Genomic DNA, 72,089 nt, shown 5'->3' on the forward strand with positions numbered 1-72,089 from the left:
TCGCTGACTGCTTCAACACCATTCTGTATTAGGACCGGGGTCCCGTGACAGCGCTCAACTCCATGCATCCGCTTAATCATCCCCCAAACATCCTGAGACGCGTTTCTCTCCCAAATTTGGAACAATACTGCCTCCAACAGGCACTCTTGGCCGTTCTTACAGTTTTCCGCACAACAGCGCGGGCCCTCTTGTAGTCAATGAGGGCACCCTCAGTGTGGGTAACCCTTAGCCAGCGAAAAGCCGCATTTCTTGCCCTAATAGCATTACCACATGCTTCATTCCACCACGGCACCCGCTTCCTATGTCCACCACCACCACTCTTAGGAATCGTGCCTACCGCTGACTGCGTGATGAGCGAGACAATTGCACTATTGAGATCATCCACCTGAGTCAATCCTCAGTTCCTGCAGAACCCTTGAACCATCATCAGCTTTCCTTAGGAAAGCCCCCCAGTTCGCCCTTGCCAACTGCCACCTCTGGATCTTCGTCCCCCTGACCACACAGCTCCCAAAGCCAATCTCGGTGCGGACTAGATAGTGATCGCTACCAAAATAAAGATTACCAAGAACCTCCCAACAACAAACACCAGCCAACTCCTTGGACACAAGCGTAAGATCTATTGCACTTTCCGTACCGGTCCCCATATCATAGCGGGTCCCACTCCCATCATTCAGACAAACCAACTCCCTTTGATTGACAAAACCCTCTGCTACCTGCCCATTCCTATCGGTACCACTACCGCCCCATAAAGTACTATGCGCATTCAAATCTCCACACCACATGGCCTTTCCCCGAACATCCTTACCGATACTATGTAAAGACTCTAACGTTAACTCACCACACGGATTATAAAGGTTAACCACAGTAACAGCTTCACCACCCAGCCAGACCCTCACCGCCAGAGCCTCCGGCGCTTTACTCACACTGACAACAACGTAATTTAGGTCATCTCGGACAAACACAGCCACACCTCCACCTCTACCCTGCTCCCTATCATTCCTAACACACACATACCCTTGTATCCCAAAAACCCACCTAGGTTGTAACCAAGTCTCCTGCACGCACATAACGTGAGGCTTGTTCAACAAGGTAGAGACAAAATGCTTAAATTCCTGGCCATTAGCACGAAGACTACGCGCATTCCATTGTAAGACAACCACCGCCATTATGAGACCCTGGAACCTGACGGCGTATCGGGAGCCCCCCCACTCCGACTGCCAGAATGGGGTAGGGTGCCTTCCTGCAGCGCATCCTCTATCTCTGCCCACTCGGGACCCCCAGCTCCAAAATACTTCACTGCAACCTTAGCGATGATCCTAGTCTTTTCGGATTTCCTCTCGGTTTGACCAGTACAGTTAATCACTTCCAACATAAAGAGGAAGAAATCTTTCCTCTTCACAACCAGTACATCCTCCGCACCCACAGGGCCTCTACCCGTGGAAGCCACACTCACAGGGATCCCAGTGGGGACCTCCTCCTGGCCGCGGGCAACGCTGCCCCCTCCCCTGTCGCCTAGGTCACCAGCAGCACTGGCAGCCCGCACCGCATCCACCTTCACCTGACTGCCAGACACCTTCTTGACCGCATCCGTGTAGGATATGCCTTGAGAGGCTCTAACTTTTTGCACCTCAGCAGCCCTCTTGCTGAACACACATCCCCCGTAGGCAGAGCTATGCTCTCCCCCACAGTTACAGCACTTGAGTTTTGCTCCTTCGTCACACTTCCCATACTCGTGGTCTCCTGCACATTTACCACACCTCTGCTTCCCTCTACAGACCGCTGCAATATGCCCAAAGCGCTGGCGCTTGAAGCAACGCAGGGGCGGCGGAACATATGGGCGTACGCCATAGCGCATGTACCCACCGCACACCACAATAGGCAGGATATATATATATTTTGTTTACTTACTTACTAGTAGTATTATTTAGTCTTATGCTAGCTATTTTTACTTTATTTATATATATATATATATATATATATATATATATGCCTCTGAGGGCGACAGTGAGAAATGAATCAACAATGTCTGTGGTGGCGAGGGACGATGTCCCAGAGTCCTCTGTCCTTAGACCCTCCTTCTCAGCCAGGAAAAACACTCTTATTTACATCAATTGTATGCACATGAATATGGCCTTAATTGCTTGTGAGTATGACAGTAATTGCACATGAATATGATGGTATTGCACATGGTTAAGTCAGTATTGCACGTGTTCAGGACTAACAGTGTTTGTTATAAAGTCTGACAGCAACAGGAAGGAAAGACCTTCGAAAACTTTCCTTCACACAGCGAGGGTGGATCAGTCACTGAAGCTGCTCTCCAGAGTGGACAGTGTCCTGCAGGGGACAGAGTGTCCTGCAGGGGACAGAGTGTCCTGCAGGGGACAACACTCATGGTCCAGCATAGACGTGAATCTAGCCAGGACCCTTCTGTCCCCCACCTCCTGCACCGAGTCCAGAGCACAGCCCAGGACGGAGCTTTGTCCAGCTTCCTCATCTCCCTCTCTGTGATGCTGCTGCTCCAGCAGACCACACCTACAGGAGCTGATGCCACCACAGAGTCATAGAAGGTCTTCAGGAGTGGCCCTGTCAGAAGTGGCCCTGTCAGGAGTGGCCCTGTCACTCCAAAAGACCTGAGTCTCCTCGGGAGGTAGAGCCCACTCTGGCTCTTCCTGTTCAGTCTGTGTTATGAGTCCAGTTTGTGGTTCAGATGAACACCAGGTCCTTGTATGAGTCACTCTCTCAATGTCCCTTCCCTGGATGTTCACTGGTGAGGGGGGCGTGGCCTCTGTGGAAGTCCACCACCATCTCCTTGGTCTTGATGAGGAGGTGGTTCCACAAAGTCCTGCTCCAGTCCTTTGTCCTCCACATCATCGTCGTCTGTGATGAGGTCGATCATGGCAGAGTCATCAGAGAACTTCTGCAGGACACAGCTGCCCGTGTCGTGTCTGAGGTCTGCAGTGTAGAGGGTGAAGAGAAAGGGTGCGAGGACAGTGCCCTGGGGCGCCCCCACACTGCAGGTCCGAGTGTCAGACACACAGTCCCGGGCTCTCACAAACTGGGGTCGGTCTGTGGTGGTCCAGGATCCACTCTGCAGGTCGTACTCCACACCAGCCGTCTCCAGCTTTTCCCTCAGGAGCTGATGGTGTTGAAGGCGCTGGAGAGATGAAAGAACAGGATCCTCACAGAGCTGCCAGGCTTCTCCAGGTGAGAGAGAGAGTGGTGCAGCAGGAGATGACGGCGTCCTCCACTCCGATGCCAGGCCGATATGCAAACTGCAGCGGGTCCATGGCTGAGCTCACGGTGGAGCAGAGGTGGTCCAGGACCAGCTCCAGTGTCTTCATCAGGTGGGACGTGAGAGCCACCGGCCTGAAGCTGTTGAGGTCTTTGGCGCGCGGTGTCTTGGGCACAGGTAACAGACAGGAGGTCTTCAGACCTGTGGTACCACCCTCAGCTTCAGGCTCATTTTGAAGACATGCTCCATAACTCCACACAGTTCATCTGCAGGACTTAAGGAGCCTGGGGCTGATGCCGTCAGGTCCTGCTGCCTTCCTCACTTTAATCCTCTTCCGCTCACTCCTCACCTGTGCTGCTGTGACAGTCAGTGGTTGGCAGGGGGACTGTGCTGGGGGGATGGGTGAGTCCAGGCGAAGTGGGGAGCTGATGGTCCGGGGCAGAGAAGTGAAGAGGAACGGGTGTGGGCCATTGTCCAGCTGTGGAAGAGGGAGCATGCAGCTGTGCAGGGGGAGGGGTCTGTGCAGGGGGACAACCAATAGTGTTATCTGAAGCACACAGGGGGAGGGGCTCCTTCATAACTTCAACTGGCACATTCTGCAAAGAAAAGAAAATCACACATTTGAAAAAAACAATCGTATTTTCGCTTTATCTCTGTTTGGTCAGGGCCGACTTGTGGCGGTTTTTCCCGTGGTCAATCACAAATGTGGGTTATGAAGATTTAATGACCAAATAATTAAAAAGATAAACATGAAGCAGTAATATGCAAATGAGTTGGTTTACAGATGGAAAACACTAGACATGATGGTTCTAGATCTATCTAGTTGTGTGTTAGAGTTAAGTCTAAGATGATATTATCAGCCTGTGAAGTGCATTATACGAACGGAACCAGAAGCTGTGATCCTGAGGAGATGGGCCTGCGCAGAGTCCAAGAGTCTGCGTGTCGTCCGTGTCGCCTCCAGGCTTCACTCAGGGGTCACTCAGGGGTCACTCAGGAGGTCACGCTGCAGCTCAGTCCACACACCGGCCAGAGCAGAGCTGCTGGTTCCAAGTGTGGAGGTTCCAAGTGTTGAGGTTCCAAGTGTGGAGGTTCCAAGTGTGGAGGTTCCAAATGTGGAGGTTCCAAGTGTGGAGGTTCCAAGTGTGGAGGTTCCAAGTGTGGAGGTTCCAAGTGTGGAGGTTCCAAATGTGGAGGTTCCAAATGTGGAGGTTCCAAGTGTGGAGGTTTCAAGTGTGGAGGTTCCAAGTGTGGAGGTTCCAAGTGTGGAGGTTCCAAGTGTAGAGGTTCCAAAAGTGGAAGTTCCAAGTGTGGAGGTTCTAAGTGTGGAAGTTCCGAGTGTGGAGGTTCCAAATGTGGAGGTTCCGAGTGTGGAGGTTCCGAATGTGGAGGTTCCAAGTGTGGAGGTTCCAAGTGTGGAGGTTCCAAGTGTGGAGGTTCTAAGTGTGGAGGTTCTAAGTGTAGAGGTTCCAAGTGTAGAGGTTCCAAGTGTGGAGGTTCCAAGTGTGGAGGTTCCAAGTGTGGAGGTTCCAAGTGTGGAGGTTCCAAGTGTGGAGGTTCCAAGTGTAGAGGTTCCAAGTGTGAAGGTTCCAAGTGTGGAGGTCGGACTCTGAAGGATCCAACATTTTAGCATTGTGTTACAACAGAAAAGTCAAGAATCCAGCCGCCATGTGCAATTGGGTGCCACCGGAGGAGTGGTTCGAAGAAGGGCTCCTGGACAGAGGAAGAAGCGTGGTGTCCGCCATGAAACGTCAGAGAGGAGGAAGAAGCGTGCCCGCCATGAAACGTCAGAGAGGAGGAAGAAGCGTGTCCGCCATGAAACGTCAGAGAGGAGGAAGAAGCGTGGTGTCCGCCATGAAACGTCAGAGAGGAGGAAGAAGCGTGGTGTCCGCCATGAAACGTCAGAGAGGAGGAAGAAGCGTGCCCGGACACCTGCGAGAAGGCTTCGGCTGCGTCGTGTCCAACCGGTTCGACCCGCTATTGGACGATGAGACCGACCCATATGAGGCGCTGGAGGCGTCGGAAAACAAGGAGGCGGCCGCTGCTGGTCCGGCCGACACCGTTGATGAAGCCGCTGAGCAGCCGGAGAAGGAGTCTCAAAAACGGAAACGTAACATGTCCTCTAGCTTGTCCGAAGGGTCTAGAAGTGAGCAGCAGGATGAAGCTGTCGATGTCGGGGATGAGAGCAGAGCGTGTAAGGGGATCATAAAGCTTGCACAGGATAATGCGTCCTTTAAGGAGTGGAACCCAGTGGCATTGACAAGGAGCCTGCATGTAGCTGTGGGAGTGTCCTTAGGGACGGCTCGCTGCTGGTCGTGTGCAAGGACGCGGCTCAGCAAAGGAAGGCGATTGGAACTAAACGTCTGGGTGGAAAGGACATTCTTGTGTCTGATGCTGGAAGAAACACGGTCAGAGGAGTTATCGTAGGTGTCCCTACGGCGACGTCTGTGGATGAAGTAAAGGAGAATTTGACTGGAGCTATGGTGGTGGACGCTAGGCGGTTGAAGGTGACCCGGTTTGGGGTAAGATGTGACAGTCTGTCGGTAACTTGAAGGGAAATGCCTGCCTAGTGAGGTGTTCATTTGGTTCATGTGCTATGGCGTAAGGCCATATTTTCCACCGCCCCTGCGTTGCTTCAAGTGCCAGCGCTTTGGGCATAATGCAGCGGTCTGCAGAGGGAAGCAAAATGTGGTAAATGTGCAGGAGACCACGAGTATGGGAAGTGTGACGAAGGAGCAAAACTGAAGTGCTGTAACTGTGGGGAAGAACGTAGCTCTGCCTACGGGGGATGTAGGTTTAGCAAAAGAGCTGCTGAGGTGCAGAAAATTAAGGTCTCCATGCAGATGTAGTCAAGAAAGTTTCAAGTAACGAGGTTGAAGTGATTACAAAGAGAGGAGCCAGCGCTGCTCCCAGCCAGAGCAGAGTGAGGGAAGCCAGCGTGGCTCCCAAGAAGTGTGAAGGTTCCAAGTGTGGAGGTCCCAAGTGTGCGGGTTCCAGAATTAAAGAGAATACCCTGGTTGTGGATAGAGGATTTTGTACTCTTTATGGTGGATGTTATAAACTGTGCTGCTCAGACTCAAAGCAGAACTGAAAGGATCAGGATCATTGCTTAAGCTGCAGGAAGATTCCTTAGGACAAAAGAGCATGAATGGGCAGATATAGAAAACAGGCTAAAGGCGCTGAATGGGAGTCGGAGTGATGGAGGTTCTACTTTTGGGGATTCAGAGTGATCAGAGTGAAGAAATGGAGATGGGGGTGGTCTCCTGTCCTCGCCCAGTTGTTGTTGTTGTTGTTGTTGTTTTATGGCGGTGGGCATCCAATTGTTGCATTACCGCCAGACTTTATTCCTCAGACTTTTCGTAGTCCTCAGACTGTCGTAGTCCGTAAAAGTACTCCTTCCATTGCTTTGGTGTTACAAAGCCCATGAGGTCATGCTTTGTGACTAGAATAGTTGTTGTTGTTGTTGTTGTTGTTGTTTTATGGCGGTTGGCATCCAATTGTTGCATTACCGCCAGACTTTATTCCTCAGACTTTTCGGAGACCGACCGGCTTTATGCCAGGGAGACTCTTCTTCATCTTCCTCTCCTTCTTTGACGTTCGGTGCTTCCACCGTACAGCTTGGCAGGAATTTTGGAGCCACTGTGTTACTGGACGGCATCTCTATCACATACAGGGTAGTGTGGGTCCTTGCGGGTCTATGGGCAGGAACGCGTGGGAGGAAAGGGCCTTCGCCCGCATGAGGATTGGCCATACTGGACTCAATTGGTCACTGAGTAGGATAGGCAAACATCCGACCGGTCTGTGTGGTCACTGTCGGGTGCCAGAGACTGTCGAGCATGTGCTGATTTGCTGTGAGGCTTATGATAGGGAAAGGGCCGGGTTGGCCTTGTGGTTTCGGAATAATGGGCGGGAGTTCAATCTGCGGAACGTTCTGGCGATCCAGTCACAGGGTTTGTGTCAGGCTGTGGTTGCTTACTTATGTAGCACAGGGCTGGGTAAACGTTTATAGAGGTGGGGGGTGTTGGAGACTGAGCCGAGGATGAGGAGCAAGAGGATGTTCTAACGCGCTTGGACTTCATGGGCCTAGAAACGCCAAAGTGATGGAAGAAGGACTTCTAAAGGATAAAACGACAAAGACGTCCCATGACCTCATGGGCTTTGTAAAACAACAAAGACGTCCCATGATCTCATGGGCTTTGTACTTCCAAAGCACCGAACGTCAAAGAGGGCGAGGAAGGTGAAGAAGAGTCTCCCTGGAATAAAGCCGGTTGGTCTCTGACACAACAACTATTCTAGTCACAAAAACACATCATGACCTCATGGGCTTTGTAACGCCAAAGCGATGGGAGGAGTACTTTTACGGACTACGACAGAGTCTGAGGACTACGAAACGTCTGAGGAATAAAGTCTGGCGGTAATGCAACACTCGGATGCCAACCGCCATAAAACAACAACAACAACAACAACAACCGTACAGCTTTATTCTTTAGGCTTCATTCTATAGGCTTTAATATTTCCGCTGATGTCGCTGCTTGGTAGCCGTGCGTCTACGAGACTGAGCGAGGACAGGAGACCACCCCCACCCCCATCTCGTCACTCTGATCACTCTGACTCCCCAAAAGCAGACCCCCATCACTCCGACTCCCATTTAGCGCCTTTAGCCTGTTTTCTATATCTGCCCAATCAAGCTCCTTTGTTCCAAGGAATCTCCCTGCAGCTTTTGCAATGACCCTGATCCTTTCAGTTCTGCTTTGAGTCTGAGCAGCACAGTTTACAACATCCACCATAAAGAGTACAAAATCCTCTCTATCCACAACCAGGGTATTCTCATTAATTCCGGAACCTGCACACTTGGGACCTCCACTCTTGAAACCTTCACACTTCTTGGGAGCCACGCTGGCCTTTCTCATTTCGCCCTGGCCGGGAGCAGCGCTGGCTCCTCTCTCTGTATTTACTCTAAACTCGTTACTTGAAACTTTCTTGACTGCATCTGCATAGGATATACCTTGAGAGACCTTTATTTTATGCACCTCAGCAGCTCTTTTGCTAAACCTGCATCCCCCGTAGGCAGAGCTATGTTCTTCCCCACAGTTACAGCACTTCAGTTCTGCTCCTTCGTCACACTTCCCATACTCGTGATCTCCTGCACATTTACCACATCTTTGCTTCCCTCTGCAGACCGCTGCAATATGCCCAAAGCGCTGGCACTTAAAGCAACGCAGGGGCGGCGGAACATATGGCCTAACGTCATGGCACATGTACCCAATGAACACCTTACTAGGCAGGCACCTCCCTTCAAGTGTTACCATTACCGACAAGCTGTCACATCTTACCCCAGACCGGGTCACCTTCAACCGCCTAGCGTCCACCACCGTAGCTCCAGTCAAATTCTCCTTAACTTCATCCACAGACGTCGCCGTAGGGACACCTACGATAACTCCTCTGACCGTGTTTCTTTCAGCATCAGACACAAGAATGTCCTTTCCACCCAGACGTTTAGTTCCAATCGCCTTCCTTTGCTGAGCCGCGTCCTTGCACACGACCAGCAGCGAGCCATCTCTAAGGACACTCGCACTCTTGATCACTCCCACAGCTACAGTTAGGCTCTTTGACAATGCCACTGAATTCCACTCCTTAAAGGATGCACTATCCTGTGCAAGCTTTATGATCACCTTACAGTCTCTGCTCTCACCCCGGACATCAATAGCTTCAGCCTCATCCTGCTGCTCATTCCCAGAACCCTCGGACGAGCTAAGGGACTTTTTACGTTTCCGGGCACGTGCAGCCAGAAAAGGCTGCTCCTCCACGCCGTCCAGAACGTCTTCGACCACCGATCCACTCTCCTCCGCCATCCAGTCTAGTAGATGCACGGCTGCCAAGCAACGACATAAGTGGAAATATCAAAGCCTAAAGAATGAAGCCTAAAGAGTAAAGCTGTACGGCGGAAGCACCGAACATCAAAGAAGGAGAGGAAGATGGAGAGTCAGCCCTGGAATTAAGCCGGTCGGACTCTGAACCTAAAGGAAACAACAACAAAGACATCTCATGACCTCATGGGCTTTGTAACACCAAAGCAATGGAAGAAGAACTTTTAAGGACTACGACAATGAAAACAGGCTAGGGGCGCTAAATGGGAGTCGGAGTGATGGGGGTCTGCTTTTGGGGAGTCAGAGTGATCAGAGTGGCGGGATGGGGGTGGGGGTGGTCTCCTGTCCTCGTCCAGTCTCGTAGACGCACGGCTACCAAGCAGCGACATCAGTGGAAATATTAAAGCCTATAGAATGAAGCCTAAAGAATAAAGCTGTACGGTGGAAGCACCGAACGTCAAAGAAGGAGAGGAAGATGAAGAAGAGTCTCCCTGGAATAAAGCCGGTCGGTCTCTGAAACAACAACAACTATTCTAGTCACAAAGACATATCATGACCTCATGGGCTTTGTAACACCAAAGCAATGGAAGGAGTTCTTTTACGGACTACGAAAAGTCTGAGGAATAAAGTCTGGCGGTAATGCAACAATTGGATGCCAACCGCCATAAAACAACAACAACAACAACAACAACTGTGAGAGTCTGAGGACTACGAAAAGTCTGAGGAATAAAGTCTGGCGGTAATGCAACAATTGGATGCCAACCGCCATAAAACAACAACAACAACAACAACAACAATAAAGTCTGGCGGTAATGCAACTCTCGGTTCCAAGTGTGGAGGTTCCAGAATTAGTGAGAATACCCTAGTTGTGGAGAGAGAGGATGTTCTAAACTGAAAGGATCAGGATTGTTGCTAAAGCTGAAGATTCCTTGGAACAAAAGAGCTCGAGGCAGAAATAGAAAACAGGAGAAAGGCGCTAAACGGGAGTCTGAGTGACGGAGGTTCTACTTTTGGGGAACCAGAGTGATCAGAGTGAAGAACTGGAGGTGGGGGCTCCTGTCCCCGCCCAGTCTAATAGATAATAATAATAATAATAATAATAATAATACATTTTATTTATAATGCACTTTCCATTCCAATGGAACCTCAAAGTGCTAACAGAGGCTAAAAACAACAAGCAAGTTACAGTTAAAACAAGGTAAAACAATAAAGCATACACACACATAAAACATGAGAATGAAGGTGGAGCGGAGGGTTCTTGGGGCGGTGTGTGGCGTAAGGAGCTCACTGAGGGGCAGGGGCAGTTCCATGTGTGCACTGGTGGCTGAGGTGACAGAGTTTGTATTGAATTGAATTCTTTGTTGAATGGGCCAATGAAGGGATCTGAGGACTGGAGTGATGTGGTCATATTTGCACCTCCTCGTCAGGACCCGGGCAGCACTCGTCAGGACCCGGGCAGCACTCGTCAGGACCCGGGCAGCACTCGTCAGGACCCAGGGATCCCGACGAGGAGGGCATTGCAAGAGTCATGCTGTCAAGAAATCACACATAAACCAATGCTATTCCTTAACACACAGAGAACACAATTCAACTTAGAATATAGAACGACACAGAAACCGTGAGACATTTGTGCGGCTGGAAGGGAGAAACTGCTGGATCGCCAGGCTGTTGTAAGCAACCTGGCGACCCTCGAAGTCTCACGTCGTTTTTCTCTCGTGCAGGTCCTTTTATTTCACATTATGGATTTTAGGCATAATAGGCAGGTATTTTCCTTAGAGATAAGAGCGTGGGGAATCCCTCCCTGGCGACAATGGGGGTAACCATTCCTCACAGCTGCTTTTACAACACTTTCACACATGCCATTAAAAATACAGGCCGATTCTCCTCTTAGACCAGGGCCGGCCTTTTTTGCCCTCAGGCATCTGTCTGCACGTGTATCCTTAATACCTATGACGAGAAATAAATTAAATAGATTCAATAGCCTATATTTGACAGAAAAGTGATATTTTATTTGTTTAATTTTTGGGATTTTTTTTTTCCACACCAATGATGGCGGGCCGGCCTCCGCTACAGGCCTGGATTCAAATATGGCCCTCGGAGGAAAATAATTGCCCCTGTCTTAGACTAATGATGCAGATAATATGTATCACAAGTTTTTCAAACTTCCTATAAGTTATTTGTTCTTTTCTTCTGTATCTATCTCTGTATCTACCTGCGTTGCATCAATGGAATTTCCCCATGTGGGACAATAAAGGATTATCTTATCTTATCTTATCTTATATAATCATATATTTACATTTTGTTGTTGTTGTTGTTGTTGTTTTATGGCGGTTGGCATCCGAGTGTTGCATTACCGCCAGACTTTATTCCTCAGACTTTGTCGTAGTCCTCAGACTCTGTCGTAGTCCGTAAAAGTACTCCTTCCATTGCTTTGGTGTTACAAAGCCCATGAGGTCATGATATGTCTTTGTGACTAGAATAGTTGTTGTTGTTTCAGAGACCAACCGGCTTTATTCCAGGGAGACTCTTCTTCATCTTCCTCTCCCTCTTTGACGTTCGGTGCTTTGGAAGTACAAAGCCCATGAGGTCATGGGACGTCTTTGTTGTTTTACAAAGCCCATGAGGTCATGGGACGTCTTTGTCGTTTTATCCTTTAGAAGTCCTTCTTCCATCACTTTGGCGTTTCTAGGCCCATGAAGTCAAAGCGCGTTAGAACATCCTCTTGCTCCTCATCCTCGGCTCAGTCTCCACCTCATGGGCTTTGTAACACCAAAGCAATGGAAGGTGTACTTTTACGGACTACGACAGTCTGAGGACTACGAAAAGTCTGAGGAATAAAGTCTGGCGGTAATGCAACAATTGGATGCCAACCGCCATAAAACAACAACAACAACAACAACAACAACTACGAAACGTCTGAGGAATGAAGTCTGGCGGTAATGCAACACTCGGATGCCAACCGCCATAAAACAACAACAACAACAACAACAGCCACATAAGCAAGCAACCACAGCCCGACACAAACACTGTGACTGGATCGCTAGAACGCTCCGCAGACTGAACTCCCACCCATCACTCCGAAACCACAAGGCCAACCCGGCCCCCTCTCCACCACAAGCCCCACAGCAAATCAGCACATGCTCGACAGTCTCTGGCACCCGACAGCGACCACACAGACCGGCCGGATGTCTGCCCACCCTACCCAGCGACCAACCGAGTCCAGCATGGCCAATCCCCATGCGGGCGAAGGCCCCCTCCTCCCACGCGCCCCTGCCCACAGACCCGCAAGGACCCACACCACCCAGCATGTGATAGAGATGCCGTCCAGCAACAGTGTCTCCAAAACTCCCGCCAAAGGCCAACCACATGACCCCCGACAACAGGCTTGACCTCAGATCTGCCCAACTCAACCGCCACATCAATTGACGGCCGCCCAAGGGAACGCCCAGCCAGTGCATCAGCCATTTCGTTACCATCCACCCCCACATGCGCAGGGACCCAAATGAAGGAAACCCTCACATCCTTCCTGGACAGGGAGAGTATCAGACAGAAGATGCCATTCAACACATCCTGTCTGCAATCCGATTTCCCAGATTTAATGCTTTGCAATGCAGAAAGGCTGTCAGAGGCCACCACAATGCCGCAACACTGCAAAGCAGATTCCGCCCATTCCAATGCCAACCGTATCGCTATGAGTTCCGACGTGAAAACAGAAAGGCGATCTGTCAACCTCTTCTTGACCGCCAGCCCCAGGTCAGGCACAAAATAAGCGGCGCCAGTACGCCCACTCTCAGGATCCCTAGACCCGTCGGTATAAATAAACACATCACCTGAGTGCTTATCGATGAGCGCTTGAACGGCAAACTGCGGTGCCCTCTCAGCGACTCCTCTAAGCTTGCCATGCAAGCTAACATCAACAGGAGCCGGGACAAAACTTCCACGGAGCTATAGCAGACAAAGCCACCGACGGGCTCACACGCAGATCACCAACCCCCGCAAGCCGCGCCTTCGCATTTCCTACCTGGCTAAAAACCATACCGCCAGCCTCATTCTGCCCCCCATCAACCCTGAGAAAGTCCCTCACCGGGTGAGAGCTCGTATGACCTTGCACATTCACCCAGTAAGCCAACAGAAGTTCTAGCCTCCGGAGCCGTAACGGCAATTCCCCCAACTCAACCTGCAGCGCCGAGACAGGGGAGGTCCTAAAAGCCCTACAGCAGATGCGCAAGGCCTGGGCTTGCTCCACATCAAGCTTCTTTAAGTTAGTCTCAGCCGCAGACATGTAGGCTATACAGCCATAATCAATAGCCGCCCTCATGACGGCCCGATAAATACCCAGGAGCGACCTTCTGCTGGCCCCCCAGTCCTGGCCGGATAGACAACGAAGCAAGTTATTCACCCTTTTGCATTTACCACTGACCTCATCAATGTGCTGACGCCAACTAAGCCTCTCGTCAAAGGTGACCCCCAAGAACCTCACCTCCCTGACCTGTTCGAGCACCTGCCCATGCAGTCAAAGGGAGACGTCCCTATGCCCATTGAAGAAACAGATCACTTGAGGTTGTTGTTGTTGTTGTTTTATGGCGGTTGGCATCCAATTGTTGCATTACCGCCAGACTTTATTCCTCAGACTTTTTGCAGTCCTCGGACCGTCGCAGTCTGCAAAAGAACTCCTTCCATTGCCCCGGCGCCACAAAGCCCATGAGGTCATGACACGTCCCTGCGACCAGAACAGCTGCTGCTGTTTCAGAGACCGAACGGCTTTATTCCAGGGAGACTCTTCTTCATCTTCCTCTCCTTCTTTGACGTTCGGTGCCTCCACCGTACAGCTCCACCCTTTAGGCTTCATTCTATAGGCCCCAATATTTCCACTGATGTCGCTGCCTGGCAGCCGTGCGTCCACGAGACCGGACGAGGACAGGAGACCACCCCCATCTCGCCACTCCGATCACTCCGACTCCCCAAAAGCAGACCCCCATCAATCCGACTCCCATTTAGCGCCCCCAGCCCGCCCTCTATACCTGCCCAATCAAGCTCCCTTGCTCCAAGGAATCTCCCTGCAGCTTCAGCAATGATCCTGATCCTTTCAGTTCTGCCCTGAGTCCGAGCAGCACAGTTTACAACATCCACCACAAAGAGCACAAAATCCTCTCCATCCACAACCAGGGCATTCTCACCAATTCTGGAACCTGCACACTTGGGACCTCCACTCCCGAAACCTTCACACTTCTTGGGAGCCACGCTAAGGCAGTCTCCGGTCTGGAGAGACGGGAGATGGCGGAGGAGAGTGGATCGGTGGTCGAAGACGTTCTGGACGGTGTGGAGGAGCAGCCTTTTCTGGCTGCACGTGCCCGGAAACGTAAAAAGTCCCTTAGCTCGTCCGAGGGTTCTGGGAATGAGCAGCAGGATGAGGCTGAAGCTATTGATATCCGGAGTGAGAGCAGAGACTGTAAGGTGATCATAAAGCTTGCACAGGATAGTGCATCCTTTAAGGAGTGGAATTCAGTGGCATTGTCAAAGAGCCTAACTGTAGCTGTGGGAGTGATCAAGAGTGCGAGTGTCCTTAGAGATGGCTCGCTGCTGGTCGTGTGCAAGGACGCGGCTCAGCAACGGAAGGCGATTGGAACTAAACGTCTGGGTGGAAAGGACATTCTTGTGTCTGATGCTGAAAGAAATACGGTCAGAGGAGTTATCGTAGGTGTCCCTACGGCGACGTCTGTGGATGAAGTTAAGGAGAATTTGACTGGAGCTAAGGTGGTGGACGCTAGGCGGTTGAAGGTGACCCGGTCTGGGGTAAGATGTGACAGCTTGTCGGTAATGGTAACACTTGAAGGGAGGTGCCTGCCTAGTAAGGTGTTCATTGGGTTCATGTGCCATGACGTTAGGCCATATGTTCCACCGCCCCTGCGTTGCTTTAAGTGCCAGCGCTTTGGGCATATTGCAGCGGTCTGTAGAGGGAGGCAAAGATGTGGTAAATGTGCAGGAGATCACGAGTATGGGAAGTGTGACGTGGGAGCAAAACTGAAGTGCTGTAACTGTGGGGAAGAACATAGCTCTGCCTACGGGGGATGCAGGTTTAGCAAAAGAGCTGCTGAGGTGCAGAAAATAAAGGTCTCTCAAGGTGTATCCTATGCAGATGCAGTCAAGAAAGTTTCAAGTAACGAGTTTAGAGTAAATACAGAGAGAGGAGCCAGCACTGCTCCCAGCCAGGGCGAAATGAGAAAGGCCAACGTGGCTCCCAAGAAGTGTGAAGGTTTCAAGAGTGGAGGTCCCAAGTGTGCAGGTTCCAGAATTAATGAGAATACCCTGGTTGTGGATAGAGAGGATTTTGTACTCTTTATGGTGGATGTTGTAAACTGTGCTGCTCAGGCTCAAAGCAGAACTGAAAGGATCAGGATCATTGCTAAAGCTGCAGGGAGATTCCTTGGAACAAAGGAGCTTGATTGGGCAGATATAGAAAACAGGCTAAAGGCGCTAAATGGGAGTCGGAGTGATGGGGGTCTGCTTTTGGGGAGTCAGAGTGATCAGAGTGACGAGATGGGGGTGGGGGTGGTCTCCTGTCCTCGCCCAGTCTCGTAGACGCACGGCTACCACGCAGCGACATCAGTGGAAATATTAAAGCCTATAGAATGAAGCCTAAAGAATAAAGCTGTACGGTGGAGGCACCGAGCATCAAAGAGGGAGAGGAAGATGAAGAAGAGTCTCCCTGGCATAAAGCCGGTTGGTCTCTGAAACAAGTCTGGCGGAAAAGTCTGGCGGTAATGCAACGAAAAGCTGGTGTCAGATGCAACACTTGGATGCCAACCGCCATTATAGTACAAAACTGTGAGGAGACCTTGCTCAACACCCGGTCTGGAGAGACGGGAGATGGCGGAGGAGAGTGGATCGGGGATGGAAGACGTTCTGGACGGCGTGGAGGAGCAGCCTTTTCTGGCTGCACGTGCCCGGAAACGTAAAAAGTCCCTTAGCTCGTCCGAGGGTTCTGGGAATGAGCAGCAGGATGAGGCTGAAGCTATTGATATCCGGGGTGAGAGCAGAGACTGTAAGGTGATCATAAAGCTTGCACAGGATAGTGCATCCTTTAAGGAGTGGAATTCAGTGGCATTGTCAAAGAGCCTAACTGTAGCTGTGGGAGTGATCAAGAGTGCGAGTGTCCTTAGAGATGGCTCGCTGCTGGTCGTGTGCAAGGACGCGGCTCAGCAACGGAAGGCGATTGGAACTAAACGTCTGGGTGGAAAGGACATTCTTGTGTCTAATGCTGAAAGAAACACGGTCAGAGGAGTTATCGTAGGTGTCCCTACGGCGACGTCTGTGGATGAAGTTAAGGAGAATTTGACGGGAGTTACGGTGGTGGACGCTAGGCGTTTGAAGGTGACCCGGTTTGGGGTAAGATGTGACAGCTTGTCGGTAATGGTAACACTTGAAGGGAGGTGCCTGCCTAGTAAGGTGTTCATTGGGTACATGTGCTATAGCGTCAGGCCATATGTTCCGCCGCCCCTGCGTTGCTTTAAGTGCCAGCGCTTTGGGCATATTGCAGCGGTCTGTAGAGGGAGGCAAAGATGTGGTAAATGTGCAGGAGATCACGAGTATGGGAAGTGTGACGTGGGAGCAAAACTGAAGTGCTGTAACTGTGGGGAAGAACATAGCTCTGCCTACGGGGGATGCAGGTTTAGCAAAAGAGCTGCTGAGGTGCAGAAAATAAAGGTCTCTCAAGGTATATCCTATGCAGATGCAGTCAAGAAAGTTTCAAGTAACGAGTTTAGAGTAAATACAGAGAGAGGAGCCAGCGCTGCTCCCAGCCAGGGCGAAATGAGAAAGGCCAGCGTGACTCCCAAGAAGTGTGAAGGTTTCAAGAGTGGAGGTCTCAAGTGTGCAGGTTCCAGAATTAATGAGAATACCCTGGTTGTGGATAGAGAGGATTTTGTACTCTTTATGGTGGATGTTGTAAACTGTGCTGCTCAGACTCAAAGCAGAACTGAAAGGATCAGGATCATTGCTAAAGCTGCAGGGAGATTCCTTGGAACAAAGGAGCTTGATTGGGCAGATATAGAAAACAGGCTAAAGGCGCTAAATGGGAGTCGGAGTGATGGGGGTCTGCTTGTGGGGAGTCAGAGTGATCAGAGTGACGAGATGGGGGTGGGGGTGGTCTCCTGTCCTCGCCCAGTCTTGTAGACGCACGGCTACCAAGCGGCGACATCAGTGGACATATTAAAGCCTATAGAATGAAGCCTGAAGAATAAAGCTGTACGGTGGAAGCACCGAACGTCAAAGAAGGAGAGGAAGATGAAGAAGAGTCTCCCTGGAATAAAGCCGGTTGGTCTCTGAAACAACAACAACTATTCTAGTCACAAAGACATATCATGACCTCATGGGCTTTGTAACGCCAAAGCAATGGAAGGAGTTCTTTTACGGACTACGACAGAGTCTGAGGACTGATGGGGGGCAGAGTGAGGCTGGCGGTATGATTTTCAGCCAGGTAGGAAATGCGAAGGCGCGGCTTGCGGGGGTTGGTGATCTGCGTGTGAGCCCGTCGGTGGCTTTGTCTGCTATAGCTCCGTGGAAGTTTGTCCCGGCTCCTGTTGATGTTAGCTTGCATGGCAAGCTTAGAGGAGTCGCTGGGAGGGCACCGCAGTTTGCCGTTCAAGCGCTCATCGATAAGCACTCAGGTGATGTGTTTATTTATACCGACGGGTCTAGGGATCCTGAGAGTGGGCGTACTGGCGCCGCTTATTTTGTGCCTGACCTGGGGCTAGCGGTCAAGAAGAGGTTGACAGATCGCCTTTCTGTTTTCACGTCGGAACTTATAGCGATACGGTTGGCGTTGGAATGGGCGGAATCTGCTTTGCAGTGTTGCGGCATTGTGGTGGCCTCTGACAGCCTTTCTGCATTGCAAAGCATTAAATCTGGGAAATCGGATTGCAGACAGGATGTGTTGAATGGCATCTTCTGTCTGATGCTCTCCCTGTCCAGGAAGGATGTGAGGGTTTCCTTCATTTGGGTCCCTGCGCATGTGGGGGTGGATGGTAACGAAATGGCTGATGCACTGGCTAAACGTTCCCTTCGGCGGCCATCAATTGATGTGGCGGTTGAGTTAAGCAAATCTGAAATCAAGCCTGTTATCAAGAGTCATGTGGTCGGCCTTTGGCAGGAATTTTGGAGCCACTGTGTTACTGGACGGCATCTCTATCACATACAGGGTAGTGTGGGTCCTTGCGGGTCTATGGGCAGGAACGCGTGGGAGGAAAGGGCCTTCGCCCGCATGAGGATTGGCCATACTGGACTCAATTGGTCACTAAGTAGGATAGGCAAACATCCGACCGGTCTGTGTGGTCACTGTCGGGTGCCAGAGACTGTCGAGCATGTGCTGATTTGCTGTGAGGCTTATGATAGGGAAAGGGCCGGGTTGGCCTTGTGGTTTCGGAATAATGGGCGGGAGTTCAATCTGCGGAACGTTCTGGCGATCCAGTCACAGGGTTTGTGTCAGGCTGTGGTTGCTTACTTATGTAGCACAGGGCTGGGTAAACGTTTATAGAGGTGGGGGGTGTTGGAGACTGAGCCGAGGATGAGGAGCAAGAGGATGTTCTAACGCGCTTGGACTTCATGGGCCTAGAAACGCCAAAGTGATGGAAGAAGGACTTCTAAAGGATAAAACGACAAAGACGTCCCATGACCTCATGGGCTTTGTAAAACAACAAAGACGTCCCATGATCTCATGGGCTTTGTACTTCCAAAGCACCGAACGTCAAAGAGGGCGAGGAAGGTGAAGAAGAGTCTCCCTGGAATAAAGCCGGTTGGTCTCTGACACAACAACTATTCTAGTCACAAAAACACATCATGACCTCATGGGCTTTGTAACGCCAAAGCGATGGGAGGAGTACTTTTACGGACTACGACAGAGTCTGAGGACTACGAAACGTCTGAGGAATAAAGTCTGGCGGTAATGCAACACTCGGATGCCAACCGCCATAAAACAACAACAACAACAACAACAACTACGAAAAGTCTGAGGAATAAAGTCTGGCGGTAATGCAACAATTGGATGCCAACCGCCATAAAACAACAACAACAACAACAACAACACTTGGATACAACCGCCATAAAACTTGAGCACGTCGCTTCCTCTAAAAGAGTGTGATTACGACAGGGGCAAATGGCCTGTGGTCCTGCCAGAAGAATGACAGGACCTGGACAGACCCTGTATTTTCAACTGAACTCACAAACAGTAGCAAGTAAGTGATGCTTCTACTTTTCACTTTGGTCCATTTTATTCTGCAGTATGTGAGTCTGTGCTATTTCTATGACATTTGACCACGTGACTGAATTTGTATGAAACATGTACAATACTCGACATCTTTGATACATAATACCTAATCTAATGAAAGAAAAGAGTCATTCGTAAAGAGTTGTGTTTGTGAGCTCTAACCTCTTCTGTTCAGCATTACTCTCCCTGATGCTCATGATGGTTTTTGATTCGACCATAACGGTGGCAGCGAGCAGGACTCAGCCGTGTGGGAACTCGCTCCAGCAGGCGCTGAAACTTGCAAGATTGGTTCAAAAGGAATCTGTGGACATAATCGAAACATATGTGAGTGATTCTGCTGTGATTGTGCAGTGACTTTACATCACCATGTGTAGAAGTAGAGGACCCAGTCTAGCACTGGTGCTGTAGGTTGAATCTGAAACTGTCTAGAAATATTGTATGTGTTATAAGCTATGCCACTGAAATGTATTTAGTTATTATAATTGCATAAAATAGACTAGCCTAGGATTTGTTTCCTTGTGTGAGTGGTTTCTCACCAAACTGTTGCTTGTTGTGTTGTAGAAAGCCGCTCAGGGTGACCTGTCGGACCTGTCAGAGCTCATATGTAAAGTGACTCTTAACGGGCTTCCAGATCCAAACATCTCTGGTTTAGAGCCTTCTAAGCAGATCAGCAGCATCCACACTGGCTTTCAGGCGTTCAGTCCACATTTCAGAAGAGTTCATGAGCAGCAGACAGAGCTCGCAGACAGCCTGCTGCTGCTGCAGCTACACGCCATCAGGGGGCGCAGCCAATACCTGGAGGTTCAAATGAACAATGTGTATCAGGACCTGTTTCCAAACTCACCTCCTCTGGAGCCAGACTCCAGCGGTGGAGCTACGTCACTGCCTCCACCTCAGAATGTCTTCCAGCAGAAGGTGTACGGCTGTGTGCTGCTCCAGACATACAGAGAGTTCCTGTCAAATGTCTGCAAATATTTAAGGAGCCTGAAAAATCAAATGTGTGGAATTAATATACAACACGGCGACAAAAGTGGAGTTGGAGATGTTAATGGGTTCAGGAGCTGGACCACACCTCAACCTCTACTCCACCAGTAAACACGCCCCACTCTCTAACCACACCTCTAATTACCCAGAAGCCTATTCACAGCATCTCTTGTCATCTCTGCTCTCTCGACCCCGCCCTCCCACCTCATGTCTCTATCATCTTCACCTTAACACATGACACTGATTACCCAAGACAGAGTCTCTACCAGCCAACTCTCATTGCGCGATCGTCCCTACATCGCCGCTACATCGCCGCTACATCGTCGCTACATCGTCGCTACATCGTCCCTACATCGCCGCTACATCGTCGCTACATCGTCCCTACATCGCCGCTACATCGTCGCTACATCGTCCCTACATCGCCGCTACATCGTCGCTACATCGTCGCTACATCGTCGCTACATCGTCGCTACATCGTCGCTACATCGTCGCTACATCGTCGCTACATCGTCGCTACATCGTCGCTACATCGTCGATACATCGCCCCTACATCGCCGCTACATCGCCGCTACATCGCCGCTACATCGCCGCTACATCGCCGCTACATCGTCGCTACATCGTCGCTACATCGCCCCTACATCGCCGCTACATCGTCGCTACATCGCCGCTACATCGTCGCTACATCGTCGATACATCGTCGCTACATCGTCGCTACATCGCCCCTACATCGCCGCTACATCGTCGCTACATCGCCGCTACATCGTCGCTACATCGTCGATACATCGTCGCTACATCGTCGATACATCGTCCCTACATCGTCCCTACATCGTCCCTACACGACGACGATGTGGAGGACAGAGGACTGGAGCAGGACTTTGTGGAACCACCTCCTCATCAACGCGGGGAAGACCAAGGAGATGGTGGTGGACTTCCACAGAGGCCACGCCCCCCTCACCAGTGAACATCCAGGGACGGGACATTGAGAGAGTGACTCATACAAGGACCTGGTGTTTCATCTGAACCACAAACTGGACTCATAACACAGACTGTACAGGAAGAGCCAGAGTCGGCTCCACCTCCTGAGGAGACTCAGGTCTTGAAGGAGACAGGAAGTGACAGGGCCACTCCTGACAGGGCCACTCCTGACAGGGCGGCCCCTGACAGGGCGGCCCCTGACAGGGCGGCTTCTGACAGGGCGGCTCCTGACAGGGCCACTCCTGACAGGGCCCCTCCTGACAGGGCCGCTCCTGACAGGGCCACTCCTGACAGGGCGGCTCCTGACAGGGCGGCTCCTGACAGGGCCACTCCTGACAGGGCCACTCCTGACAGGGCCACTCCTGATAGGGCGGCTCCTGACAGGGCGGCTCCTGACAGGGCCACTCTTGACAGGGCCACTCCTGACAGGGCCAGTCCTGACGACCTTCTCTGACTCTGTGGTGGCATCAGCTCCTGTAGGTGTGGCCTGCTGGAGCAGCAGCATCACAGAGAGGGAGAGGAAGAGGCTGGACAAAGTCATCAAGAAGTCCAGCTCCGTCCTGGGCTGTGCTCTGGACTCGGTGCAGGAGGTGGGGGACAGGAGGGTCCTGGCTAAATTCACATCTATGCTGGACCATGAGTGTCGCCCCCTGCAGGACGCTCTGTCCCCTGCAGGACACTCTGTCCCCTGCAGGACACTCTGTCCGCTCTGGAGAGCAGCTTCAGTGAGAGACTGATCCACCCTCGCTGTGTGAAGGAAAGGTTTCACAGGTCTTTCCTTCTGCTGCTGTCAGACTTTATAACAAACACTGTTAGTCCTGAACACTCGCAATACTGACCTAACCATGTTCAATTACTGTGAAATTCATGTGCAATCCATGTGCTGTCGTGACACATGTTCATGTGCAATTACTGTCGTGATCACATGCAATGGTATTTATGTATTTATTTATTCATTTTTATCTTTATTATTTTTCCCCTCCATCCCTTGTTGTGAAATGGGAGTTTTTGTTTATAGGAGATCTTCTACTGAAAGTGTTTTTCAAACTTCCTATAAGTGATCTGTTCTTTTCTTCTGTATCTAAGATAAGATAAGATAAGATAAGATAAGATATTCCTTTATTGTCCCACATGGGGAAATTTCATTGGTGCAACGCAGGCAGATACAGAGGTAAATACAGAAGAACAGATCACTTATAGGAAGTCTGAAAAACACTTTCTCTGGATCTACCTGCGTTGCAACAACTAAATTTCCCCATGTGGGACAATAAAAGAATATCTTATCTTATCTTACATCGTCCCTACATTGCCGCTACATCGTCGTTATTATCAATAAACATTCTTTCATACTCCATTGTTGGGGCGTGGTCCTGCGAGTGAATCTTGCCTTGGAATTTAATATTTTGTGAGAAGAAAAAAATCACTTTATTTTTACCATTTTTGAGAAATGTCAACAATACAAAAATGTACTATATATTTAAATATGTTTGAATTTGTTCTTGTTATTTGTTATTGCTGTGTGAAAAGTGTCATTATTTGAGTAAATCCTTTTACATTTATTTGAGTGAAAGTTGTTTAAGATTTTGATTCATCTTAGATCTCACATAAGTGTCTGAGGTTATTCCATGATATGTTCTGTGACATGTGATATGAGCCTGTGACACGTGTCCGTCAGAGAGGAAACATTACATGAAACTGGCGGGACGGGCAGACACAGGGCGCGGCTCACGGTACTGTATATAGTATGTATATATTCTGTTGATTATTTAAATAATTTAAATCATGTAAAAATCACTAAAAAGAAACATAAACCTAAACATCATTTGTTTCATTGTTGCGGGGAAAAGAACTTGTTTTGCCCATAAATAGAAAACTCAATATTGCAATCTATACGTAGAAGTATGTTATGACAACAGATAGATTGATATGTAAGTACTTTTAGATCAAATATACGCTAAAGTATATTTTACCTCTATTCTTGATTATAGTTATTTATAGTCTATAAGAGCATGATGGTGGTGGATTTCCGCAGACGCCACCCCACTGCCCCCTCACCAGTGAACATCCAGGGACGGGACATTGAGAGAGTGACTCATACAAGTACCTGGTGTTCATCTGAACCACAAACTGGACTCATAACACAGACTGAACAGGAAGAGCCAGAGTCGGCTCCACCTCCTGAGGAGACTCAGGTCTTTTGGAGTGACAGGGCCACTCCTGAAGACCTTCTACGACTCTGTGGTGCATCAGCTCCTATAGGTGTGGCCTGCTGGAGCAGCAGCATCACAGAGAGGGAGATGAGGAAGCTGGACAGAGTCATCAAGAAGTCCAGCTCCGTCCTGGGCTGTGCTCTGGACTCGGTGCAGGAGGTGGGGGACAGGAGGGTCCTGGCTAGATTCACATCTATGCTGGACCATGAGTCTCACCCCCTGCAGGACACGCTGTCCCCTGCAGGACACTCTGTCCTCTCTGGAGAGCAGCTTCAGTGACTGATCCACCCTCGATGTGTGAAGGAAAGGTTCCGTAGGTCTTTCCTTCCTGCTGGTGTCAGACTTTATAACAAAAACTGTTAGTCCTGAACACTCGCAATACTGACCTAACCTAATACTGATGTGCAATTCTGTCATATGTGCAATTACTGTGAAATTCATGTGCAATCTATGTGCTGTCGTGACACATATTCATGTGCAATTACTGTCGTGATCACATGCAATGGTATTTATGTATTTATTTATTCATTTGTCTATGGGAGTTTTTATTTATTTATAGGAGATCTTCTACTGAAAGTGTTTTTCAGACTTCCTATAAGTGATCTGTTCTTCTGTATCTACCTCTGTATCTACCTGCGTTGCACCAATGAAATTTCCCCATGTGGGACAATAAAGGAAAATCTTATCTTATCTTATGATTATTATTTAAGGCAGTTCTAAATAATGCATACATATTCTATAGCTGTAGGCCCCTGTCAGCTGTAGGCCCCTGTCAGCTGTAGGCCCCTGTCAGCTGTAGGCCCCTGTCAGCTGTAGGCCCCTGTCAGCTGTAGGCCCCTGTCAGCTGTAGAAAGAAAGCTTTCTGGGCTGCATGATGTCTTTGGCTGCAGTACCAATAGAGTGGCCACAGGGGGCGTTTGTGCCAGACCCAATCCACATAATAGATCCATGGCCAGAGGGGGCAGTATTGTGCTATATTCGCGAACAGTCTGCCGGAATATACTCGAAGAAGAAGAAGGCGCAGCGCTCAGTGACAGAAGATGGCGGCCTCACTGCTGCGGTGTGTACGAGGAGGAGTGGGCCGCACGTTAAACGGTGAGTGCGGGGGACTGGATGTGTTCAACAGTGTCTGCTCACGGGGCCCCGGTCTGTGCGGCGGGACAAGAGGGGGACACGTGACAGGAGAGAGCGGAGCTGATGAGATGACCTTCGGCTAATGCTAATGTGATGCTAGCTCCCTGCTGTGGCCTGGGCCCGGGTCACCTGCACACATAAGAGAAGCCTTCATTAGTCCACACAGTGGGAAATTACAGTGTTACAACGCACAAGTAGGTATAGAAGTGAGAGAGCAGATAACTTATAGCAGTATTTAAAAAAAACACTCTTAATAGTGGAGCTCTTACAAAAGGGAAAAGATAACTATATATTTATATATATATATTTCTTAATAAAACAGTAAAAAGTAAATAAGAAAATAGTGAGTAACACTCTTATTTACTGCAGTTGTATGGACAGGGAACATTGCACCAATATGATTGACATTATGTCAGTATTGCACATGTGTATGACAGTGTTTGTTATAAAGTGTGACAGCAGCAGAAGGACAGACTGAAACGTCTCCTTCATGGTCCAGCATAGATGAGAGTTTAGCCAGGACCCTTCTGTCCCCCACCTCCTGCACCGAGTCCAGAGCACAGCCCAGGACGGAGCTTTGTCCAGCTTCCTCATCTCCCTCTCTGTGATGCTGCTGCTCCAGCAGGCCACACCTACAGGAGCTGATGCCACCACAGAGTCAGAGAAGGTCTTCAGGAGTGGCCCTGTCAGGAGCGGCCCTGTCACTCCTAAAGACCTGAGTCTCCTCAGGAGGTGGAGCCGACTCTGGCTCTTCCTGTTCAGTCTGTGTTATGAGTCCAGTTTGTGGTTCAGATGAAACACCAGGTCCTTGTATGAGTCACTCTCTCAATGTCCCTGGATGTTCACTGGTGAGGGGGGCGTGGCCTGTCCCGTCCCTGGATGTTCACTGGTGAGGGGGGCGTGGCCTCTGTGGAAGTCCACCACCATCTCCTTGGTCTTCTCCGCGTTGATGAGGAGGTGGTTCCACAAAGTCCTGCTCCAGTCCTCTGTCCTCCACATTGTCGTCTGTGATGAGTCCCATGATGGCAGAGTGGTCAGAGAACTTCTGCAGGACACAACTGTCCATGTCTGAGGTCTGCAGTGTAGAGGGTGAAGAGAGAGGGCGCGAGGACAGTGCCCTGGGGCGCCCCCACACTGCAGGTCCCCCACACTGCAGGTCCCCCACACTGCAGGTCCCCCACACTGCAGGTCCCTCACACTGCAGGGCCCCCACACTGCAGGTCCCCCACACTGCAGGTCCCTCACACTGCAGGTCCCTCACACTGCAGGGCCCCCACACTTCAGGTCCCTCACACTGCAGGTCCCTCACACTGCAGGGCCCCCACACTGCAGGTCCCCCACACTTCAGGTCCCCCACACTGCAGGTCCCCCACACTGCAGGTCCCCCACACTGCAGGTCCCCCACACTGCAGGTCCCCTGACGCGCTCCTCCCCCTGACGCGCTCCTCCCCCTGACGCGCTCCTCCCCCTGACGCTCCTCCCCCTGAAGCTCCTCCCCCTGACGCTCCTCCCCCTGACGCTCCTCTGATGTGTTGCAGGTATCAGACGGGCCCCGTGTCTCGTCCAAGCTCAGACCCGGAACCAGAGCTCTGAAAACAGACGTAGGTTTCTGCTTGTCGCTGTCAGCGTTTGTCATGTTCATGTTGTAGCTCACCATCGTTAATGTGAGGAAAGCTGTAAAATTCAGGCAGGGGTGGAACATAAGCCCCAAAAAGTCCATTTTGATCACCAAAATTGCAGATCAAAGTGTTGTCATATTGTTCAGGCTGTGTAATATACCCTAAAAAAAAAAAAAAACTTGTTTTAATCCATCGTCATTTTGTTCGTCGCCATTTAATCCCAACATAAAAGCTTTTATCTGGAAACCGCAACTTTGTCCAATCTACGCCTGATACTGTAATGTCCAGACTATAAATCACACCGGAGCATAAGCCAAAAAATGCATATTATAAAAGAAAAAAACGCATAAGTTGCACCGGAGTGTAAGTTGTATAAGTCACATTTTTTAGGGGACCAAACATTTCATCTTGAAATGCAGTTTAAAATAATAACAGAGGAGAGAACATGGTGAATAGGTGTATGTATGCTAACGCTAACACCTTCAGCTACATGACGTATGCTAACGCTAACACCTTCAGCTACATGAGGCACAGACAGAACTGTGGTAAGTGTCTGGTATGTTAATGTAACATATGAACAGTTATTCAGATAACTATAGCATAAAGAACATGCTAACAAGTTTACCAAAGCATCAGTTTTACCCCAAATCACTAAATCCATTGAATTCTTCTTCCTCTGAGTCAAGCGTTCGTTTTATCTTCGGGGAAAAAATTCTGTCAAAAAACTTCAATTCAGTCAAAAAAATTCAGTCAAAAAACTTGTGCTCTGGTGTTTTTTTAAAAATGATTTACACCCAGTGCCCAAAGCAGTAGTACAGTATTTACAGTATTTACAGTGACCTAACGATGACAAAGTATGTACAGGATCCAAAAACCACATGCTCTCTGTAGCTCTGTAGATTTGTTGGAACTTCATATTATCAGAAGCATTATTCCATTAAATTGAATATAAAATATATGTTATGGGGGGGAAATGACACAAAGCCAATGGTCAGTATGGGTGGTCAGTATGGGTGGTCAGTATGGGTGGTCAGTATGGGTCAACTGCCATTTGTGCTCAATAAAAATGATCAGAACCCTTTACATCACCACAAAAAGCACACAAGTTTAAACCGCTTTTTGTCTTTTTATTTCAATGGTTTCTGTTCTTCATGCAGTGGTTCTGTTGGAGTTGATGGTGTGTGCAGTGGTTCAGTTGGAGTTGATGGTGTGTGCAGTGGTTCTGTTGGAGTTGATGGTGTGTGCAGTGGTTCTGTTGGAGTTGATGGTGTGTGCAGTGGTTCTGTTGGAGTTGATGGTGTGTGCAGTGGTTCTGTTGGAGTTGATGGTGTGTGTGCAGTGGTTCTGTTGGAGTTGATGGTGTGTGCAGTGGTTCAGTTGGAGTTGATGGTGTGTGCAGTGGTTCTGTTGGAGTTGATGGTGTGTGCAGTGGTTCTGTTGGAGTTGATGGTGTGTGCAGTGGTTCTGTTGGAGTTGATGGTGTGTGTGCAGTGGTTCTGTTGGAGTTGATGGTGTGTGTGCAGTGGTTCTGTTGGAGTTGATGGTGTGTGTGCAGTGGTTCAGTTGGAGTTGATGGTGTGTGCAGTGGTTCTGTTGGAGTTGATGGTGTGTGCAGTGGTTCTGTTGGAGTTGATGGTGTGTGCAGTGGTTCTGTTGGAGTTGATGGTGTGTGCAGTGGTTCTGTTGGAGTTGATGGTGTGTGCAGTGGTTCTGTTTGAGTTGATGGTGTGTGTGCAGTGGTTCTGTTGGAGTTGATGGTGTGTGCAGTGGTTCTGTTGGAGTTGATGGTGTGTGTGCAGTGGTTCTGTTGGAGTTGATGGTGTGTGCAGTGGTTCTGTTGGAGTTGATGGTGTGTGCAGTGGTTCTGTTGGAGTTGATGGTGTGTGCAGTGGTTCTGTTGGAGTTGATGGTGTGTGCAGTGGTTCTGTTGGAGTTGATGGTGTGTGTGCAGTGGTTCTGTTGGAGTTGATGGTGTGTGTGCAGTGGTTCTGTTGGAGTTGATGGTGTGTGTGCAGTGGTTCTGTTGGAGTTGATGGTGTGTGCAGTGGTTCTGTTGGAGTTGATGGTGTGTGTGCAGTGGTTCTGTTTGAGTTGATGGTGTGTGTGCAGTGGTTCTGTTGGAGTTGATGGTGTGTGCAGTGGTTCTGTTGGAGTTGATGGTGTGTGTGCAGTGGTTCTGTTGGAGTTGATGGTGTGTGTGCAGTGGTTCTGTTGGAGTTGATGGTGTGTGCAGTGATTCTCTTCATTGTTTTATACAAGCCTCTCCAGCACTGCCAAAGTTTTATTGATGATTTTACTGAGATGCTTTCAGTCATATGCACAGACTTTGATGGTTTGGTCATTACAGGTGATTTCAATGTGCATGTTGATCATATTTGTGACAGAAACGCTAAAGAGCTTGATGCTGTCCTTGAAACATTCAGTCTTACTCAGCATGTGAGAGGCCCCACCCACAGCAAAGGACACACTCTAGATCTCATAATTACAAAGGGGGTAAATATTTCAAATGTTAATGTGATCGATGTTGCTCTGTCTGATCATTTCTGTGTCTTCTTTGACCTGTCTGTTTCTCCCAAACCTCCGGTTGGTACTGCAGTTGTTCAGAGGAGACACATAAATGATGGCACAGGTGCACTGTTTATGGAAATGATAAACTTTGAAAATGTCTCATGTTCTAATGTAAATGATTTGTTGAACTCTGTTACATCTAGTGTTTTGAATGTTCTGGACACCTTCGCCCCTATGAAGGCTAAAATGGTTAAAAATAAGCAGAAGGCGCCGTGGAGACATGATGATTCGGTCAGGGCACAGAAAAGGGAGTGCCGCAGGGCCGAACGGAAATGGCGCAAGTCAAAGCTCCAGGTTCAAAAAGAGATTTACAAAGAAAAGCTGAACATGTACAACCTAATCTTATGTAGAACTAGGGAAAGATATTTTTCTGAAATAATTGGAAGCTGCAGTAACAACTCGCGTGTCCTGTTTGCCACAGTAAACAGATGAACAAACCCTCCAGCTCAGCTGCCGTTAGAACTCATTTCCACATCCAAGTGTAATGAGTTTGCATTATTCTTTAATGACAAAGTTCAGGGCATTAAAAATGCTATAAATCCCACAATGCAAAAAATTACCCTAAAACCACCAAGACACTTAGAGCTAACTCACTTTGCACCAGTAACTGACAAAACTGTCCATGAGATCATCACCAGTCTGAGTTCATCTACATGCTGCCTTGATGTGTTACCCACCAGATTTCTAAAGTCTGTGCTGAACAGTTTGTTAGCACCATTCACTCACATAGTTAACATGTCGCTTCAATCTGGAACATTCCCAATGTCTTTGAAAACTGCGGTCATAAAGCCTCTCCTAAAGAAGAGCAGTCTTGATGCCGCAGTACTGAGTCATTACCGGCCCATCTCTAATCTGCCATTTTGGGGCAAAGTCCTTGAAAAGGTTGTTTACAACAGTCACAGATTTCCTCTTAATAAACAACTCATTTGATGTTTTTCAGTCAGGTTTTAGACCTCATCACACTGAGACTGCTGTTGTCATGGTGACTGAGACTGCTCTTGTCAAGGTGACAAATGACATCCGCCTGAACACTGACACGGGCAAAGCCTCAGTCTTAATTCTGTTGGATCTGAGTGCTGCTTTTGACACTGTCGATCATGGGATCCTCTTACAGAGACTAGAGGACTGGGTGGGCATCACTGGCACTGCCCTAAACTGGTTAAGGTCCTATCTGGAAGACAGGAAGTACTTTGTTGAAATTGGTAGCTGTGTCTCAGACCACATGACCCTGACCTGTGGAGTGCCCTAAGGGTCAGTCCTGGGTCCCCTTCTGTTCAACCTCTACATGCTGCCGTTAGGTCAGTTGATACGCAGTGAAAATGTGTCCTATCACAATGATGCAGACGACACTCAGATCTATGTTTCACTATCGGCAGGTGACTATGGACCAGTAGATTCACTCTGTCACTGCATCCAACAGATCAGTTTGTGGATGCAAAACAACTTTCTCCAGCTGAACTCAGACAAGACTGAAATAATCGTTTTTGGCCCACAGAAACAAAGAGAAAGTGTTAGCGGTCACCTCCAGAGTCTCGCTCTAAAACCTACAAACCAAATTAGAAATCTGGGGGTAATAATGGACTCAGACTTGAACTTTAATAGCCACGTCAAATCAATAACATCAGCAGCTTTTTACCATCTAAAAAACATTGCCAAAATCAAAAATATAGTGTCAAAACCAGATTTAGAGAGACTTATCCACGCGTTTGTCTCCAGTAGATTAGACTACTGTACCGGCCTGCTCACTGGTCTCTCCAAACGAGCTGTAAAACAGCTGCAGTTCATCCAGAACGCTGCTGCTCGGGTCCTGACTAGAACCAGGAAGTACCATCCCATTAGTCCTGTTCTCAGGTCTCTGCACTGGCTCCCTGTGGCTCAGAGAATAGACTTTAAAGCAGCTCTGCTTGTGTACAAGTCTCTCCTTGGCCTAGCACCAAAGTACATCTTGGATATGTTAGTGCCATATGAACCATCTCGGACTCTGAGGACCTCAGGGACCGGCCTCCTGCTGGTGCCAGAGTCAAGACTAAACATGGGGAATCTGCGTTTCAGTTTTATGCAGCTAAAATCTGGAACAGTCTTCCTGAAGATGTGAGACAGGCTTCTACTCTGACAATGTTCAAATCTAAGCTAAAAACAGTTTTGTTTAGCTGCGCATATGACTGAAAGGATTTTTTCTTTGCACTCTTCTCTTTTGTTTGTGATTTTATTAGTTTAGAAAATCAGTTGGATTGATAATTTTTAATTTAGTTAATTTTATTGTATTTCTGTTTCTGTAATTTCTTTGTGATTTGAATGCATTTTTCCTGCTGTGAAGCACTTTGAATTGCCTTGTGTATGAAATGTGCTCTACAAATAAACTTGCCTTGCCTTGCCTTCTGTTGGAGTTGATGGTGTGTGTGCAGTGGTTCAGTTGGAGTTGATGGTGTGTGCAGTGGTTCTGTTGGAGTTGATGGTGTGTGGATGTGTGTTCCAGCCACGGTTCGGCCGGCAGACTCGGTGGAGCACGGTCAGCTCGCTGCCTTTGGAGAGTACGTGGCTGAGATCCTGCCCAAGTTCATTCAACAAGTCCAGGTTTGGTCCCGTCTTGTCCTGGTTCCGGAACCTTCCTCGTGCAGACAAAAGCCACGTTCAATGTGTTCACTTTAGATTGGGACGGTTCAAAAGTGTCTCAACCGTCTTAAGTGATCTGTACCTGTCCCTTTTTAAATGACATTTATTCTGCATTATTTTATTCAACTTTTACTTCAGCATCTCATGTTTTAGAGCAAAAACAATAGTTCAAAATGATGGTTCTGAGCCTTCCTGCCTCAGCATGAATCATGATTTATGGAATCAAACATCCCTTTAGCTCCACAGCACATCCCTGTGGACGTGCACTCCTGACGCTCGTCGCACACTGGTCAGCCTGACGCGCGTCGCACACTGGTCAGCCTGACGCGCGTCGCACACTGGTCAGCCTGACGCGCGTCGCACACTGGTCAGCCTGACGCGCGTCGCACACTGGTCAGCCTGACGCGCGTCGCACACTGGTCAGCCTGACGCGCGTCGCACACTGGTCAGCCTGACGCGCGTCGCACACTGGTCAGCCTGACGCGCGTCGCACACTGGTCAGCCTGACGCGCGCCGCACACTGGTCAGCCTGACGCGCGTCGCACACTGGTCAGGCCGGAGGGGAGAGGAGACACTTGTATCGCACGTCCTAATATTGTATTTGTTTGGATATTGTGCAGCTGAAAAGTACTTCCTAAATAAACCAAACCAATACAATGGCGACCAAAGCTGCATTGTGCCGTGTCCCTCTTGTGCAGGTGACATGTTACAATGAGCTGGAGCTGATGATACACCCAGATGGGGTCATCCCTGTGCTGACCTTCCTCCGGGACCACACCAACGCCCAGTTCAGGAACATGATTGACCTGACCGCTGTGGACATCCCCTCACGGGCCAACCGCTTTGAGGTGAGCCTTGCTGCACACACACATACTCACTCACACAGTCACACACACACACTCACACAGTCACACACACACACTCACACTCACTCACTCACTCACACACAGACACTCACACAGACACAGAGACACACAGACACTCACACACACACGCGCACACACACACTCACACAGACAGACACACACTCGCACTGTCACACACTCGCACTGTCACACACTCGCACTGTCTCGCACTCGCACTGTCGCACTCGCACTGTCGCACTCGCACAGTCGCACTCGCACAGTCGCACTCGCACAGTCGCACTCGCACTGTCGCACACTCGCACTGTCGCACTCGCACTGTCGCACTCGCACCGTCGCACTCGCACCGTCGCACTCGCACCGTCGCACTCGCACCGTCGCACTCGCACCGTCGCACTCGCACCGTCGCACTCGCACAGTCGCACTCGCACAGTCGCACTCGCACAGTCGCACTCGCACAGTCGCACTCGCACAGTCGCACTCGCACAGTCACAAGACATATTCTGCTTCTTTCAGGTACTTTTGAACTATAACTATATAGAGAACTATTAAGTTTTTTTTTCCATTTCATTTGACGAACCTTTGCCCTGAAGGTGCAGTTGACCTGAGCGGCTGTTCATGTTTCAGATTGTGTACAACCTGCTGTCGTTGCGCTTCAACTCCCGCATCCGAGTGAAGACGTATACGGACGAGCTGACTCCTGTGGACTCTGCAGTGCCGGTGCACAAGGCGGCCAACTGGTACGAGCGAGAGGTGAGGACCAACACGCACTTATGACCTTTTTAAAGCTTCTTAAAATACATTTTCAACCAAATAAAACAATATGGCGACTGAAGCCTTCTAGAAAGATAACTTTTATGAATGAAATGTATTCATGTTGAAATACTTTTTGAATTAATAAGGCCATCGTCTTTGTTGTATGTGTTTTACTCTGTTTAGTCCAGACAAACATTCCCATTAGAAATACAACTACAGTGTTGTTTTGCAGTAGTTCATCAGCTTCAGGATGATCCAGTGTGATTGTCCTGGTCCTCGTGAACCTTTTTGTCACTAATTCCTACTGTATTTTTTTCCAAACATGTTTTTCACATTTTGAGTACATAATCCAGGCAAAAGGAGCGCAGCTCATTGTAGAAGTGATCAACAAGAATAGATTACAGAAGCTAAAACCAACCCGTGACAAGCTTTTTTATACTTGAAATACTCTTGCAACCCTGTAATCCACTGAATGTAGATGAACCCCCGGGTCCTAAGTCCTGCTGTGGCTGTGCTTGTGTCGTTTAATGCCTCTGGGGAGGAAATCCATCACTTATACCATATTTTGCGCACGAAAAGGCGCACCGGATTATCAAGCGCAAAGGATAAACAAAACAGATGGATAAGTCCGAGTCAGTTGAGCTTTATTAAACGCGTTCAACTCATTCAGATCAACGTTGTTCAACATCAAAACACACTCTGCTATCGCTAACAGACACGTTAGCATATCCACAACAACTCCCAGCCTCGTTCAGTTGCAACACGTAAAATACAACACAATACACTCACTTTTTCAGTTCATTCCTCGTCATCAAATCCTTCAAATGCAGCTGAAGTACATCCCGCACAGCTATGGCCAGACGTCCTGATTTACCTGGGACAGCCCCCATTGTTTACGTCCCGTGTTCCGGTGCATTTGTCCTGGTTTCGCACAGACTTTGTCCCGTGTGTCCCGGTTTAATGTCTGCTGGGGCGCAGAATGGTAAAAGCAGCCTAAGCGCCGATAGTGCTCCGTGCTAAAATCTCTTTGGTCATGTGATCCCGCATCTCGGACCCACGCGGCAGTTCAGTGATGATTCCGACCTTTTGATTCCACAGTTGACTGATCATTTAGCCCGTAAGCACATTTCTTGTGACAATATAACAGATCCAATGGTCTCTTGGCAGTAGCCATCTTGGGACCTTCCAGTTTCTTGGGGTCCTTCATTTACCGGTAGGTGTCTGCGTTGTGCCTGACTGAAAATGTTGTTAGTTTTTGACAGTTTTGCGTGCGCCGCGTGCAGGTAGACTACTATTCCCAGAATGCTTTGCACACATGTTGTTGAGACTTCCGGTTCCAGAGTGCTGTAACTCTACTCGCGCATCGCGTCTCGTGTCCCAAATCTTCTTTATACACCGTGTACCACACAAAATATCTTCGCGGTCAGTAAGCACAACCAGAAATAAACCATATATTAAGCGCACGGACGGCTTTTGAGGACGGAAAATACGGTAGTTTTAGGATTCATAAAGCTCCTGCACCATGTGACTAACTGTGCAAACGTCACATTCACGGCAGCGAAGAAACGAGACTGAAATGTACCTACAGAGTTTGTCATGAAATGAAGATGTAAATAAGCAGTCTAAGCAGGGACTCCCAGACTTCCTTCTCCCCAGACACTTCCTTCAGCTCCTCCGGGGGGATCCCGAGGCGTTCCCAGGCCAGAGAGACATAGTCCCTCCAGCGTGTCCTGGGTCTTACCCGGGGCCTCTTCCCGGTGGGACATGCCTGAAACACCTCCCCAGGGAGGAGCCCACGAGGCATCGGCTCTACTCAGAGCTCCTCCCGTGTGACTGAGCTCCTCCCCCTTTCTCCAGCCACCCGGCGGAGGAAACTCCTTTTGACCGCTTGTATCCTCGATCTTGTCCTTTGGGTCATTACCCAAAGCTCATGACCATAGGTGAGGTCAGAACGTAGAGTGACCGGTAAATCTAGAGCTTTGTCTTTGAACTCAGCTCCTTCTTCACCACAACAGTCGATGCAGCGACTGCATCACTGCAGCTGCTGCACCGATCCAACTGTCGATCTCACGCTCCATCCTTCACTCACTCGTGAACAAGACCCCGAGATACTTGAAGTCCTCCACTTGGGGCAAGGACCCCCCACCCACCTGGAGAGGGCAAGACACCTTTTTCCGGTTGAGAACCATGGCCTCGGATTTGGAGCTGATTCTCATCCCAGACGCTTCCCTCTCGTCCCAGTGCAGCTGCAGGTCCGGGTTTGATGGAGCCATCAGGACATCGTCTGCAAACAGCAGAGATGAGATCCTGTGGTCCCCAAACCGGACACCCTCCGACCCCTGACCACACCCTCCGACCCCTGACCACACCCTCCGACCCCTGACCACACACTCCGACCCCTGACCACACCCTCCGACCCCTGACCACACACTCCGACCCCTGACCACACCCTCCGGTCCCCCTTCTTGAACAGCAAACGTAAATAACGATACATCTAAAATGTTTCTGATATTGATCAAACATTGTGATCTTGATCCAATAGTTAAAACATGTGATGAATGTGAAGCTGTTGTACATGACTGAGACTAAAGCACTCATCTAGAGCCCGCCCCCAGGGATCCCCAGCAACTGTTTCCACGCTGTTGCTATGGAGATTATTATCACAGACTGCCTGAAGGACAGTCCAGCCCAACAAAGTTCTGCTCAGCCGATGTGTCAAGAAGCAGCTGCAGCTCGAGGTGCTTCAATGGAATAAACGCCTAAAAAGCATTGGTTTCATTTAAGTTTGAGTTTATTAAACGGTCAATCATGTAAAATTATTTAATTGGTGATGCATAACCGTGACAATTTTAGTGGTTTCTGCAATCCATGAGTGTCTTTAAGAAGGGTTTCTTAAAGACACTCATGGATTGCAGAAACCACTAAAATTGTGTTAAGAACTGTCCAATGCATTATTAAAAACTGGATGGATGGTAGGGAACCATCGTCTTCCAGGAAAGGGAACTATCCTAAAATGTCGTGATCAACGCTCACTTCAACGTTTGGCTGAAGGAAATTGAAGGTGGCATCAGCTCCTGTAGGTGTGGTCATCACAGAGAGGGAGAAGCAGGACAAAGCTCCGTCCTGGGCTGTGCTCTGGACTCGGTGCAGGAGGTGGGGGACAGAAGGGTCCTGGCTAAACTCACATCTATGCTGGACCATGAGTGTCGCCCCCTGCAGGACACTCTGTCCCCTGCAGGACACTCTGTCCCCTGCAGGACACTCTGTCCTGCTCTGTCCCTTGCAGGACACTCTGTCCCCTGCAGGACACTCTGACCGCTCTGGAGAGCAGCTTCAGTGACTGATCCACCCTCGCTGTGTGAAGGAAAGGTTTCACAGTCTTTCCTTCTGCTGCTGTCAGACTTTATAACAAACACTGCCCTGAACATGTGCAATACTGACATAATGTCAATCATATTGGTGCAATGTTCCCTGTCCATACAACTGCAGTAAATAAGTTCTTATTTACTTTTTACTATTTTTATATATATATATATATATAATATATATATATATAATCTCCTTTCCCTTTGTAAGAGCTCCACTATTAAGAGTGTTAAGAAAAAGGGAAAAAAATCAGCTGTAAGTTATCTGCTCTCTCACTTCTGTATCTACTTGTGTGTTGTAACACTGCAATTTCCCCACTGTGTGGACTAATGAAGGCTTCTCTTATCCAAAGAAAAGACTGATATGTTTTAATGGAGAAAGTGAGAGCATTTCCACCAGCACAATGTGAATAAACGTAAGGTCTGGGACTGAACAGCTGTAAGAACCGTAAGAAAAGCACTCATGGGTAAGGCTGAGGGGGAAACGGCTTCAGTTTGGAGAGACTTGTGATGACTATTTGTAATACTTCCTGTTGGGTTCAAAGTGCCATTTCCAGGCCGTACAGTACAGATGAACGCAGCTGGTGCAGAAATGAGAGAGAATGTGAGCTGTGACTGTGTGCAGGTGTGGGACATGTACGGCGTCTTCTTCTCCAACCACCCCGACCTGAGGCGCCTCCTCACAGACTACGGCTTCGAGGGACACCCCTTCAGGAAGGACTTCCCCCTGTCTGGATATGTGGAGGTACAGAACTCTCCTCAGCCCAACACCGAGGGCCTGAAAGAATGAGTGTCTCGGTTTAGCTGGAGACACAGAGATCCTTGATTGCTGGGTTCATGATGTTGAACTCTTCTGCCACAGGAGTAGAGGGTGACAGACTAAACTAAAGGATCATTTTAGTGGAGGGTGTTGGCGTGCTCGTTTATGAAAAAAGTGCAAGAATCAAAAATGCTTAGAATGAATGAAATGTTTGATCCCTGTCAGTACAATTCTAATACAGATGAACAGAGCGCTCACCATCTGTCCCTATCCAACGTGTGGGCGTCTTACACGGGCGCGTCCTGTCCCTGTGCGCTCAATTTATACATTTTCATATGGGGCGTGATATGAAGGGTGACGCCTCGTTTGTTGGAGGTTGGCGTTTCTTGCCAGTACTTTTCCATTCGTCGCTGTTGCCTTGATTTGTATTATTTGGTTTTCCCTTCAAGGGCGATGAAGAAAGGTCCACACTAAAACTGTCTGAGGTGAAGACCAAGTGTCGTTTTTTTTTTACCCTTATATTTGCTCTTGTGCGCCGGCCTGTTTACGCCTGAGCAGTGATCCTCTTGCCTGACCCGCCAGCCCCGCCCACATTCTGTTGGAATGCATAAAGGTCTGGAACCCGAGTCGGAGCCAATGAAGTGCTCGAACCTCAATTTACCGATCCCAGGCGGAGGTTTGAACGCGTCACACAGAGAGATGGAAGTAGCTCTTCACCCCCGTTCCGAAACATTCAAGATGGCGGACCCGGCGCGTGACCCGGCTCGTGACCGAGTGTTTACTTCTGCTCTCGCTTCGGTTTGAACAATCAGGAAAGTCTGCTCTACTCGCCGTGATGAACGTGCGTTAGATGCGGTTATACGAAGGGCGTCGTCTCGATTCAGGAGACATTTTCTGTGTTCAGGACGGATAACGCGGAACACGCCTTGTTGACATGGGCTACGTAATATCCAGTTAAGCGTGTCGCGTTTTTTGCGTCACTTCTGGGTTTATGTGATTGGTTCTGTCTCTCTAAACTCGTGTGTCGTGTTGTGTCGTGTTGTGTTGTGTCATGTTGTGTTGTGGTGTTGCGTTCAGGTGCGGTACGATGACGAGCTGAAGCGTGTGGTGGCTGAGCCGGTGGAGCTGGCACAGGAGTTCAGGAAGTTTGACCTCAACACGCCCTGGGAAGTGTTCCCCGCCCACAGAGACAAGAACACGCCCTCCCTGCCCAAGGGGGAGGAGCCCAAGTGATGTCACCCAATGTGTATTTAATCTGTTGAATCTGTACATAGCAATAAAAGAGGAAGACTTGGACTTTTCTGTTCTCATATCTTAAATATTTATCATCAGTATTCCATTTTAGCACTCATAATGGCACTGGTTCATGGACGGAATCCAATATGGCGGCCCAAATCACTATCTTAAGACAATAATTCTATGGGGCCCTCGATACGCTTCAGAGACTGGGTCAGGGTCAGGGTCAACTTCGGCTTTGGACCCAAGAGAGAAAATGCCTGAGCTGATATAATAGATCCATGGGCCAGTCCTAGTCCATGTTGGGTTCAGTGGGTTCATGACTCATAAACATGGCACATTAGTCAGACGTGTGTTAAAGATTCTTGCAAACACGTGATCATAAAAGTCAAAGGGACAGTGACTTTCACAGTCCAATTGACCCAAAAAAGCACCTAAAACATGATTTAAATGACAACAGACTGAGTTCATTCATTTTCTACCGCTTGACCAGACACATGACCTACAGCACACACATGACCTACAGCACACACATGACCTACAGCACACATGACCTACAGAAGACAAATGACCTACAGCACACAGACACATGACCTACAGCACACACATGACCTACAGCACACACATGACCTGCAGCACACACATGACCTACAGCACACATGACCTACAGAAGACAAATGACCTACAGCACACAGACACATGACCTACAGCACACACATGACCTACAGCACACACATGACCTACAGCACACACATGACCTACAGCACACATGACCTACAGAAGACAAATGACCTACAGCACACAGACACATGACCTACAGCACACACATGACCTACAGCACACACATGACCTACAGCACACATGACCTACAGCACACAGACACATGACCTACAGCACACACATGACCTACAGCACACATGACCTACAGAAGACAAATGACCTACAGCACACAGACACATGACCTACAGAAGACACATGACCTACAGCACACACATGACCTACAGCACACATGACCTACAGAAGACAAATGACCTACAGCACACAGACACATGACCTACAGAAGACACATGACCTACAGAAGACAAATGACCTACAGAAGACACATGACCTACAGCACACACATGACCTACAGCACACACATGACCTACAGCACACACATGACCTACAGCACACATGACCTACAGAAGACAAATGACCTACAGCACACAGACACATGACCTACAGCACACACATGACCTACAGCACACATGACCTACAGAAGACAAATGACCTACAGCACACAGACACATGACCTACAGCACACACATGACCTACAGCACACATGACCTACAGAAGACAAATGACCTACAGCACACAGACACATGACCTACAGCACACACATGACCTACAGCACACATGACCTACAGCACACATGACCTACAGAAGACAAATGACCTACAGCACACAGACACATGACCTACAGCACACACATGACCTACAGCACACACATGACCTACAGCACACATGACCTACAGAAGACAAATGACCTACAGCACACAGACACATGACCTACAGCACACACATGACCTACAGCACACACATGACCTACAGCACACACATGACCTACAGCACACATGACCTACAGAAGACAAATGACCTACAGCACACAGACACATGACCTACAGCACACACATGACCTACAGCACACACATGACCTACAGCACACATGACCTACAGCACACAGACACATGACCTACAGCACACACATGACCTACAGCACACATGACCTACAGAAGACAAATGACCTACAGCACACAGACACATGACCTACAGAAGACACATGACCTACAGCACACACATGACCTACAGCACACATGACCTACAGAAGACAAATGACCTACAGCACACAGACACATGACCTACAGAAGACACATGACCTACAGAAGACACATGACCTACAGAAGACAAATGACCTACAGAAGACACATGACCTACAGCACACACATGACCTACAGCACACAGACACATGACCTACAGCACACACATGACCTACAGCACACAGACACATGACCTACAGCACACACATGACCTACAGAAGACAAATGATCTACAGAAGACAAATGACCTACAGAAGACACATGACCTACAGCAGACACATGACCTACAGCACACACACACATGACCTACAGCACACACATGACCTACAGCACACACATGACCTACAGAAGACAAATGACCTACAGCACACACATGACCTACAGCACACATGACCTACAGCACACATGACCTACAGAAGACAAATGACCTACAGCACACAGACACATGACCTACAGCACACACATGACCTACAGCACACATGACCTACAGAAGACAAATGACCTACAGCACACAGACACATGACCTACAGCACACACATGACCTACAGAAGACAAATGACCTACAGCACACACATGACCTACAGCACACACATGACCTACAGCACACATGACCTACAGCACACATGACCTAAAGCACACACATGACCTACAGCACACAGACACATGACCTACAGCACACACATGACCTACAGCACACATGACCTACAGAAGACAAATGACCTACAGCACACAGACACATGACCTACAGAAGACACATGACCTACAGCACACACATGACCTACAGCACACATGACCTACAGAAGACAAATGACCTACAGCACACAGACACATGACCTACAGAAGACACATGACCTACAGAAGACACATGACCTACAGAAGACAAATGACCTACAGAAGACACATGACCTACAGCACACACATGACCTACAGCACACAGACACATGACCTACAGCACACACATGACCTACAGCACACACATGACCTACAGAAGACAAATGACCTACAGAAGACAAATGACCTACAGAAGACACATGACCTACAGCAGACACATGACCTACAGCACACACACACATGACCTACAGCACACACATGACCTACAGCACACACATGACCTACAGCACACACACATGACCTACAGCACACACACATGACCTACAGCAGACACATGACCTACAGCACACAGACACATGACCTACAGCACACACATGACCTACAGCAGACACATGACCTACAGCAGACACATGACCTACAGCAGACACATGACCTACAGCACACAAACACATGACCTACAGCAGACACATGACCTACAGCACACACACATGACCTACAGCAGACACATGACCTACAGAAGACACATGACCTACAGCACACAGACAGATGACCTACAGCACACACACATGACCTACAGCAGACACATGACCTACAGCACACAGACACATGACCTACAGCACACAGACACATGACCTACAGCAAACACATGACCTACAGCAGACACATGACCTACAGCACATAGACACATGACCTACAGCGCAGACACATGACCTACAGCACACAGACACATGACCTACAGCAGACATGACCTACAGCACACAGACACATGACCTACAGCACACACATGACCTACAGCACTCAGACACATGACCTACAGCAGACATGACCTTCAGCAGACACATGACCTACAGCAGACATGACCTTCAGCAGACACATGACCTACAGAAGACAAATGACCTACAGAAGACACATGACCTACAGCACACACATGACCTACAGCACACACATGACCTACAGCAGACACATGATCTACAGAAGACACATGACCTACAGCACAGACACATGACCTACAGCACACACACATGACCTACAGCAGACACATGACCTACAGCACACAGACACATGACCTACAGCACACACATATGACCTACAGCAGACACATGACCTACAGCACACACATGACCTACAGCAGACACATGACCTACAGCACACACACATGACCTACAGCAAACACATGACCTACAGCAGACACATGACCTACAGCACACAGACACATGACCTACAGCACACAGACACATGACCTACAGCACAGACACATGACCTACAGCAAACACATGACCTACAGCAGACACGACCAACAGCAGACACATGACCTACAGCACACACATGACCTATAGCACACATATGACCTACAGCAAACACATGACCTACAGCACACAGACACATGACCTACAGCACACACATGACCTACAGCAGACACATGACCTACAGCACACAGACACATGACCTACAGCAAACACATGACCTACAGCAGACACATGACCTACAGCACACACATGACCTACAGCACACACATGACCTACAGCAGACACATGACCTACAGCACACATGACCTACAGCACTCAGACACATGACCTACAGCACACACATGACCTACAGCACTCAGACACATGACCTACAGCACACACATGACCTACAGCACACACATGACCTACAGCAGACACATGACCTACAGCACACAGACACATGACCTACAGCACACACATGACCTACAGCACTCAGACACATGACCTACAGCAGACAAACATGACCTACAGCAGACACATGACCTACAGCACACAGACACATGACCTACAACAAACACATGACCTACAGCAGACACATGACCTACAGCAGACATGACCTTCAGCAGACACATGACCTACAGCACACAGACACATGACCTACAGAAGACAAATGACCTACAGAAGACAAATGACCTACAGAAGACACATGACCTACAGCACACACATGACCTACAGCACACACACACATGACCTACAGCAGACACATGACCTACAGCAGACACATGACCTACAGCACACACATGACCTACAGCACACACATGACCTACAGCAGACACATGACCTACAGCACACACATGACCTACAGCACACACATGACCTATAGCACACATATGACCTACAGCACACAGACACATGACCTACAGCACACAGACACATGACCTACAGCACACACATGACCTACAGCACACACATGACCTACAGCACTCAGACACATGACCTACAGCAGACAAACATGACCTACAGCAGACACATGACCTACAGCACACAGACACATGACCTACAGCAAACACATGACCTACAGCACACACATGACCTACAGCAAACACATGACCTACAGCACACACATGACCTACAGCACACAGACACATGACCTACAGAAGACACATGACCTACAGCACACAGACACATGACCTACAGAAGACACATGACCTACAGCACACAGACACATGACCTACAGCAAACACATGACCTACAGCACACACATGACCTACAGCACACAGACACATGACCTACAAATCAAATCAAATCAATTTATTTTTGTAAGGCCCAAAATCACAACAACAGTTGCCTCTGAGGGCCACAGGGAGAAATGAATCAACAATGTCTGTGGTGGCGATGAAGTCAGACAATGTCTGTGGTGGCGATGGAGTCAGACAATGTCTGTGGTGGCGATGAAGTCAGACAATGTCTGTGGTGGCGAGGGACGATGTCCCAGGATCCTCTGTCCTTAGACTCTCCTTCTCGGCCAGGAAAAACTACAAAAAAACCTCTTTGGGAAAAAAGCGTAGAAACCTGGAGGAGTTCCAGTGAAGGAGAGATCCGACTCTCACAGACGGACAGACGGACAAGGAGACTGGAGCTGGACCCACTCTTCAGGCAGATGAGGGACCGTCTGAGTCGAGCTGGACCCACTCTTCAGGCAGATGAGGGACCGTCGGAGGCGAGCTGGACCCACTCCTCAGGCAGATGAGGGACCGTCCACACAGGGCAGGGACCACTTCACCAGGGGAGGGGCATCTGGGTCCACAGGTCCTCAGGAGTGAGAGAAAGAAAAGAAGGCGGTGAACAGTTTGCAAGTGGAATCAAAAAATAAATATTGTTTGATAGCATAAGTAGTCAGAAGAAGAAGAGGATAGTGCTCAAGCTGTCATACTTCCCCCAGCATAGTTACTCCTAGGGCAGCGTAGCTGAAGCTGTGGGTTTATCTTTCTGTTCCTAACTAGTCTGACCATAAGCGATTTCGAAGAGGAACGTTTTAAGCCTGGACTTAAATGAAGAGACTGTGTCAGCATATTTAACATGGGTCGGGAGCTGATTCCATAACACAGGAGCTTGGTAGCTAAACGCTCTACCTCCTACAGTACTTTTAGAGACTCTTGGCACCACCAGAAGGCCAGCATTCTGAGAGCGAAGAGCTCTGTTTGGATGATATGGTTCTAGAGCATCTTTGAGGTAGGATGGGGCCATGTCATTTATGGCTTTGTAGGTCAAGAGTAGAATTTTGAATTTGATTCTAGACTCGACGGGGAGCCAGTGAAGAGACTTCAGCACCGGTGTAATGTGCTCTCTTCTTTTTGTTCCTGTTAGTAATCTTGCTGCTGCATTTTGAACCAGTTGAAAGCTTTTTATGGAGCTTTTAGGACCTGCTGTGAGCAGGAGTTACAGTAGTCTAATCTAGTCGTTACAAATGCATGGATAAGTTTTTCGGCATCACTTTTAGGCAGGATTCTTCTGATTTTGGCTCTTGTTGTGCAAATGGAAATAGTCTGTTTTACAAGCTTGATTTATATGAGCTTTAAATGAGAGCTCCTGGTCAAATAAGACTCTGAGGTTTCTTACAGTAGAACTGGAGGCTACACTGACATTGTCCAGTGAGACTATCTGCTCAGATAGAGCGTCTCGTAGATGCTTAGGGCCAAGCACAATGACCTCGGTTTTTTCAGGGTTAAGAAGCAGGTAGTTTAGTGTCATCCAGGTTTTTATCTCCTTCACACAAGTACTAAGTCTGTCTACTTGATCGCTCTGATCAGGTTTCATTGATAAATACAGCTGAGTGTCGTCTGCAGAGCAGTGGAAGTTAATGCCATGCTTTCTGATAATGTTGCCTAATGGCAGCATATAAAGAGTGAACAGAATTGGACCGAGTACCGAACCCTGTGGCACACCGTAAATTACTTTAGAGCTTGGTGAGGAGCTCTGGTTTACATTAACAAATTGGAACCTATCAGATAGATAGGATTTAAACCAGCTGAGGGCTGTTCCTCCAACACCTACATCACATTCTAACCTCTGCAGTAGAATGTTGTGGTCGATGGTGTCAAACGCTGCGCTGAGGTCCAACAGAACCAGGACTGAGACCAGTCCATCGTCAGCGGCTAATAACAAATCATTTGTGACTTTAACTAGTGCAGTTTCAGTGCTGTGGTGGGCTCTGAACCCTGACTGGAAAACTTCAAATAAGTTATTGTCCTGCAGGTGGCGACAAAGCTGTTTTACTACAACTTTTTCAAGGATTTTAGAGACGAAGGGAAGATTTGAAATAGGTCTGTAGTTTACCAATAGGTCGGGATCTAGATTAGGCTTTTTCAGAAGAGGTTTAATGACTGCATGTTTGAAGGACTGTGGAACATAGCCACTTTGGAGTGAAGTATTTATTATATTAAGAATAGGGTCTATAATTAGGGGAAGAATGGCTTTGAGGAGTCTGCTTGGAATGGGGTCTAGGACACAAGTGGAGCTTTTAGAGGACATAATGGCTGAAGTTATCTCTGCTTGATCAACAGCTGTGAACCTTTCTAGGTTTACAGGTGGATTTATATGGGACGTTAGATTTACAGCTTGGGCTAGTTCAGGGCTAATAGCGGGGGTAATTTCATCTAATTTATCTCTGATTGTTTTTATTTTATTGTTAAAAAATAGGAGGAAATCATCAGAGCTAAGTGTAGCTGGGATTGAGGGCTCTACTGCTGTGACAGTTTGTTAGCCTAGCTACAGTGCTGAAAAGGAATTTAGTGTTACTTTTGTTGGCTTCTATTAGATTTGAATAATATCTGGTTTGGGCCTCACACAGAGCCTGCTTATAGGACAGCAGGCAACTTTTCCATGCTTTTAGGGATTCTTCTGTGTGAGAGCGACGAAATAATCCCTCTAACTTTCTAACTCTTTGTTTATGTGAACGCAGTTCTTGGTTGTACCATGGGGAGGCGCGCTTTGGCCTAATGACCTTCTGTTTTAACGGCGCGACAACGTCAAGAGCAGACTTCAGAGAATTCATGGTCAAGTCGACAAATTGATCACTTAAACTGGGACTAAAGCTGTTCTCAGCAGGATCACATGACATGATCACATGACATGATCACATGACATGTCACTGAATATTGGCTCCATTATTTCTTTGAATTTTGAGATAGATTTTTCAGATATTGTCCTTTTCATTATAACTTTATTTTGTGGGACTGGATGATCTTTAAGAATAAACTGAAAGGTAATTAGGAAATAATCTGACAATATAGGGTTTTGAGGGAGGACACTGAGGTCACTAATCTCTGTTCCATACGTTAGGACAAGATCCAGAGTGTTCTTGTGAGTGTGAGTCGGTTTATTTACATTCTGAGTGAAACCAATGCTGTCTAACAAGGCGCTGAAGGCATTACTGAGAGCGTCATCACTCATGTTCACGTGGATATTAAAGTCTCCAACTATAACTATTTTATCCCAGGCTAACACTAAGTTTGATATAAAGTCAGAAAACTCTTTTAAAAACTCTGAGTAGGGACCAGGAGGTCGGTAGATAACTATGAACAAAACTCCTTTTTGGTTTTTCATATTTGGACATGTGATTGACAGCATAAGGCTTTCAAATGAGTGAAATGCATTGTTAGTTTTAGGGCTCATGAGTCGCTTGAGTGTGAGATCACTGCCACACCACCACCTCTGTGCTCCTGGCAGTCTGAAAGTTAACATGGGTGGGTGGGGTTAACATGGGTGGGTGGGGTTAACATGGGTGGGTGGGGTTTACATGGGTGGGTGGGGTTAACATGGCTGGGTGGGGTGGACTCATTTAGTCTGACGTAGTCGTCTTGTTGAAGCCACGTTTCAGTTAGAGCTAGAAGATCTATGTTATAGTCACTAATTAATTCATTAACTAAGAGCGATTTGGAGGAAATTGCTCTAATGTTTAGCAGTCCACATTTTACGTGTTTATTCATTTGTGTATTTGTGTCATTTGTGATTGTTATTTTCCTTAAGTTATTTGGTCTGACGCCTGAAATATTTTTTCTGAGATGTGACTTTTTGGCATTATTTGTACGAGGGACACGAGGGACACACACAGTCTCTATCTGTCTTGAATCTGAACACTTCACATGTGACAGAGCGGGCAGGAGTTCAGCGACAGAGGAGCGTCTTGAACTGCTGCTCTGCACCTGGGGCTCATCCCTAGATGGTCACTTAACACGACTAAGACTATCGGTCAAATTCCGAACTAATAGGGATGTACCCTCCGAAGTCGGATGGATGCCATCCCTGCGTATGAGCCCGGGCTTTCCCCAAAACGCACTCCAGTTATCAACAAAGACTACGTTGTTTTGAGGGCACCATCTGGATAACCAGTTGTTGAATGCTGAGAGACGGCTGTACAATTCAGCATTGATCCGATTGGGCAGGGGACCAGAAAATATTACAGTGTCCGACATCGACTTCGCTAGGTCACACACCGCGGCTACTTGAACTTTGAGCACCTCTGATTGTCTCCGCCGGGCGTCGTTACCGCCTGCGTGAACCACGACTCGCCGGAAACGGGTCCTGCTCCGCTTTAAGATCCTAAGGTTTCCTTCGATGTCACCCATTCTGGCCCCCGGGTAACACCTAACGCTAGCAGCTGGCAGCTTCACGTCTCTAACAATAGAACTCCCGATTACAAGAGTTTCTCTCGTGTGTTCAGCGGGCGTGTGATCGCTGAGGGGAGAAAACCTATTATAGACGTGAAGCTCACGGCGCTCTGAGGTTCGGCGTTTAGTGCCTTGTCCCCTCCGAACTGTCACAAAATGGTCCCTATTCTGTTCCTGGTCTAGTCCCGGCTGCACGGGAGACGCTGAGGGGCTGAGCTCGGCCTTACTGCTACTGCTAATGCTAATGCTACGCCCTGCAGCGCGGTCCGGTAGCCCTCGCGCTAAAACCGAACTATAACTGGACTTAAGCTCCTCTAAACAGCGGATCCGCGCTTCTAACTCCGTAACCCTGGCCTCCAAAACTACCACTACACTGCACTTCACGCACCTATCATCAGAGAAGGAGCCAGGGTTCTGACTCGACATATGACAGCTCAAACAGGTAAAGGTAGATCCAGCCATGACGCTAGCGGCTAGGCTACGCTAGGCTAGTTCAGGCTGGAGCTAGAGAGTGAGGAGGGCTTTTTAATCCACGAAATACTGAAAAGCGAGCGGCTTGAGGCTCCGGATTGTTTGCGGAGAAATCAAACGTTCACTTTCGTGTATATGATGCGTAAATAGTGTGTATAATTCGTGGATTAATCGGTAAAAGGCTCTAAGAACGAACAGCTCTGAAAACGCGACACACTCACCGGAAATGACGTCACCGGAAAATCCTCTTCAGCAGACACATGACACTGCTTGTTCCCTTTCGGGGTCACAGGTGACTGGAGGCGGGGAACACAGACACAGAGTTATTCTCTATATCTCATTTCAGCATTCTTTACACAAAAATGTGACACATTTTATATCAGGTCAAAATGAATTCCAACTGAGTCTATTTCAAGCCAAAATGAATCAAAGCTTCTGGTCTTACCTTTACCTTACCTTTAGATTGTAAATAAGAATTCAACGAGTTCAAGAAGGAAGGTGATTCAACAGTCCACGGGCTCAGGAGCGCCCTCTGCCATGAGTCAGAGGTACTGTTTGTCTCACACAGTGAACTGTTACTGCGCTTTTATAATGAATCTGCCTAAAACACGTTTCAGAAATACATTTCATACATTATCCAGAATATGGAAGGACAGAGCACATGGTCAGAGTGTTTTATTTGTAATAAACAGAGGGACAGTAGGACACGCTGCATCGCTCCAGCTCAGTTTGTGAGGCGGATGTGGCTCTGCCCTAAATGCACATGAGCCTCGTGAACAGCTCCATGATGTTGTACCAGGTTCATCCACTTACATAACAGTGGCGCTGTCGGTGTGAAACCGCTGGCTTCAAACTGCTCCTGTCCTCCATGGCAATAACTGCACTTCCCCTCCTGTCCACACGGGGGCGCTGCACAGCTCTGGGCTCCTGAACTGTGCGTGAGGAAGAATGAACATGGACGCGACCATGTGTTGTTGAAATCCAGGTCCGGCGATCAGCCACTGACCCACTGACCCACTGACCCACTGACACCGGTGCTCTGGAGGTCCATCACGCTGAGCTCCTGTAAGTGTCAATCATAAAGTCTGAAGCTGTGAAATGTAAAGCACGTGTATGTGAGGCCATAATGTAGCTCCTCTAATACAGAAGAGCGAGCTACAGTGGAGCTACAGCGGAGCTACAGCGGAGCTACAGTAGAGCTACAGCAGAGCTACAGTGGAGCTACAGTGGAGCTACAGCAGAGCTACAGTGGAGCTACAGTGGAGCTACAGTGGAGCTACAGCAGAGCTACAGTAGAGCTACAGCAGAGCTACAGTGGAGCCACAGTGGAGCTACAGTAGAGCTACAGCAGAGCTACAGTAGAGCTACAGTGGAGCTACAGTGGAGCTACAGTAGAGCTACAGTGGAGCTACAGTAGAGCTACAGTGGAGCTACAGTAGAGCTACAGTGGAGCTACAGTGGAGCTACAGTGGAGCTACAGCAGAGCTACAGTAGAGCTACAGTGGAGCTACAGTAGAGCTACAGTGGAGCTACAGTGGAGCTACAGTGGAGCTACAGCAGAGCTACAGTGGAGCTACATACAATATGATATGATTAACACAGAATACAGTTGTATTTGTGTTATATAAGTTTACATCTGTAGTTGATGCTGTGATCACAGTCGTCTCAGAGGAAGTGGCTGAAGTTCTCCATCAACAGCGTTTACATTTTTATTATTATTATATATTATTTATGAGGCTTTATATGTGACACTAGTTTTACAGCTTGAGCTTGTTCGGGGCCAAAAGTGGGAGTCATTTTATCTCATTTTTCTCTGTTTTTATTTTATTGTTAGAAAATAGGAAGAAATCAACTGAGCTGAGAGCAGCTGTGACAGTGTGTTACCATGGCTACAGCGTGTTACTGTGACAGTGTGTTACCATGGCTACAGCATGTTACTGTGACAGTGTTACCATGGCTACAGCATGTTACTGTGACAGCGTGTTACCATGGCTACAGCGTGTTACTGTGACAGTGTTACCATGGCTACAGCATGTTACTGTGACAGTGTGTTACCATGGCTACAGCGTGTTACTGTGACAGTGTGTTACCATGGCTACAGCGTGTTACTGTGACAGTGTGTTCCCATGGCTACTGTGACAGTGTGTTACCATGGCTACAGCATGTTGCTGTGACAGTGTGTTACCATGGCTACAGAGTGTTACTGTGACAGTGTGTTACCATGGCTACAGCGTGTTACTGTGACAGTCTGTTACCATGGCTACAGCGTGTTACTGTGACAGCGTGTTACCATGGCTACAGCATGTTACTGTGACAGTGTGTTACTGTGACAGTGTGTTACCATGGCTACAGCGTGTTACTGTGGCAGTGTGTTACCATGGCTACAGCGTGTTACTGTGGCAGTGTGTTACCATGGCTACAGCGTGTTACTGTGGCAGTGTGTTACCATGGCTACAGCATGTTACTGTGACAGCGTGTTACTGTGACAGTGTGTTACCATGGCTACAGCGTGTTACTGTGACAGTGTGTTACCATGGCTACAGCGTGTTACTGTGGCAGTGTGTTACCATGGCTACAGTGTGTTACTGTGGCAGTATGTTACCATGGCTACAGCGTGTTACTGTGACAGTGTGTTACCATGGCTGCAGCGACAGTGTGTTACCATGGCTACAGCATGTTACTGTGACAGTGTGTTACCATGGCTACAGCGTGTTACTGTGACAGTGTGTTACCATGGCTACAGCGTGTTACTGTGGCAGTGTGTTACCATGGCTACAGTGTACTGTGGCAGTATGTTACCATGGCTACAGCGTGTTACTGTGACAGTGTGTTACCATGGCTACAGCGTGTTACTGTGACAGTGTGTTACCATGGCTACAGCGTGTTACTGTGACAGTGTGTTACCATGGCTACAACGTGTTACTGTGACAGTGTGTTCCCATGGCTACTGTGACAGTGTGTTACCATGGCTACAGCGTGTTGCTGTGGCAGTATGTTACCATGGCTACAGCGTGTTACTGTGACAGTGTGTTACCATGGCTACAGCGTGTTACTGTGACAGTGTGTTACCATGGCTACAGCGTGTTACTGTGACAGTGTTACCATGGCTACAGCGTTTTACTGTGACAGTGTGTTACCATGGCTACAGCGTGTTACTGTGACAGCGTGTTACCATGGCTACAGCATGTTACTGTGACAGTGTGTTACTGTGACAGTGTGTTACCATGGCTACAGCGTGTTACTGTGGCAGTGTGTTACCATGGCTACAGCGTGTTACTGTGGCAGTGTGTTACCATGGCTACAGCGTGTTACTGTGGCAGTGTGTTACCATGGCTACAGCATGTTACTGTGACAGCGTGTTACTGTGGCAGTGTGTTACCATGGCTACAGCGTGTTACTGTGACAGTGTGTTACCATGGCTACAGCGTGTTACTGTGGCAGTGTGTTACCATGGCTACAGTGTGTTACTGTGGCAGTATGTTACCATGGCTACAGCGTGTTACTGTGACAGTGTGTTACCATGGCTACAACGTGTTACTGTGAGTGTGTTACCATGGCTACAGCGTGTTACTGTGACAGCGTGTTACTGTGACAGTGTGTTACCATGGCTACAGCGTGTTACTGTGACAGTGTTACCATGGCTACAGCGTTTTACTGTGACAGTGTGTTACCATGGCTACAGCGTGTTACTTTGACAGCGTGTTACCATGGCTACAGCATGTTACTGTGACAGTGTGTTACCATGGCTATAGCGTGTTACTGTGACAGTGTGTTACCATGGCTACAGCGTGTTACTGTGGCAGTGTGTTACCATGGCTACAGCGTGTTACTGCGACAGTGTGTTACCATGGCTACAGCGTGTTACTGTGACAGTGTGTTACCATGGCTACAACTTGTTACTGTGATAGTGTGTTACCATGGCTACAGCGTGTTACTGTGACAGTGTGTTACCATGGCTACAGAGTGTTACCGTGGCAGTGTGTTACCATGGCTACAGCGTGTTACTGTGGCAGTGTGTTACCATGGCTACAGCGTGTTACTGTGACAGTGTGTTACCATGGCTACAGCGTGTTACTGTGACAGTGTGTTACCATGGCTACAGCGTGTTACTGTGACAGTGTGTTACCATGGCTACAGAGTGTTACCGTGGCAGTGTGTTACCATGGCTACAGCGTGTTACTGTGGCAGTGTGTTACCATGGCTACAACGTGTTACTGTGACAGTGTGTTACCATGGCTACAGCATGTTACTGTTACAGCGTGTTACCATGGCTACAGCGTGTTACTCTGGCAGTGTGTTACCAAGGCTACAGCGTGTTTCTTTGACAGTGTGTTACCATGGCTACAGCGTGTTACTGTGACAGTGTGTTACCATGGCTACAGCGTGTTACTGTGACAGCGTGTTACCATGGCTACAGCGTGTTACTGTGGCAGTGTGTTACCATGGCTACAGCGTGTTACTGTGACAGTGTGTTACCATGGCTACAGCGTGTTACTGTGACAGTGTGTTCCCATGGCTACTGTGACAGTGTGTTACCATGGCTACAGCGTGTTGCTGTGGCAGTGTGTTACCATGGCTACAGCGTGTTACTGTGACAGTGCGTTACCATGGCTACAGCGTGTTACTGTGACAGTGTGTTACCATGGCTACAGCGTGTTACTGTGGCAGTATGTTACCATGGCTACAGCGTGTTACTGTGACAGTGTGTTACCATGGCTACAGCGTGTTACTGTGACAGTGTGTTACCAAGGCTACAGCGTGTTACTGTGACAGCGTGTTACTGTGACAGTGTGTTACCATGGCTACAGTGTGTTACCATGGCTACAGCGTGTTACTGTGACAGTGTTACCATGGCTACAGCATTTTACTGTGACTGTGTGTTACCATGGCTACAGCGTGTTACTGTGACAGCGTGTTACCATGGCTACAGCGTGTTACTGTGACAGTGTGTTACCATGGATACAGCGTGTTACTGTGACAGTGTGTTACCATGGCTACAACGTGTTACTGTGACAGTGTGTTACCATGGCTACAGCGTGTTACTGTGACAGCGTGTTACCATGGCTACAGCGTGTTACTGTGACAGTGTGTTACCATGGCTACAGCGTGTTACTGTGACAGCGTGTTACTGTGACAGTGTGTTACCATGGCTACAGAGTGTTACTGTGACAGTGTGTTACCATGGCTACAGCGTGTTACTGTGACAGTGTGTTACCATGGCTACAGCGTGTTACTGTGACAGTGTGTTACCATGGCTACAGCGTGTTACTGTGACAGTGTTACCATGGCTACAGCGTTTTACTGTGACAGTGTGTTACCATGGCTACAGCGTGTTACTTTGACAGCGTGTTACCATGGCTACAGCATGTTACTGTGACAGTGTGTTACCATGGCTATAGCGTGTTACTGTGACAGTGTGTTACCATGGCTACAGCGTGTTACTGTGGCAGTGTGTTACCATGGCTACAGCGTGTTACTGCGACAGTGTGTTACCATGGCTACAGCGTGTTACTGTGACAGTGTGTTACCATGGCTACAGCGTGTTACTGTGACAGTGTGTTACCATGGCTACAGCGTGTTACTGTGACAGTGTGTTACCATGGCTACAGAGTGTTACCGTGGCAGTGTGTTACCATGGCTACAGCGTGTTACTGTGGCAGTGTGTTACCATGGCTACAGCGTGTTACTGTGACAGTGTGTTACCATGGCTACAGCGTGTTACTGTGACAGTGTGTTACCATGGCTACAACGTGTTACTGTGACAGTGTGTTACCATGGCTACAGCATGTTACTGTTACAGCGTGTTACTGTGACAGCGTGTTACCATGGCTACAGCGTGTTACTCTGGCAGTGTGTTACCAAGGCTACAGCGTGTTACTGTGGCAGTGTGTTACCATGGCTACAGCGTGTTACTGTGGCAGTGTGTTACCATGGCTACAGCGTGTTACTGTGGCAGTGTGTTACCATGGCTACAGCATGTTACTGTGACAGCGTGTTACTGTGACAGTGTGTTACCATGGCTACAGCATGTTACTGTGACAGTGTGTTACCATGGCTACAGCGTGTTACTGTGGCAGTGTGTTACCATGGCTACAGTGTGTTACTGTGGCAGTATGTTACCATGGCTACAGCGTGTTACTGTGACAGTGTGTTACCATGGCTACAGCGTGTTACTGTGACAGTGTGTTACCATGGCTACAGCGTGTTACTGTGACAGTGTTACCATGGCTACAGCGTGTTACTGTGACAGTGTTACCATGGCTACAGCGTTTTACTGTGACAGTGTGTTACCATGGCTACAGCGTGTTACTTTGACAGCGTGTTACCATGGCTACAGCATGTTACTGTGACAGTGTGTTACCATGGCTATAGCGTGTTACTGTGACAGTGTGTTACCATGGCTACAGCGTGTTACTGTGGCAGTGTGTTACCATGGCTACAGCGTGTTACTGCGACAGTGTGTTACCATGGCTACAGCGTGTTACTGTGACAGTGTGTTACCATGGCTACAGCGTGTTACTGTGACAGTGTGTTACCATGGCTACAGCGTGTTACTGTGACAGTGTGTTACCATGGCTACAGCGTGTTACTGTGGCAGTGTGTTACCATGGCTACAGCGTGTTACTGTGGCAGTGTGTTACCATGGCTACAGCGTGTTACTGTGACAGTGTGTTACCATGGCTACAGCGTGTTACTGTGACAGTGTGTTACCATGGCTACAGCGTGTTACTGTGACAGTGTGTTACCATGGCTACAGCGTGTTACTGTGACAGTGTGTTCCCATGGCTACTGTGACAGTGTGTTACCATGGCTACAGCGTGTTGCTGTGGCAGTGTGTTACCATGGCTACAGCGTGTTACTGTGACAGTGTGTTACCATGGCTACAGCGTGTTACTGTGACAGTGTGTTACCATGGCTACAGCGTGTTACTGTGGCAGTATGTTACCATGGCTACAGCGTGTTACTGTGACAGTATGTTACCATGGCTACAGCGTGTTACTGTGACAGTGTGTTACCAAGGCTACAGCGTGTTACTGTGACAGCGTGTTACTGTGACAGTGTGTTACCATGGCTACAGTGTGTTACCATGGCTACAGCGTGTTACTGTGACAGTGTTACCATGGCTACAGCATTTTACTGTGACAGTGTGTTACCATGGCGACAGCGTGTTACTGTGACAGCGTGTTACCATGGCTACAGCGTGTTACTGTGACAGTGTGTTACCATGGCTACAGCGTGTTACTGTGACAGTGTGTTACCATGGCTACAACGTGTTACTGTGACAGTGTGTTACCATGGCTACAGCGTGTTACTGTGACAGCGTGTTACCATGGCTACAGCGTGTTACTGTGACAGTGTGTTACCATGGCTACAGCGTGTTACTGTGGCAGTGTGTTACCATGGCTACAGCGTGTTACTGTGACAGTGTGTTACCATGGCTACAGCGTGTTACTGTGACAGTGTGTTCCCATGGCTACTGTGACAGTCTGTTACCATGGCTACAGCGTGTTACTGTGACAGTGTGTTACCATGGCTACAGCGTGTTACTGTGACAGTGTGTTACCATGGCTACAGCGTGTTACTGTGACAGCGTGTTACCATGGCTACAGCGTGTTACTGTGGCAGTGTGTTACCATGGCTACAGCGTGTTACTGTGACAGTGTGTTACCATGGCTACAGCGTGTTACTGTGACAGTGTGTTCCCATGGCTACTGTGACAGTGTGTTACCATGGCTACAGCGTGTTGCTGTGGCAGTGTGTTACCATGGCTACAGCGTGTTACTGTGGCAGTGTGTTACCATGGCTACAGCGTGTTACTGTGACAGTGTGTTACCATAGCTACAGCGTGTTACTGTGACAGTGTGTTACCATGGCTACAGCGTGTTACTGTGACAGTGTGTTACCATGGCTACAGCGTGTTACTGTGACAGCGTGTTACTGTGACAGTGTGTTACCATGGCTACAGAGTGTTACTGTGACAGTGTGTTACCATGGCTACAGCGTGTTACTGTGACAGTGTGTTACCATGGCTACAGCGTGTTACTGTGACAGTGTGTTCCCATGGCTACTGTGACAGTGTGTTACCATGGCTACAGCATGTTGCTGTGACAGTGTGTTACCATGGCTACAGCATGTTGCTGTGACAGTGTGTTACCATGGCTACAGAGTGTTACTGTGACAGTGTGTTACCATGGCTACAGCGTGTTACTGTGACAGTGTGTTACCATGGCTACAGCGTGTTACTGTGACAGTGTGTTACCATGGCTACAGCGTGTTACTGTGACAGTGTGTTCCCATGGCTACTGTGACAGTGTGTTACCATGGCTACAGCATGTTGCTGTGACAGTGTGTTACCATGGCTACAGAGTGTTACTGTGACAGTGTGTTACCATGGCTACAGCGTGTTACTGTGACAGTCTGTTACCATGGCTACAGCGTGTTACTGTGACAGCGTGTTACCATGGCTACAGCATGTTACTGTGACAGTGTGTTACTGTGACAGTGTGTTACCATGGCTACAGCGTGTTACTGTGGCAGTGTGTTACCATGGCTACAGCGTGTTACTGTGGCAGTGTGTTACCATGGCTACAGCGTGTTACTGTGGCAGTGTGTTACCATGGCTACAGCATGTTACTGTGACAGCGTGTTACTGTGACAGTGTGTTACCATGGCTACAGCGTGTTACTGTGACAGTGTGTTACCATGGCTACAGCGTGTTACTGTGGCAGTGTGTTACCATGGCTACAGTGTGTTACTGTGGCAGTATGTTACCATGGCTACAGCGTGTTACTGTGACAGTGTGTTACCATGGCTACAGCGTGTTACTGTGACAGTGTGTTACCATGGCTGCAGCGACAGTGTGTTACCATGGCTACAGCATGTTACTGTGACAGTGTGTTACCATGGCTACAGCGTGTTACTGTGACAGTGTGTTACCATGGCTACAGCGTGTTACTGTGGCAGTGTGTTACCATGGCTACAGTGTACTGTGGCAGTATGTTACCATGGCTACAGCGTGTTACTGTGACAGTGTGTTACCATGGCTACAGCGTGTTACTGTGACAGTGTGTTACCATGGCTACAGCGTGTTACTGTGACAGTGTGTTACCATGGCTACAACGTGTTACTGTGACAGTGTGTTCCCATGGCTACTGTGACAGTGTGTTACCATGGCTACAGCGTGTTGCTGTGGCAGTATGTTACCATGGCTACAGCGTGTTACTGTGACTGTGTTACCATGGCTACAGCGTGTTACTGTGACAGTGTGTTACCATGGCTACAGCGTGTTACTGTGACAGTGTTACCATGGCTACAGCGTTTTACTGTGACAGTGTGTTACCATGGCTACAGCGTGTTACTGTGACAGCGTGTTACCATGGCTACAGCATGTTACTGTGACAGTGTGTTACTGTGACAGTGTGTTACCATGGCTACAGCGTGTTACTGTGGCAGTGTGTTACCATGGCTACAGCGTGTTACTGTGGCAGTGTGTTACCATGGCTACAGCGTGTTACTGTGGCAGTGTGTTACCATGGCTACAGCATGTTACTGTGACAGCGTGTTACTGTGGCAGTGTGTTACCATGGCTACAGCGTGTTACTGTGACAGTGTGTTACCATGGCTACAGCGTGTTACTGTGGCAGTGTGTTACCATGGCTACAGTGTGTTACTGTGGCAGTATGTTACCATGGCTACAGCGTGTTACTGTGACAGTGTGTTACCATGGCTACAACGTGTTACTGTGAGTGTGTTACCATGGCTACAGCGTGTTACTGTGACAGCGTGTTACTGTGACAGTGTGTTACCATGGCTACAGCGTGTTACTGTGACAGTGTTACCATGGCTACAGCGTTTTACTGTGACAGTGTGTTACCATGGCTACAGCTTGTTACTGTGACAGTGTGTTACCATGGCTACAGCGTGTTACTGTGACAGTGTGTTACCATGGCTACAGAGTGTTACCGTGGCAGTGTGTTACCATGGCTACAGCGTGTTACTGTGACAGTGTGTTACCATGGCTACAGAGTGTTACCGTGGCAGTGTGTTACCATGGCTACAGCGTGTTACTGTGGCAGTGTGTTACCATGGCTACAGCGTGTTACTGTGACAGTGTGTTACCATGGCTACAGCGTGTTACTGTGACAGTGTGTTACCATGGCTACAACGTGTTACTGTGACAGTGTGTTACCATGGCTACAGCATGTTACTGTTACAGCGTGTTACCATGGCTACAGCGTGTTACTCTGGCAGTGTGTTACCAAGGCTACAGCGTGTTACTGTGGCAGTATGTTACCATGGCTACAGCGTGTTTCTTTGACAGTGTGTTACCATGGCTACAGCGTGTTACTGTGACAGTGTGTTACCATGGCTACAGCGTGTTACTGTGACAGCGTGTTACCATGGCTACAGCGTGTTACTGTGGCAGTGTGTTCCCATGGCTACTGTGACAGTGTGTTACCATGGCTACAGCGTGTTGCTGTGGCAGTGTGTTACCATGGCTACAGCGTGTTACTGTGACAGTGCGTTACCATGGCTACAGCGTGTTACTGTGACAGTGTGTTACCATGGCTACAGCGTGTTACTGTGGCAGTATGTTACCATGGCTACAGCGTGTTACTGTGACAGTGTGTTACCATGGCTACAGCGTGTTACTGTGACAGTGTGTTACCAAGGCTACAGCGTGTTACTGTGACAGCGTGTTACTGTGACAGTGTGTTACCATGGCTACAGTGTGTTACCATGGCTACAGCGTGTTACTGTGACAGTGTTACCATGGCTACAGCATTTTACTGTGACTGTGTGTTACCATGGCTACAGCGTGTTACTGTGACAGCGTGTTACCATGGCTACAGCGTGTTACTGTGACAGTGTGTTACCATGGATACAGCGTGTTACTGTGACAGTGTGTTACCATGGCTACAACGTGTTACTGTGACAGTGTGTTACCATGGCTACAGCGTGTTACTGTGACAGCGTGTTACCATGGCTACAGCGTGTTACTGTGACAGTGTGTTACCATGGCTACAGCGTGTTACTGTGACAGCGTGTTACTGTGACAGTGTGTTACCATGGCTACAGAGTGTTACTGTGACAGTGTGTTACCATGGCTACAGCGTGTTACTGTGACAGTGTGTTACCATGGCTACAGCGTGTTACTGTGACAGTGTGTTACCATGGCTACAGCGTGTTACTGTGACAGTGTTACCATGGCTACAGCGTTTTACTGTGACAGTGTGTTACCATGGCTACAGCGTGTTACTTTGACAGCGTGTTACCATGGCTACAGCATGTTACTGTGACAGTGTGTTACCATGGCTATAGCGTGTTACTGTGACAGTGTGTTACCATGGCTACAGCGTGTTACTGTGACAGTGTGTTACCATGGCTACAGCGTGTTGCTGTGGCAGTGTGTTACCATGGCTACAGCGTGTTACTGTGACAGTGCGTTACCATGGCTACAGCGTGTTACTGTGACAGTGTGTTACCATGGCTACAGCGTGTTACTGTGGCAGTATGTTACCATGGCTACAGCGTGTTACTGTGACAGTGTGTTACCATGGCTACAGCGTGTTACTGTGACAGTGTGTTACCAAGGCTACAGCGTGTTACTGTGACAGCGTGTTACTGTGACAGTGTGTTACCATGGCTACAGTGTGTTACCATGGCTACAGCGTGTTACTGTGACAGTGTTACCATGGCTACAGCATTTTACTGTGACTGTGTGTTACCATGGCTACAGCGTGTTACTGTGACAGCGTGTTACCATGGCTACAGCGTGTTACTGTGACAGTGTGTTACCATGGATACAGCGTGTTACTGTGACAGTGTGTTACCATGGCTACAGCGTGTTACTGTGACAGCGTGTTACCATGGCTACAGCGTGTTACTGTGACAGTGTGTTACCATGGCTACAGCGTGTTACTGTGGCAGTGTGTTACCAAGGCTACAGCGTGTTACTGTGACAGTGTGTTACCATGGCTACAGCGTGTTACTGTGACAGTGTGTTCCCATGGCTACATCGTGTTACTGTGGCAGTATGTTACCATGGCTACAGCGTGTTTCTTTGACAGTGTGTTACCATGGCTACAGCGTGTTACTGTGACAGTGTGTTACCATGGCTACAGCGTGTTACTGTGACAGCGTGTTACCATGGCTACAGCGTGTTACTGTGGCAGTGTGTTACCATGGCTACAGCGTGTTACTGTGACAGTGTGTTACCATGGCTACAGCGTGTTACTGTGACAGTGTGTTCCCATGGCTACTGTGACAGTGTGTTACCATGGCTACAGCGTGTTGCTGTGGCAGTGTGTTACCATGGCTACAGCGTGTTACTGTGACAGTGTGTTACCATGGCTACAGCGTGTTACTGTGACAGTGTGTTACCATGGCTACAGCGTGTTACTGTGACAGTGTGTTACCATGGCTACAGCGTGTTACTGTGGCAGTGTGTTACCATGGCTACAGCGTGTGACAGTGTGTTACCATGGCTACAGCGTGTTACTGTGACAGTGTGTTACCATGGCTACAACGTGTTACTGTGACAGTGTGTTACCATGGCTACAGCATGTTACTGTTACAGCGTGTTACTGTGACAGCGTGTTACCATGGCTACAGCGTGTTACTCTGGCAGTGTGTTACCAAGGCTACAGCGTGTTACTGTGGCAGTGTGTTACCATGGCTACAGCGTGTTACTGTGGCAGTGTGTTACCATGGCTACAGCGTGTTACTGTGGCAGTGTGTTACCATGGCTACAGCATGTTACTGTGACAGCGTGTTACTGTGACAGTGTGTTACCATGGCTACAGCATGTTACTGTGACAGTGTGTTACCATGGCTACAGCGTGTTACTGTGGCAGTGTGTTACCATGGCTACAGTGTGTTACTGTGGCAGTATGTTACCATGGCTACAGCGTGTTACTGTGACAGTGTGTTACCATGGCTACAGCGTGTTACTGTGACAGTGTGTTACCATGGCTACAGCGTGTTACTGTGACAGTGTTACCATGGCTACAGCGTGTTACTGTGACAGTGTTACCATGGCTACAGCGTTTTACTGTGACAGTGTGTTACCATGGCTACAGCGTGTTACTTTGACAGCGTGTTACCATGGCTACAGCATGTTACTGTGACAGTGTGTTACCATGGCTATAGCGTGTTACTGTGACAGTGTGTTACCATGGCTACAGCGTGTTACTGTGGCAGTGTGTTACCATGGCTACAGCGTGTTACTGCGACAGTGTGTTACCATGGCTACAGCGTGTTACTGTGACAGTGTGTTACCATGGCTACAGCGTGTTACTGTGACAGTGTGTTACCATGGCTACAGCGTGTTACTGTGACAGTGTGTTACCATGGCTACAGCGTGTTACTGTGGCAGTGTGTTACCATGGCTACAGCGTGTTACTGTGGCAGTGTGTTACCATGGCTACAGCGTGTTACTGTGACAGTGTGTTACCATGGCTACAGCGTGTTACTGTGACAGTGTGTTACCATGGCTACAGCGTGTTACTGTGACAGTGTGTTACCATGGCTACAGCGTGTTACTGTGACAGTGTGTTCCCATGGCTACTGTGACAGTGTGTTACCATGGCTACAGCGTGTTGCTGTGGCAGTGTGTTACCATGGCTACAGCGTGTTACTGTGACAGTGTGTTACCATGGCTACAGCGTGTTACTGTGACAGTGTGTTACCATGGCTACAGCGTGTTACTGTGGCAGTATGTTACCATGGCTACAGCGTGTTACTGTGACAGTATGTTACCATGGCTACAGCGTGTTACTGTGACAGTGTGTTACCAAGGCTACAGCGTGTTACTGTGACAGCGTGTTACTGTGACAGTGTGTTACCATGGCTACAGTGTGTTACCATGGCTACAGCGTGTTACTGTGACAGTGTTACCATGGCTACAGCATTTTACTGTGACAGTGTGTTACCATGGCGACAGCGTGTTACTGTGACAGCGTGTTACCATGGCTACAGCGTGTTACTGTGACAGTGTGTTACCATGGCTACAGCGTGTTACTGTGACAGTGTGTTACCATGGCTACAACGTGTTACTGTGACAGTGTGTTACCATGGCTACAGCGTGTTACTGTGACAGCGTGTTACCATGGCTACAGCGTGTTACTGTGACAGTGTGTTACCATGGCTACAGCGTGTTACTGTGGCAGTGTGTTACCATGGCTACAGCGTGTTACTGTGACAGTGTGTTACCATGGCTACAGCGTGTTACTGTGACAGTGTGTTCCCATGGCTACTGTGACAGTCTGTTACCATGGCTACAGCGTGTTACTGTGACAGTGTGTTACCATGGCTACAGCGTGTTACTGTGACAGTGTGTTACCATGGCTACAGCGTGTTACTGTGACAGCGTGTTACCATGGCTACAGCGTGTTACTGTGGCAGTGTGTTACCATGGCTACAGCGTGTTACTGTGACAGTGTGTTACCATGGCTACAGCGTGTTACTGTGACAGTGTGTTCCCATGGCTACTGTGACAGTGTGTTACCATGGCTACAGCGTGTTGCTGTGGCAGTGTGTTACCATGGCTACAGCGTGTTACTGTGGCAGTGTGTTACCATGGCTACAGCGTGTTACTGTGACAGTGTGTTACCATAGCTACAGCGTGTTACTGTGACAGTGTGTTACCATGGCTACAGCGTGTTACTGTGACAGTGTGTTACCATGGCTACAGCGTGTTACTGTGACAGCGTGTTACTGTGACAGTGTGTTACCATGGCTACAGAGTGTTACTGTGACAGTGTGTTACCATGGCTACAGCGTGTTACTGTGACAGTGTGTTACCATGGCTACAGCGTGTTACTGTGACAGTGTGTTCCCATGGCTACTGTGACAGTGTGTTACCATGGCTACAGCATGTTGCTGTGACAGTGTGTTACCATGGCTACAGCATGTTGCTGTGACAGTGTGTTACCATGGCTACAGAGTGTTACTGTGACAGTGTGTTACCATGGCTACAGCGTGTTACTGTGACAGTGTGTTACCATGGCTACAGCGTGTTACTGTGACAGTGTGTTACCATGGCTACAGCGTGTTACTGTGACAGTGTGTTCCCATGGCTACTGTGACAGTGTGTTACCATGGCTACAGCATGTTGCTGTGACAGTGTGTTACCATGGCTACAGAGTGTTACTGTGACAGTGTGTTACCATGGCTACAGCGTGTTACTGTGACAGTCTGTTACCATGGCTACAGCGTGTTACTGTGACAGCGTGTTACCATGGCTACAGCATGTTACTGTGACAGTGTGTTACTGTGACAGTGTGTTACCATGGCTACAGCGTGTTACTGTGGCAGTGTGTTACCATGGCTACAGCGTGTTACTGTGGCAGTGTGTTACCATGGCTACAGCGTGTTACTGTGGCAGTGTGTTACCATGGCTACAGCATGTTACTGTGACAGCGTGTTACTGTGACAGTGTGTTACCATGGCTACAGCGTGTTACTGTGACAGTGTGTTACCATGGCTACAGCGTGTTACTGTGGCAGTGTGTTACCATGGCTACAGTGTGTTACTGTGGCAGTATGTTACCATGGCTACAGCGTGTTACTGTGACAGTGTGTTACCATGGCTACAGCGTGTTACTGTGACAGTGTGTTACCATGGCTGCAGCGACAGTGTGTTACCATGGCTACAGCATGTTACTGTGACAGTGTGTTACCATGGCTACAGCGTGTTACTGTGACAGTGTGTTACCATGGCTACAGCGTGTTACTGTGGCAGTGTGTTACCATGGCTACAGTGTACTGTGGCAGTATGTTACCATGGCTACAGCGTGTTACTGTGACAGTGTGTTACCATGGCTACAGCGTGTTACTGTGACAGTGTGTTACCATGGCTACAGCGTGTTACTGTGACAGTGTGTTACCATGGCTACGACGTGTTACTGTGACAGTGTGTTCCCATGGCTACTGTGACAGTGTGTTACCATGGCTACAGCGTGTTGCTGTGGCAGTATGTTACCATGGCTACAGCGTGTTACTGTGACAGTGTGTTACCATGGCTACAGCGTGTTACTGTGACAGTGTGTTACCATGGCTACAGCGTGTTACTGTGACAGTGTTACCATGGCTACAGCGTTTTACTGTGACAGTGTGTTACCATGGCTACAGCGTGTTACTGTGACAGCGTGTTACCATGGCTACAGCATGTTACTGTGACAGTGTGTTACTGTGACAGTGTGTTACCATGGCTACAGCGTGTTACTGTGGCAGTGTGTTACCATGGCTACAGCGTGTTACTGTGGCAGTGTGTTACCATGGCTACAGCGTGTTACTGTGGCAGTGTGTTACCATGGCTACAGCATGTTACTGTGACAGCGTGTTACTGTGGCAGTGTGTTACCATGGCTACAGCGTGTTACTGTGACAGTGTGTTACCATGGCTACAGCGTGTTACTGTGGCAGTGTGTTACCATGGCTACAGTGTGTTACTGTGGCAGTATGTTACCATGGCTACAGCGTGTTACTGTGACAGTGTGTTACCATGGCTACAACGTGTTACTGTGAGTGTGTTACCATGGCTACAGCGTGTTACTGTGACAGCGTGTTACTGTGACAGTGTGTTACCATGGCTACAGCGTGTTACTGTGACAGTGTTACCATGGCTACAGCGTTTTACTGTGACAGTGTGTTACCATGGCTACAGCTTGTTACTGTGACAGTGTGTTACCATGGCTACAGCGTGTTACTGTGACAGTGTGTTACCATGGCTACAGAGTGTTACCGTGGCAGTGTGTTACCATGGCTACAGCGTGTTACTGTGGCAGTGTGTTACCATGGCTACAGCGTGTTACTGTGACAGTGTGTTACCATGGCTACAGCGTGTTACTGTGACAGTGTGTTACCATGGCTACAACGTGTTACTGTGACAGTGTGTTACCATGGCTACAGCATGTTACTGTTACAGCGTGTTACCATGGCTACAGCGTGTTACTCTGGCAGTGTGTTACCAAGGCTACAGCGTGTTACTGTGGCAGTATGTTACCATGGCTACAGCGTGTTTCTTTGACAGTGTGTTACCATGGCTACAGCGTGTTACTGTGACAGTGTGTTACCATGGCTACAGCGTGTTACTGTGACAGCGTGTTACCATGGCTACAGCGTGTTACTGTGGCAGTGTGTTACCATGGCTACAGCGTGTTACTGTGACAGTGTGTTACCATGGCTACAGCGTGTTACTGTGACAGTGTGTTCCCATGGCTACTGTGACAGTGTGTTACCATGGCTACAGCGTGTTGCTGTGGCAGTGTGTTACCATGGCTACAGCGTGTTACTGTGACAGTGCGTTACCATGGCTACAGCGTGTTACTGTGACAGTGTGTTACCATGGCTACAGCGTGTTACTGTGGCAGTATGTTACCATGGCTACAGCGTGTTACTGTGACAGTGTGTTACCATGGCTACAGCGTGTTACTGTGACAGTGTGTTACCAAGGCTACAGCGTGTTACTGTGACAGCGTGTTACTGTGACAGTGTGTTACCATGGCTACAGTGTGTTACCATGGCTACAGCGTGTTACTGTGACAGTGTTACCATGGCTACAGCATTTTACTGTGACTGTGTGTTACCATGGCTACAGCGTGTTACTGTGACAGCGTGTTACCATGGCTACAGCGTGTTACTGTGACAGTGTGTTACCATGGATACAGCGTGTTACTGTGACAGTGTGTTACCATGGCTACAACGTGTTACTGTGACAGTGTGTTACCATGGCTACAGCGTGTTACTGTGACAGCGTGTTACCATGGCTACAGCGTGTTACTGTGACAGTGTGTTACCATGGCTACAGCGTGTTACTGTGACAGCGTGTTACTGTGACAGTGTGTTACCATGGCTACAGAGTGTTACTGTGACAGTGTGTTACCATGGCTACAGCGTGTTACTGTGACAGTGTGTTACCATGGCTACAGCGTGTTACTGTGACAGTGTGTTACCATGGCTACAGCGTGTTACTGTGACAGTGTTACCATGGCTACAGCGTTTTACTGTGACAGTGTGTTACCATGGCTACAGCGTGTTACTTTGACAGCGTGTTACCATGGCTACAGCATGTTACTGTGACAGTGTGTTACCATGGCTATAGCGTGTTACTGTGACAGTGTGTTACCATGGCTACAGCGTGTTACTGTGGCAGTGTGTTACCATGGCTACAGCGTGTTACTGCGACAGTGTGTTACCATGGCTACAGCGTGTTACTGTGACAGTGTGTTACCATGGCTACAGCGTGTTACTGTGACAGTGTGTTACCATGGCTACAGCGTGTTACTGTGACAGTGTGTTACCATGGCTACAGAGTGTTACCGTGGCAGTGTGTTACCATGGCTACAGCGTGTTACTGTGGCAGTGTGTTACCATGGCTACAGCGTGTTACTGTGACAGTGTGTTACCATGGCTACAGCGTGTTACTGTGACAGTGTGTTACCATGGCTACAACGTGTTACTGTGACAGTGTGTTACCATGGCTACAGCATGTTACTGTTACAGCGTGTTACTGTGACAGCGTGTTACCATGGCTACAGCGTGTTACTCTGGCAGTGTGTTACCAAGGCTACAGCGTGATACTGTGGCAGTGTGTTACCATGGCTACAGCGTGTTACTGTGGCAGTGTGTTACCATGGCTACAGCGTGTTACTGTGGCAGTGTGTTACCATGGCTACAGCATGTTACTGTGACAGCGTGTTACTGTGACAGTGTGTTACCATGGCTACAGCATGTTACTGTGACAGTGTGTTACCATGGCTACAGCGTGTTACTGTGGCAGTGTGTTACCATGGCTACAGTGTGTTACTGTGGCAGTATGTTACCATGGCTACAGCGTGTTACTGTGACAGTGTGTTACCATGGCTACAGCGTGTTACTGTGACAGTGTGTTACCATGGCTACAGCGTGTTACTGTGACAGTGTTACCATGGCTACAGCGTGTTACTGTGACAGTGTTACCATGGCTACAGCGTTTTACTGTGACAGTGTGTTACCATGGCTACAGCGTGTTACTTTGACAGCGTGTTACCATGGCTACAGCATGTTACTGTGACAGTGTGTTACCATGGCTATAGCGTGTTACTGTGACAGTGTGTTACCATGGCTACAGCGTGTTACTGTGGCAGTGTGTTACCATGGCTACAGCGTGTTACTGCGACAGTGTGTTACCATGGCTACAGCGTGTTACTGTGACAGTGTGTTACCATGGCTACAGCGTGTTACTGTGACAGTGTGTTACCATGGCTACAGCGTGTTACTGTGACAGTGTGTTACCATGGCTACAGCGTGTTACTGTGGCAGTGTGTTACCATGGCTACAGCGTGTTACTGTGGCAGTGTGTTACCATGGCTACAGCGTGTTACTGTGACAGTGTGTTACCATGGCTACAGCGTGTTACTGTGACAGTGTGTTACCATGGCTACAGCGTGTTACTGTGACAGTGTGTTACCATGGCTACAGCGTGTTACTGTGACAGTGTGTTCCCATGGCTACTGTGACAGTGTGTTACCATGGCTACAGCGTGTTGCTGTGGCAGTGTGTTACCATGGCTACAGCGTGTTACTGTGACAGTGTGTTACCATGGCTACAGCGTGTTACTGTGACAGTGTGTTACCATGGCTACAGCGTGTTACTGTGGCAGTATGTTACCATGGCTACAGCGTGTTACTGTGACAGTATGTTACCATGGCTACAGCGTGTTACTGTGACAGTGTGTTACCAAGGCTACAGCGTGTTACTGTGACAGCGTGTTACTGTGACAGTGTGTTACCATGGCTACAGTGTGTTACCATGGCTACAGCGTGTTACTGTGACAGTGTTACCATGGCTACAGCATTTTACTGTGACAGTGTGTTACCATGGCGACAGCGTGTTACTGTGACAGCGTGTTACCATGGCTACAGCGTGTTACTGTGACAGTGTGTTACCATGGCTACAGCGTGTTACTGTGACAGTGTGTTACCATGGCTACAACGTGTTACTGTGACAGTGTGTTACCATGGCTACAGCGTGTTACTGTGACAGCGTGTTACCATGGCTACAGCGTGTTACTGTGACAGTGTGTTACCATGGCTACAGCGTGTTACTGTGGCAGTGTGTTACCATGGCTACAGCGTGTTACTGTGACAGTGTGTTACCATGGCTACAGCGTGTTACTGTGACAGTGTGTTCCCATGGCTACTGTGACAGTCTGTTACCATGGCTACAGCGTGTTACTGTGACAGTGTGTTACCATGGCTACAGCGTGTTACTGTGACAGTGTGTTACCATGGCTACAGCGTGTTACTGTGACAGCGTGTTACCATGGCTACAGCGTGTTACTGTGGCAGTGTGTTACCATGGCTACAGCGTGTTACTGTGACAGTGTGTTACCATGGCTACAGCGTGTTACTGTGACAGTGTGTTCCCATGGCTACTGTGACAGTGTGTTACCATGGCTACAGCGTGTTGCTGTGGCAGTGTGTTACCATGGCTACAGCGTGTTACTGTGGCAGTGTGTTACCATGGCTACAGCGTGTTACTGTGACAGTGTGTTACCATAGCTACAGCGTGTTACTGTGACAGTGTGTTACCATGGCTACAGCGTGTTACTGTGACAGTCTGTTACCATGGCTACAGCGTGTTACTGTGACAGCGTGTTACTGTGACAGTGTGTTACCATGGCTACAGAGTGTTACTGTGACAGTGTGTTACCATGGCTACAGCGTGTTACTGTGACAGTGTGTTACCATGGCTACAGCGTGTTACTGTGACAGTGTGTTACCATGGCTACAGCGTGTTACTGTGGCAGTGTGTTACCATGGCTACAGCGTGTTACTGTGGCAGTGTGTTACCATGGCTACAGCATGTTACTGTGACAGCGTGTTACTGTGGCAGTGTGTTACCATGGCTACAGCGTGTTACTGTGACAGTGTGTTACCATGGCTACAGCGTGTTACTGTGGCAGTGTGTTACCATGGCTACAGCGTGTTACTGTGGCAGTATGTTACCATGGCTACAGCGTGTTACTGTGACAGTGTGTTACCATGGCTACAGCGTGTTACTGTGACAGTGTGTTATCATGGCTACAGCGTTACTGTGGCAGTATGTTACCATGGCTACAGCGTGTTACTGTGACAGTGTTACCATGGCTACAGCGTGTTACTGTGACAGCGTGTTACTGTGACAGTGTGTTACCATGGCTACAGTGTGTTACTGTGACAGTGTTACCATGGCTACAGCGTTTTACTGTGACAGTGTGTTACCATGGCTACAGCGTGTTACTGTGACAGCGTGTTACAATGGCTACAGCATGTTACTGTGACAGTGTGTTACCATGGCTACAGCGTGTTACTGTGGCAGTGTGTTACCATGGCTACAGCGTGTTACTGTGGCAGTGTGTTACCATGGCTACAGCGTGTTACTATGACAGTGTGTTACCATGGCTACAGCGTGTTACTGTGGCAGTGTGTTACCATGACTACAGCGTGTTACTGTGACAGTGTGTTACCATGGCTACAGCGTGTTACTGTGGCAGTGTGTTACCATGGCTACAGCATGTTACTGTGACAGCGTGTTACTGTGACCGTGTTACCATGGCTACAGCGTGTTACTGTGACAGTGTGTTACCATGGCTACAGCGTGTTACTGTGACAGTGTGTTCCCATGGCTACAGCGACAGTGTGTTACCATGGCTACAGCATGTTACTGTGACAGTGTGTTACCATGGCTACAGCGTGTTACTGTGACAGTGTGTTACCATGGCTACAGCGTGTTACTGTGGCAGTGTGTTACCATGGCTACAGCGTACTGTGGCAGTATGTTACCATGGCTACAGCGTGTTACTGTGACAGTGTGTTACCATGGCTACAGCGTGTTACTGTGACAGTTTGTTACCATGGCTACAGCGTGTTACTGTGACAGTGTGTTACCATGGCTACAACGTGTTACTGTGACAGTGTGTTCCCATGGCTACTGTGACAGTGTGTTACCATGGCTACAGCGTGTTGCTGTGGCAGTATGTTACCATGGCTACAGCGTGTTACTGTGACAGTGTGTTACCATGGCTACAGCGTGTTACTGTGACAGTGTGTTACCATGGCTACAGCGTGTTACTGTGACAGTGTGTTACCATGGCTACAGCGTGTTACTGTGACAGTGTGTTACCATGGCTACAGCGTGTTACTGTGACAGTGTGTTCCCATGGCTACTGTGACAGTGTGTTACCATGGCTACAGCATGTTGCTGTGGCAGTGTGTTACCATGGCTACAGCGTGTTACTGTGACAGTGTGTTACCATGGCTACAGCGTGTTACTGTGACAGCGTGTTACTGTGACAGTGTGTTACCATGGCTACAGAGTGTTACTGTGACAGTGTGTTACCATGGCTACAGCGTGTTACTGTGACAGTGTTACCATGGCTACAGCGTTTTACTGTGACAGTGTGTTACCATGGCTACAGCGTGTTACTGTGACAGCGTGTTACCATGGCTACAGCATGTTACTGTGACAGTGTGTTACTGTGACAGTGTGTTACCATGGCTACAGCGTGTTACTGTGGCAGTGTGTTACCATGGCTACAGCGTGTTACTGTGGCAGTGTGTTACCATGGCTACAGCGTGTTACTGTGGCAGTGTGTTACCATGGCTACAGCATGTTACTGTGACAGCGTGTTACTGTGGCAGTGTGTTACCATGGCTACAGCGTGTTACTGTGACAGTGTGTTACCATGGCTACAGCGTGTTACTGTGGCAGTGTGTTACCATGGCTACAGTGTGTTACTGTGGCAGTATGTTACCATGGCTACAGCGTGTTACTGTGACAGTGTGTTACCATGGCTACAACGTGTTACTGTGACAGTGTGTTACCATGGCTACAGCGTGTTACTGTGACAGTGTTACCATGGCTACAGCGTGTTACTGTGACAGCGTGTTACTGTGACAGTGTGTTACCATGGCTACAGCGTGTTACTGTGACAGTGTTACCATGGCTACAGCGTTTTACTGTGACAGTGTGTTACCATGGCTACAGCGTGTTACTTTGACAGCGTGTTACCATGGCTACAGCATGTTACTGTGACAGTGTGTTACCATGGCTATAGCGTGTTACTGTGACAGTGTGTTACCATGGCTACAGCGTGTTACTGTGGCAGTGTGTTACCATGGCTACAGCGTGTTACTGCGACAGTGTGTTACCATGGCTACAGCGTGTTACTGTGACAGTGTGTTACCATGGCTACAGCGTGTTACTGTGACAGTGTGTTACCATGGCTACAGCGTGTTACTGTGACAGTGTGTTACCATGGCTACAGCGTGTTACTGTGACAGTGTGTTACCATGGCTACAGCGTGTTACTGTGACAGTGTGTTACCATGGCTACAGAGTGTTACCGTGGCAGTGTGTTACCATTGCTACAGCGTGTTACCGTGGCAGTGTGTTACCATGGCTACAGCGTGTTACTGTGACAGTGTGTTACCATGGCTACAGCGTGTTACTGTGACAGTGTGTTACCATGGCTACAACGTGTTACTGTGACAGTGTGTTACCATGGCTACAGCATGTTACTGTTACAGCGTGTTACTGTGACAGCGTGTTACCATGGCTACAGCGTGTTACT

At 48.6% G+C, this 72,089-nt stretch overlaps 2 protein-coding genes across 2 annotated transcripts; both read left to right on the plus strand.

The window, feature by feature from the left end:
- Positions 1–4,897: 4,897 nt before the first annotated feature.
- LOC140373979 (uncharacterized) lies at positions 4,898–20,452 on the plus strand. The gene is made up of 3 exons (XM_072460739.1): positions 4,898–5,423; positions 19,533–19,681; positions 19,919–20,452. Exons 1-3 carry the CDS (start codon positions 4,898–4,900, stop codon positions 20,450–20,452), a joined length of 1,209 nt encoding a protein of 402 aa, XP_072316840.1.
- Positions 20,453–24,510: 4,058 nt separating this feature from the next.
- Positions 24,511–38,500, plus strand: ndufs3 (NADH:ubiquinone oxidoreductase core subunit S3). Its single transcript, XM_072461036.1, has 7 exons — positions 24,511–24,621; positions 26,199–26,261; positions 31,324–31,421; positions 32,159–32,308; positions 32,951–33,076; positions 37,070–37,189; positions 38,282–38,500. The coding sequence occupies exons 1-7, from the start codon at positions 24,567–24,569 to the stop codon at positions 38,435–38,437; spliced, it is 768 nt and encodes a 255-aa protein (XP_072317137.1). The 5' UTR covers positions 24,511–24,566; the 3' UTR covers positions 38,438–38,500.
- Positions 38,501–72,089: the final 33,589 nt, after the last annotated feature.

The sequence above is a fragment of the Eucyclogobius newberryi genome, unplaced genomic scaffold (genome assembly GCF_026437365.1).
Source record: "Eucyclogobius newberryi isolate DKJ021-1_F unplaced genomic scaffold, fEucNew1.0.hap1 SCAF_3, whole genome shotgun sequence".
NCBI lineage: Eukaryota > Metazoa > Chordata > Actinopteri > Gobiiformes > Gobiidae > Eucyclogobius > Eucyclogobius newberryi.

Coding starts and splice junctions, on each gene's coding strand:
- LOC140373979 (XM_072460739.1), top strand. CDS start 4,898: ATGTGCAATTGGGTGCCACCGGAGGAGTGGTTCGAAGAAGGGCTCCTG. Junction 5,424..19,532: donor CGGGGATGAGAGCAGAGCGT/GTAAGGGGATCA, acceptor TCTTCTGTTCAG/CATTACTCTCCCTGATGCTC. Junction 19,682..19,918: donor TGGACATAATCGAAACATAT/GTGAGTGATTCT, acceptor GTTGTGTTGTAG/AAAGCCGCTCAGGGTGACCT.
- ndufs3 (XM_072461036.1), top strand. CDS start 24,567: ATGGCGGCCTCACTGCTGCGGTGTGTACGAGGAGGAGTGGGCCGCACG. Junction 26,262..31,323: donor CCAGAGCTCTGAAAACAGAC/GTAGGTTTCTGC, acceptor TGTGTGTTCCAG/CCACGGTTCGGCCGGCAGAC. Junction 31,422..32,158: donor AGTTCATTCAACAAGTCCAG/GTTTGGTCCCGT, acceptor CCTCTTGTGCAG/GTGACATGTTACAATGAGCT.